We start from the raw sequence: 72,089 nt of genomic DNA, 5'->3' as shown, positions 1-72,089 counted from the left end.
CGAAGTCCTTCCTACAACCCAAATAAAAGCATTATCCTATTTTGTGTTTCAACTAGATTGATATTTGCTTCTAAATCTGCGCAATAGACGCCTTCCATATGGAGATTCTTATGTCTCGAGATTCTGTAGTATTGTTTGTAATGTTCTTGCATCATTGTTTCCTATTTGAAACTCCCCGACTTAATTAGAGGCATGATGGAGCAGAAGTTTAACAAATTCAATCATGTTCGTCATCACGTATACTGCTCATGAACAGACTGTTGCGCCAAAGCCTGCGGAAGTGTTAGGTTTGCACTACTACGAGGTATCTCAATATCGCCAAGCACACAATCATATAAAAAAGAAGAACAAGTATTTAACGAGGTTTAATTCTCGGGAAGGAATAAGCAATTTTATATATGCCTTTTGAGACAAACAAACTTTACCCTTCTCTTTGTCACGTTGAATCTCCATGCCAAGAATCTTCTTAGCTTCTCCCAGATCTTTCATCTCAAACTTAGATGACAACTTGTTCTTCAAATTATCAATCTCTTTCATGTTATTCGATGCAATCAGCATATCATCGACATACAATAGCAAATATATGAAAGACCCATCACGTATCTTCTTAAAGTATACACAATGGTCATAGTAACTTCTTGTGTATGTTTGGCCTATCATAAACTGGTCAAATCGCTTGTACCATTGTCTTGGAGACTGTTTTAGCCCGTACGATGATCTCTTCAGTTTACCTACACAATCTTCTTTTCCAGCAACCTTGAACCCACTCGGCTGAGTCATATAGATCTCTTCTTCTAGATCCCCATGTAAGAACGTTGTCTTAACATCTAGCTGCTAAATCATATTGTGCTCCCAAGGACAATAAAATACGTATTGATGAGTGTTTTACCACCGGAGAGAACACCTCATTGTAGTCAATCCCTTCTCTTTGGGCATAACCTTTTGCAACTAACCTTGCCTTGTAGCGAACTTGATTCACCGAAGAAGGAAGGATCTTATGGCTGGAATCCTCATTGTGTATGTTTGGATGCTCCAATTTTCAGAGTTATCTTTAGTGAGTTTAGGGACATGAAAAGGAAACATTTCACTAGCCATTAGGATCTTATGGCTCTGATACCACTTTGTTGGAAATGGTTTTGGGATTAATGGCTAAATGGGTTTGGCTAAGATTTGAAAATAGGCTCACAAACACTCATTGTGGTTTATGGAAATGAAAATTCTATTGCTCTCAAACACTGATCCGTACAAATTCACTTTTGTTTATAAGACTCGACCCTCAATCTTTACACCTATACCTCACTTGGTGTTTTGTCCCACTTAGAACTTAAATGGGTACAACTGATGCCTATTTATAAGTATTGATTGACCGACTTCCATAAGGTATAGATCCTTCCCTACCTCTCTAGTGTATGGCCTACACTAAAAAAAACTCGTTTTTTTACATTTCTTTTACATCTAATTGCTGACTTTGACTCTAGATTTCTCTAATCTAATACTTGTTCCAGAATACTCCATTGTCACATTTCTTTTACATTTTCTTACTAATTAAGTCTTATAGAATATTCTTGATTAATCTAAATCAAGTTTAACAAATTGTACACAATCATACATTTGGTTATGTTATTGTCATTTCTTTGGAGTTTCAGTATGATAACACTCATTTCCAGTCTTCGAGCATCTTTTGTCCTCTCTTTTTTCAATTAATCCTATTCCAATCTGTCGTCATTTTGCAGATAAAGCACCAGCAACTGTAGTAAGTCTTTTTGGCTGCAAGGAGTACGAAAATTTTGTGAAGGATCTATATTTCTTTTCTCAGGTAACTGTCATATAAGCACAGAAAATTTGATTTCTAAGATGGAGGCATGGACCCCTTATATATACAACATTATAAAAAGACCTCATTTCTGTGTCTTAAGTCTTGTTTTCATTCTTTTAAGATCATTTTACAGTTCCTTATGTCTTTTTTTATGGCTGTTTTTGGTTGAGTCTTCTGTTTGTTTAAAGCAGTTAGTTTACAACCTTCTTGAGATGCTTCTTGTATCGGCATTTCCAGAGCTTGATGATGTGATCAAGCAGTTGCACGAAGAAAAACACAAGTTTGGACAATTTGATGCCTCAAAGTAGAGATAGTGTGCATGTTTTTGTTTTCACACCAAGGCAGAGATATTAAACCGTGATATCTCCCAGGTACACAGATTTTGTGGAGAAATATAGTCTTTTTCTTTTCTTTTTCTGCTGTTTGCAGTATCCATATTCCACAATGATATAATGGTTTGATTTGATTTGTAGCAAACCATATAGGGAGGGGACAGTCTCTGATATGAGAATCAGTAATTCCCTTTTTGAAAAAAATACATAGAATTTTAGATTCAATGAGTTTGTGTTCAGTTTACATCTTCCTCTCTCTCTCTTTTTTTTTTTTGGATTCTGGTATATTACATCTACACGTCTGGTTCGATAATGGTTGTATAAAATGGGAAGGACAGCACTTGAAGCTCTGTTCTTTGTTCTTTTAGTTTTTTTTTTTTTTACTTTGATCTGAAGTTCCTTAATATTGAAGCTGGAAACGAGAGTAGTTGGAAGGTCTTTGGCATTTTTTTGTTACCTTTTTCTTTCATTGATCTTAAATTTCTAAATATTGAATTGTCCCTTTGATGGGAGTTGTATTCTCTCCCAAATTTTGTTTTATTGAACTAGACTTGAATACATGACCTGCTAAATCTTCATTATAGTATTAGTAAGACTGAATCAACTTCTACCACATAGGCCCAAACATGAATCAAAAGAAGAAAGAAACCATATATTTATACATGGAGATCAAATTTATACATCAATATTTTCTAGTGGTATAACTGAATCTGCAGCATCCAAAGAGACAAGACAAGACAAGGAAACCATATATTTAAAACCAGTCCGAGTCATTCACCAACTCGTGTAGTTATGATATGTAGTAAAAAAAATTGCTTGGAAATGTTATTGATCAATTGCAGAACCTCATCCGACAAGAGAAACTTAAAATATTCTTTTCGGATGTCAGGAACCTGATGAAAATTAAAATTCTTAGTTTACGACATGAATTTTCTACTTTCTATGAAGAACCATCAAGTAAACCGTGCATATATAATCTAGGAAAACGGCACTCCATCAAAGGTTACTTCTATATTATGCACAGCCCACCTGAACGCATTACAGGGGAGACTAGTAGACATATGTTTCTGCACCGCAGCATAAAGCTAAAAGCTTTTCGTATTTGAACATAAACCAATGGAAATTGCACATGGAAAAACATATAGCTGTAAATTACACACTAAATTAACATGATTTTCATAATAAAGGAGTTGCTTTTTATTTGTTGTTACACAGTCCTAAGGGGTTATTACCCGGTTGCCTAACTTAAGGTTGCTGAATATAGGTAATGTTCTCTTGTTGTTGGTATCCTTTCTGCTAGTTCATTGTTACCCGGTTGCACCCATCATCTACGGTTAGGTGTTTAAAAAAATTATCATGGATCCAGTAAAACAAATTTGCATGCATCATCTACGGTAATCTCTTAAAAAGAAACTTCATGGTTCTCCATAAAAACAAATTTGCACCCGTCATCTACGGTAATCTCTTAAAAAGAAACTTCATGGTTCTCCATAAAAACAAATTTGCACCCGTCATCTACGGTTATCAGCCAAATGACAAAGAGGAATCTTCTTATGTATTGTAAGTCCAAAAGCTTTAGTCATATCAACTTCGTCTAATTTCATTCCCGAACGCAAGTTCCAGTGAAAAAAAATGCAGCATGGATGAGTTCAACAAGAATGCAGCAAGGACGAGTTCAACAAGTACAACCTAAAAACAGATACCAGACTTGCGTCTAAATCATATCAACTTCGTCTAATTTCATTCCCGAACGCAAGTTCCAGTGAAAAACAATGCAGCAAGGATGAGTTCAACAAGAATGCAGCAAGGACGAGTTCAACAAGTACAACCTAAAAACAGATACCAGACTTGCGTCTAAATCATCCAACTTGTGAATCCAACTCATCCAGGGGAACTTTGGAATTTGGAATGTGATACTGGGAATCTTATAATCCCTTATAAATACCAGATGATAATTAACCTTGAGCGCATCACACCTTTCTCATCCTCCTAAAAATATTCAGCACCTTCAAACACGATGATCATCTGTCTACTCTATTATGTTTTAGTTTTATCATCATCTCTTCCACTGGCACCAATAACTGAAGCAACAAAAGTATCAGTACTTACTGAGTCATTTTACTACGCTCTTGCACTTCAATGGAATCGAGCAGTATATAACGAGAACCCCGGGTGCATAAAAAATAATTTTCCAACAACATTAACTGCATAAAAAATTATTTTTCCAACAACATTAACTGCATAAAAATAATTTTTCCAACAACATTAACTGCATAAAAATAATTTTTTATGCAGTTAATGTTGTTGGAAAAATAATTTTTTATGCAGTTAATGTTGTTGGAAACTTCTTTTTTACGCACCCGGGGTTCCCGTTACATACTGCTCGATTCCATTGAAGTGCAAGAGCGTAGTCAAATGACTCAGTAAGTACTGATACTTTTGTTGCTTGAATTAATGGTGCCAGTGGAAGACATGATGATAAAACTAAAACATAATAGAGTAGACAGATGATCATCGTGTTTGAAGGTGCTGAATATTTTTAGGAGGATGAGAAAGGTGTGATGCGCTCAAGGTTAATTATCATCTGGTATTTATAAGGGATTATAAGATTCCCAGTATCACATTCCAAATTCCAAAGTTCCCCTGGATGAGTTGGATTCACAAGTTGGATGATTTAGACGCAAGTCTGGTATCTGTTTTTAGGTTGTACTTGTTGAACTCGTCCTTGCTGCATTCTTGTTGAACTCATCCTTGCTGCATTGTTTTTCACTGGAACTTGCGTTCGGGAATGAAATTAGACGAAGTTGATATGATTTAGACGCAAGTCTGGTATCTGTTTTTAGGTTGTACTTGTTGAACTCGTCCTTGCTGCATTCTTGTTGAACTCATCCTTGCTGCATTTTTTTTCACTGGAACTTGCGTTCGGGAATGAAATTAGACGAAGTTGATATGACTGAAGCTTTTGGACTTACAATACATAAGAAGATTCCTCTTTGTCATTTGGCTGATAACCGTAGATGACGGGTGCATATTTGTTTTTATGGAGAACCATGAAGTTTCTTTTTAAGAGATTACCGTAGATGACGGGTGCAAATTTGTTTTTATGGAGAACCATGAAGTTTCTTTTTAAGAGATTACCGTAGATGATGCATGCAAATTTGTTTTACTGGATCCATGATAATTTTTTTAAACACCTAACCGTAGATGATGGGTGCAACCGGGTAACAATGAACTAGCAGAAAGGATACCAACAACAAGAGAACATTACCTATATTCAGCAACCTTAAGTTAGGCAACCCGGTTATAACCCCTTAGGACTGTGTAACAACAAATAAAAAGCAACTCCTTTATTATGAAAATCATGTTAATTTAGTGTGTAATTTACAGCTATATGTTTTTCCATGTGCAATTTCCATTGGTTTATGTTCAAATACGAAAAGCTTTTAGCTTTATGCTGCGGGGCAGAAACATATGTCTACTAGTCTCCCCTGTAATGCGTTCAGGTGGGCTGTGCATAATATAGAAGTAACCTTTGATGGAGTGCCGTTTTCCTAGATTATATATGCACGGTTTACTTGATGGTTCTTCATAGAAAGTAGAAAATTCTATTATGTCTACCTGTAATTATCACATATTACCAATGATCCAAGAGCTCCTACAAGATACAAATGATTTCTGCACTCTCCAATATATTTAAAATACCACATATTATCATTAGATACAGCTGGCAACGGCAGCGGCTTTACTAAATCTTGTTCGATATCAAAATACACTGACGCTTCATAATCCATGATCGAGAATTGCGAGATCCAATGCAAACAACCATTCCAAAACACACCTGGCCCAAGGAAACTGTTCCATAACGCACCTGGCGCCCTAGAGGAACTGAGACGACGTGCTGAAAAAGGACTCTCCGCAGATAACCTCCATGAGTATGTTTTAGAGGAGTATATTTCGATATAATAAAGATCATGTTCTTCAAATTTCCCTATATCTATCCAGATGCAGATAACCTGATAGTGATCACTTGATTGGATCAAAAGCTAAAGATACACTTTTAACTCCATTCCAATAATATTTGACGACATCTCTAAAGGGGGGTCGAGGAAGAGCTTTGTATCGTTTTGTGGTTCGATTGTAAATGTAAATGTGGCGGTTACGATACGCGGCTCCTTGGCCGTCTGAGATGTTATCCTAGTGCAACATAATAGACCATTACAAGAATGTTCTATTTTTAAGCTACTTTCAGCAATAGGACCTTCCGAATTTCGCGGAGGCACTTCCACAGAATCTAGGGTTTTTAGGGGGACTCCTCCGCCACCGGTAATAGCATCATCATTGTTAAGGAAGATAAAAGGAAATTCAAATTCTGGTTCATCAGGAGGACTTGAAGGACGTCTTAATTTCTGTATGAACAACCCAGGGATTTTAAAGCTGGTCTTCCGACAAGAATGATTCTTAGCGAAATATGGGTCAGATATTAAAAATAACCATTTTTTGGATATAGATTTGAAGATCAATAGAGATTTTACAGGTAGACATAATAGAATTTGTGATAAAACATCAGAATTGTTGGCTACTTTTGTCGCTGATAATGATGAAGAATTATTGTCCACAGGAATATTCATACCTGATGATGATGAAGAAGATAACATCCTGATCCAAACGCCGCAAATCAGAATGAATTCTCGTCCTGCCAGAAACCCTTTGTTTCCGGTTGTTAGTAATGAAACCTTAAATCAATTTAAATCTGATTTAACTACTATGTTTAGAAAAAAAACATCAATGCTTCTTTTCGTCTCTTCATAATCGTTTTTGATTTTCAATCTTCTTCCAATTTGTTTCTTTTAATGTGAATGGACTTGTTTGGGAGGACAAGATACCTTCTGAACACCCTCGTCGTCCTCATCCGGTTCTAAAATAGCATAACTGTATTGTTTTCTACCTGACATTGGAACTACTTTTTCTCCTAACCATCCATCCATCCTATATCCTAGTTAAACTTTCTAACACTAGTTAATGCTTCTGAACACTAGTCGTCCTCATTAGAGAAAATACTGTTGAGCCGATCAATTTAAACTAATAAGTAGAGATATGTGTTTTCCCAGCATATTGTCCCACAGAAATTTATTGGGTGAAATAAATTCATGCACGCGGATAGGCCTAAAACTCTGCAGATAGGATGTTTAGTCTGTCCCAATGGTGTTAATCACGGGTGGCGGTGAAAATCATTTTTCATATCTACCGACTATATTAATACGTAGGTGGCAAGAATAGGAAACGAAACTGAAGCCTTTTCTCGAATGCCCAATTAAACTAGCTACAGAGACGATATGTGTCTGGTAAATTAACATATTTTCAATTACATGTATGCCTCCTGGATGATCCAATGAGCACAACCCAAAAACCTCGCAATACCCGGAGCAAAAATGTAGTGTGCACTAAATGTCTCATTGTCAACATGAGTACTGCAACACCATAATGCTAGATATATGGTTTCTACATACTTTGGATTCCCTTGCATTTTCATTCGAATTCTCCATGTATTGTGTTATAATGTCAGAAACATTTTCTGGAATTTCACTCTAAGCTATCAAGTCTGATCTGACGTTATTGAGTAACAGGAACATGCTCTGACCAGTCGGACCAATATCTTCACCAAAAAGAAAGTAAGTATAGCAAATATTTTGCGGGTTAGATGCCTAGAGAAAGCAGGCAAACGTCTCCTACACTCGGTATATGTAAGTTTCAATTCAACAATATATACAGTATTGGCTGCCCAGTTTGTGATCTATGATTGTTGATAAATGGCTCCAGTCTTGATAATTTTGCACCTTCACATTGTCAACAACAACAAGAGACGAACATGCATTTAGAAACAAAACACAGTAGAACAACTTTAATAAAAACATTGTCAATGGCTCATTCATTTCTATTAATACTTGATAATATTAAGTATCCAAACTGCGAATCTTTATTACAATGGGGTCTCATTCATTGCAAACTCAGTTGAACAGTCAACTAAGGTCAAGCAATCGAAATTGGTTTCTTCATTTTTGGTTTTTTGAAGCAACTTGGGTTACTTCTTAACTCAACTGGAAAAACCTTAATCTAGAATTTTTATTATTAACGACCTCTAGCCATATTTGGTGAATAGGAGCAAATGCGAACTCAAAATACAAGGACTACCAAGCTGACAACCAATGCTTCTACTGCCCAAATGCAACACTACTAGCTTCTTGGTCCAGTAATTAAGCATGCTTTGTTGTTTTTATTATTATACATCTAAGGTTAGGTGTTAGGACTTCCGTCGATGCATTGTCAAGATTTCTTGTATGCATGTGCAGATAAATGAATAGTGATTCCCTTTACGCACCTGATTAAAATCAATAATCACTATTTTTTTTTATTTTCTTTGTTGAAACATAAATCACTATTCAGATAATCAACAATCACATTTTTTTATTATCATAATCATCATTTTTTAATCACCATTCAGATGATTAATTATTCTTATTTTCTTATGCGTGGTATACGATTTATGCAGCCTGTAGGTTGTTTGGATCTGGATACAATTAGTAAAAGTCGGAGCCAAAAATATTTTCTTCTCCAAATAATTAATTATTTGTTGCTTCTAAAAATCGTTTTGAAGTTATGTACCCAAACCATTCTTTGATATTTTTACTTTCAAAAGTCAAAAATAGTTTCTCATATGGTATCTAAATAGGCTATTGATATTTATCGTCTACTCACCCAAGAAACAACCAAACTACTATTTGTCCTTGTTTTTGTGGTGGTTGTTGTTTTTCTTTTCTTGTGAAGCTTGACAGGACTTTAGGACACACAACCATACGCATATACATACATGCACGTCAAACTAATCACATTAAGATTAAGATGGTGTTTGATTTTTCGCTGTAACTAAGCTGAAAGTTCAAAGGAATGACTCTTAACTTGTTTTTATGGAGCACCAAAGCATGAAAAAAATTAAGATGGTGTATGATTTTCCGTTGTAACTAAGATGAAAGTTCAAAGGAATGGTTCTTAACTTGTTTTTATGGAGCATCAAAGCTTGGAAATAAGCTATAAATCATGGGATACTTAGAAGAGATTGTTAATCTTAACCAAATACCATGGCTGGTTATAGGGGATTTAAACGTTATTTTTAGCAATGATGAAAAAGAGGTAGGGTTTCCCTTTGATAGAAAGAAAGTTGAGCCAACTTTTGGATTTACTTAATAGAAATTGATTAAAATACTTAGGTTTTAGGGGTAACATTTTCACCTGAAATAATAAAAGAAAAAGGAATAGATAACATTAAGCAGAGCCTTGATAGGGTGTACAGGATTGTACATTGTTGATAGTATATGTACATTGATATACACCTTTAATAAGGTGCACAGGATTGTAAATAATTGGTGATAGATTTGAAAGAAAGAAAAATCATGTGTACAACAATGTACACTTTTAACACAAGTGTGGAAAATTGTACACCTGTGATAAATATTGATACTTTGACATGTTTTCAGATGCAACCAGGATGGGTAAAGGCTTACATTGATGAAGAGCGATTACTTTTGGATGAGTACCGGAGGCAGAAACAAGAAAATAACATAGATGCAGTGAAGGAAAAGCTGCGCATATTAGATATGCAAAGAAAGGAGTTGGATGAGGAGCTTACTGAAGTTCTGGAGAGGCAAGAAAGGATTCTTAATTTCATCGAAGAGAAAAGACTAAAAGTTAATGAAGTTGGTCTAATTAACTTGACAGAAAGAGAAGTCAATGATTTTAGTAATTACATTTTGGATGAAATTTTTAAATTTGCAAAGGAAATACGGCTTGAAACTGAGCAGGATGAGGAGATTGAGGAGGAGGAGGAGGAGGATGAGAAGGTTGAGGAGGATAAGGAAGATGAGGTGATTGAGGAGGAGGAGGAGGATATGGATGAGCACAAGGAAGATGAGGAGATTGAGGAGGAGGAGGAGGAAGAGGAGCACAATGAAGATGGTGATATGAATGATGATAAGGATGATGATGACAAGGAGGGTAGCAAGGATAATGATGACAAGGAGGGTAGCAAAGGTGGTTATATGCATGATGATAAAGATGATGATGATGATCAGGGTGGCAAAGGTGGTGATATGCATGGTGATGACAATGACAAAGAGGGTAGCAAAGGTGGTGATGACGAGCATGGAACTGAATATAAAAAGAATGAAGTTCCGTCTGAAACTCCTGAAAAGCAAAGGTATAAAATCACTTTTATTAAATGTGGCAGTCATTTCTTTTTATGTGTGATATGGGTAACCGTACCTAAATGTGTATATTGTGTTGTCTCAACCATAGTTAACCGAAGTTAAGTGGCATCAGCTAAGGAACGATACTTCTGCCTCTGTGCTAGACCTGGAGAAAGTTTTCTGCACTAAGAAATTAAGTTGGGAACAAGAAAAATAGCCATACCACTTGTGGATATCCTATCAGACATGTCACTTGCCCAATCAGCATTTGAATAAGCTTGCAATTGCAAAACTGAATCCCTCTTAAACTGTACAAAAAATGACAGTGTACCATGCAAATATCTTAAAATTATCTTAACATCTTACCAGTGTGCATTAGATGGATGTTGCATATGCTGACAAGCTTTGTTAACTGCAAGTTCAATGTTAGGTCTACTGACTGTAGCATATTGATGAGCACCAACTGTGTTTCTATATAAAACAGGATCCCAAAAAGGTGTGGAATCAACATCAGAAGAAGATGATAAGATTGGAGTGGATGTTAGTTTAACAACATTCATCTTGGTCTTAATAATAAAATTATCAATATATTGCTCCTGAGATAATAAAAAACCTGCAGAGTTTCTGGTGGCCTGAATACCATTGAAAAAGTGAAGAGGACCCAAGTCTTTAATAACAAATTCTTTGCCCATATCAGTAATAAGTGCATCAGTGCCTTAGAAGAACTCCCAATGACCAAAATATCATCTACATAAATGAGAATATAAAGAGCAGAATGATTGGGCACCAAGTAAAAGAGATAGGTATCTGTTTTGGATGGCAGAAAGCCAGGAGAACATAAGAATTTACTCAATCTCTCAAACCAAGCCATGGGTGCTTGTTTTAAACCATATAAAGATCTCTGAAGATTACACACATGATTAGGAAGAATTTTATCTGCATATCCAGGTGGTTGAACCATAAACACTTCCTTAGATAAAGGGCCATGCAAAAATCCATTTTTCACACCTAATTATCTTATCTGCCAGTTCTTGTAAATAGAAATAGAAAGAATTATCCTTACAGTTGTAGACTTGACCACATGACTGAAAGTGTCTTATAATCAATACCCTCTACCAGATTGTATCTTTTATCCACCAACCTGGCTTTATATCTCTCTATAGAACCATCAACTCTTATTTTTAATCCTAAATATCTATTTACAACATCCAATGACATTTTGACCATCAGTAGCAAGTAACTAACCTCCATGTGCCATTTTGAAGTAAGCTGTAATTTTCTCATTCATTGCAGCTGCTCCATTTTGGATCCTTACAAGCCTCAATATCAACAAGTAGGTAATGTAATTTCCTCATACACAAATTGGAACTTTAGAAGCAAAAATTCTAGGTTTGGGTTCTGAAATCCCCGTTTTAAACTCTAGTTTGCATGGATTAGCATTAGTAACATGTGGAGAGACAAACGGTGGTGTAGAAGAAATGGTCGTTGATGAGATCACTTGATACAGGTGCAGGTGTGAAGGAGATACATCAACATCATTAGAAATAAGCCTGGGTGTCAGATGAAAAAGTCTTGGCAGGTAATATGGAGGGTGTGATAGAATATGATTGTTAGTACCAAAGAATGAAACAATGTGGCATATGGAAATGTACTGTCATCAAACTTAAATCCCTAAAAATGATTATTTTATTGGTACTTGGATTAAAATACTTATATCCTTTGTGCATAAGACTATAACCAAGGAAGATGCACTTAAAAGATCTAGAATAAGATTATCTATGTTGATGTGTTTCACTGCATCCACTACCAACTATGAGTTCGGTTCAAACTCTACTCTCTCTAATAAAAGTTCCTTCGTCCATTGGGTTGCCTCCCATAAACCTTTGCATTCAACTTCTTCTGGACTATTGCTTGTGTTAAGTAGATGAACTTTGATCCCCAAGTGTGTACCTGCAATCGTGATAATTAGACCAATGCCTCTTGTTTTATAACATTAAGAAAAGATCCATATAATTATTTTAAATGTTCCACTAGAGGGGAGCCAATGAAGATTAACACCTCCCTGTATAGCATGATACCTCATGGGAATTGATGGTTTATTCTCGAACTCTCAATTTCCTTCTTAGACATTTCAAGATGAATGTCTAGCTCTAAATATTTACACATCCTAGTAAGCTTTTACTTAATTAAATTCACTTTTATATAGTAAACAACCATTGTCAATTTTAATTAAATGTTATAAAATCTTAAATTATTCAAAACAAAATATATCTAATCAAAAATAAAAAGAATGAAATGCATATGAAGGAAGAAGTCTTGTTTGTGTTGCCACATAGGAAACACACATAATGAGCATTGGAGAAGCTCTAATAGGCAAACACATTTCATGGGATCAAAGACGGAGCCAACGTGTAAAAGTGCGCAAGTGAGACCCCTTTAGTTTCAAAGATCTACGAACGCCTAATTTTCTAAGCCGAAAACAAATTTTTGCCCTAGTTGCGTCTCCTTAAATGCCAACTTACGGAATTCCTTACAAATAAATAAATAAAATACTAGATTCCATACATATCGAGACATCCTGGATTTTGTTTACTTCCCCCGTCTAGAATCCTGGACTCACCGCTGAAGAGAGTGTTCCAAAGTTCTCCCCAGTCTGTTTCTAGTGATAAGCGATAATTATATTATATATTTACTTATTACCCTATGACAAATAAGGAAAAAATCCCTATGCTTCTCCGATCTACCTTTTCGATCTTTTTTTCTTTGAGAAAATAAAAATATCTCTGATTCTCTTCTATGAAACAGTCCCCATTTTCCTTTCTTTTTCTAACACGAATATCATTATATCTCTCCTCGAAATCAACTTTGATTACATCACAATAACCAAATCCAAACTAACTTACAAGAAAACCCCATTCAAAAAACCTAATGATGCTTGTAGAAAGTGGAAAAAAAATTCATTTTCGGACTTGTGAAGGTTTGATTTAAGACCTGGTTTTAAATTTAACTAACAAATATATACGAGGTGATAATGATATGGAGAGAAACTGAACGCCGGATTTCACTATTTTTCATATTCATGTGGATCAGACATTAATTCTAGTCATCTATAGCTCAAACAAAAGAAATTTTAACTCTAATTTTTTGCCAATGTAGATGTCATAAATTTTAGTTATAGATTATAAGCATGGTGCTTCAAAAGTACCCTAGGACTACGCATACTCCATAACTTTAATCTAAACCTCTTCTTAGAGATTTTTCATCGGGAATAGTAAATTAACTAGGTACTTGGTACTTCACGTTTTTTATATGAGGGTCATTTTTGTCATCAAAATTCATTTTTGGACTGAATGGTTCACATAAGGAGTAACCGGTCTACTTCTAAATTTGGTAATTTGGATTAGAGTGTACATAGGCTTGAGAGGGGAGGACTAAATTGTCTAAATCCTAACAACTATGGGGCTAAACGATTATTCTATTTTCTAGAATGCATCTATTTGGATGAAGATATTATGGTACAAGTGAAATGTTGTGCATGCTTATGTTTAACATGTCATGTTGTTCGATCAAACTGGGAGTGTATCAATATGTTGTGGGATGGAAAGAAACATTACGATTTTCAATAAAGAGGTATGTGATGGTTTTTCGGTAGAATTGAAGAATCTTGGTTCTCTACTCATTAACGTAGATGCCACATATATTTATATCAATTGATGTTACAAAGATTTCTAAACTTCAATCAACTTGTACATAAATACATACTAGACTTAGCTAAACATAAATAAGGAAATATTTGAACTTGAAGTTACAGCTAACTATCGTGCGAGCATTGGCATGCTCATCACATATTGTTGGGGTATATATTTAAAAAACATAGTTTTGTAATAATATGCCAAAGTTAGAGAGATAGTATGGTGGCATTGTTTTGAGCTCCCACACTATAGGCATGGGTTCAATTCCCACCCCACACAATTTCACTAGGGTATATACTATTTATACTATATATTATATTACATTAGTCCGGGAGCGGGGCCTTGGGGTCTTGGGAGGTCTGCTGATCCAGAAACAATTTTTTTTGCTGTTTTTAACTTAAATTTTCAAAACGTATTAAGATAATTATATCATGATTAATTACAGTTAATGTTGAAATTTTAATACGGCCGTTTTTTTGCTGTTACAAAGAAATTTAATTGGCATTTAATCGAAAATTAATTTTCCATTAATTCCATTGATTCTTTTTGATTATAAAAAAAAAACTGGTTTCTGGAAGAAAAAAAGAACGTTATTTTTATTTCGTCAAGTTTTCTGAGCAAGTGTTGTTGAAAGAGTTATTATTGATTCGATTTCTCAGTGCAGAGAAATCGAAAGAGATAAGCTGTTTTATCCCATAGGGTTTCGACAAAAAACTGACTGCTAGCACAATCAAGAGGCAGAGTCGCGAAACACCTTAAAGATAGCGACCTAGTACGCGACTCAGCGGTTTCTTTGTGTAATTTGATTATAGTGCTTTGTTTCCAACAATTTTAAGGTGTTTTTCTGCTATGGAGAATGAAAAGAAGCGCGTTGATGATACCAACAAGCCTTTCAAATTTGAAGGGTTGCATTTCAGAAGATGGAAGCTGAAGATGTTCTTTTATCTCAAACTGATGAAGCTGCATATGATTGTGTCGAGTGTTCATCCTGGAACCCTGGAACCTGCTGCTGATAAGACTGCTGCTGTTGCTGCTGCTGGCGGTGGTGCTGCTACAGATCCACCTCCTACCGGTGGTGTTGAAGAAGTTGTTTCTCAAACTCCCGAGGAAAAACAAAAGGCCATCGACAAATGGATCGATAATGACTTTGATTGCAAAAACTACATTCTTAATGCATTATCTGACGATTTATATGAGTATTATTCAACTTTTGAAACTGCTAAAGATGTATGGGATGCATTACAGAAAAAATATGACACCGAGGAAGCGGGTTCAAAGAAATATGCTGTGAGCCGGTATGTGAGATACCAAATGGTGGATGATAGATCAGTTGTTGCACAGGCTCATGAACTTCAAAAAATTTACCACGAAATTGTGGCCGAAGGTATGAAAACTGATGAACAATTTCAAGTTTCTGTAATGATTGACAAGTTACCACCTAGCTGGAAAGATTTTCGTAATACTTTGCGTCACAAGACTAAAGAATTTTCTCTTGAAAGTTTGATTGTTAAGCTCAGGGTTGAGGAAGAAGCTCGGAAACAAGATAAGAAGGAAGAGATTCTCATTGTTTCTAACAATAAGACTCATCCGAATTTAAAACCTAAGAAAAGGGATATGAAACCTAACCCGAACCAGAAGAAAGGAGGAAGGCCTAATCAAAACAAGAACCAACACCCATCGAAAAATGGACAGAATTCCAATTCTGAATTTCTTTGTTATATCTGTAATAAACCAAACCACATGGCTAGGAATTGCAGATTTAACAAGGAAAAGAATAACGCACAAGCTAATGCTGTGGGTGACGTTATAATTGCCATGGTCTCTGATCCAGAGTTCTACATGGTTGGTGGATCTGATGGGTGGTGGATAGACAGTGGTGCTTCGCGTCATTGTTGTTTTGATAGGTCCATGTTTAAGACTTATGCTGAAACCAAGGACAAGAAAGTGTTATTGGGAGACTCCCACAGCACTATGGTGAAAGGTTCTGGTACGGTAGAGTTGAAGTTTACTTCTGGGAAGACACTCATGCTGAAAGATGTCCTTCACACTCCAGAAATGAGAAAGAACCTTGTTTCCGGCTATCTTCTCAACAAGGCTGGGTTGTATCAAACTATTGGGTCTGATATTTACACTATAACTAAGAATAAGAATTTTGTAGGAAAGGGTTATGCTACTGATGGAATGTTTAAGCTTAATGTTGATGCTATGAATAAAATTGATTCTTCTGCTTATATGGTTTGCAATTTTAATGTTTGGCATGGAAGGCTTTGTCATGTGGGTAAAAAGTTAGTAAATAACATGAGTAAGTTAGGTGTCCTCCCTGAATTTTCTGAAAATGATTTTGAAAAATGTGAATACTGTAGTCAAGCAAAAATAACCAAGACTTCACATAAATCTGTTGTAAGAGAATCGAAACCACTAGACTTAATACATTCTGATTTGTGTGAATATGAAGGTATCCTAACTAGAAATGGCAAGAGGTATATCATGACGTTCATTGATGATTGTTCTAATTATACTTATGTTTATTTGTTGAGCCATAAGAACGAAGCTATTGAAAAGTTTAAGATTTTTATTGCTGAAATTGAAAATCAATTTGGTAGGAAAATTAAGAGATTTCGTAGTGATAGAGGCACTGAATATGATTCTTCTCCTTTTACTGAAATTTATCAAACTAATGGCATTATACATGAAAGAACTGCACCATATAATCCTCAAATGAATGGGAAAGCTGAAAGAAAGAATCGTACTCTTACTGAATTGACTGTTGCTTGTTTGCTTAGCTCTGGTGCTGCTTCTCATTGGTGGGGTGAATGTTTGCTGACTGTTTGCCATGTTTTGAACCGCATTCCTAATAATAAAACCATGATATCTCCTTATGAACTTTGGAGAAATAGAAAACCTAATGTCTCTTATTTTAGAGTTTGGGGTTGCTTAGCTTTTGTTAGAAAACCTGATCCTAAAAGACATAAGTTAGAAAGTAGAGCTTATGAATGTGTTTTTATTGGTTATGCTCAAAACAGTAAAGCTTATAGGTTCTTTGATATTAATAATAAGGTTATTATTGAATCTATTGATGTTGATTTCTTTGAAGAGAGATTTCCTTTTAAATCTAGAAATAGTGGGGGTAATAGTGGGGGTTCTTTATCTAGTGTTTTACCTAGTGCTGATTCTGAACATAGATTAGAAGAACCTAGAAGTGCAGAAACTAGGATCACTGAAGTTGAACCTAGAAGAAGTAAAAGAGCTAGGACTGACACAAGAGATCCTGATTTTGAATTTTATGCCGTAGAGGAAGAACCTTCTAATTTACAAGAGGCGTTCAGTTCTGCAGAGTCTAGTTTCTGGCAAGAAGCTGTAGATAATGAATGGGATTCTCATATGTCTAATGGAACTTGGCGTATAGTAGATTTACCTCCTGGTTGTAAGCCTATAGGTTGTAAATGGGTTTTGAAAAGGAAACTAAAACCTGATGGAACAATAGAGAAGCACAAAGCTAGACTGGTTGCTAAAGGATTTAGGCAACGAGAGAACGTAGACTTCTTTGATACTTATTCTCCTGTTACTAGATTAACATCTATACGTGTTTTGATTGCTGTTGCCGCTGCTCATAATCTTGTTATTCACCAAATGGATGTTAAAACTGCCTTTTTGAATGGTGAACTAGAAGAGGAAATTTATATGGAACAACCTGAAGGTTTTGTAATTCCTGGACAAGAACAGAAAGTATGTAAGCTAGAAAAATCCCTTTATGGTTTAAAACAAGCTCCTAAACAGTGGCATGAGAAATTTGATAATTTAATGATTTCACATAACTTCAGAATAAACGAGGGTGACAAATGCATCTATTATAAATTTGAGAATGATGTGTGTGTGATTGTTTGCTTGTATGTGGATGATTTGCTGATATTTGGTTCCAATTTATCTGTTGTCAATGAAACTAAAGGTATGCTTAGTTCGAATTTTGACATGAAAGATTTGGGTGAAGCTAGTGTAATCTTGGGAATCAAAATAACTAGAACTAGTAGTGGTATTTGTTTGGATCAATCTCACTACATTGAAAAAATTCTGAGAAAGTATGAATATTTTGATTGTAAGCCTGCTTGTACTCCGTTTGATCCTAATGTGAAATTGTTTAAGAACACTGGAGAAAGTGTTAGACAATCTGAATATGCTAGTATAATTGGAAGTCTGCGTTATGCAACTGATTGTACAAGACCAGACATTGCATATGCAGTGGGAGTTCTGTGCAGGTTTACCAGTAATCCTAGTTTGGAACACTGGGATGCTATTGAGAGGGTTATGCGGTATCTGAAAAGAACCACAAACCTAGGATTACACTATAAGAGGCATCCCGCAGTCCTTGAAGGATTTAGCGATGCTAATTGGAATACTCTTTCAGATGATTCCAAGGCCACCAGTGGATATGTTTTTACTATTGCTGGGGGCGCTGTATCTTGGAGATCAAAGAAACAGACAATTATAGCCCAATCTACGATGGAGGCTGAATTGATGGCACTAGCAGCAGCTAGTGAAGAAGCAGGATGGCTGAAGAGTCTGTTATCAGACATTCCAGTATGGGAAAAACCGATACCAGCCACTTTGATCCACTGCGATAGTACCGCGGCTATCGGAGTAGTAGAGAACTGTTATAATAACAGTAAGAATCGACAGATACGTCGAAAGCACGACACAGTTAGAGAATTTCTCACAACTGGTGTTGTTAGAGTAGATCATGTAAGGTCTGAAGGAAATATAGCTGATACTTTGACGAAAGGATTAGCAAGAGAAAAGGTATGGAATATCTCTAAAAGTATGGGACTTTTGCCCGTGAGAAGTTGAGTCATTTGTAATGGATACCCAACCTAGAAATAGGTTCAAAGGGACTAGACGAAGTTACAAATAATATGATAGAGTCATGCATTCCCATAGCATGATATCCTGAAGTGGGAAACAGGTTGAGTGTTTAAACTCTTAATGATGTCTATAGCTCTTAAGTTAAGAGTGGGATATACAGGAGTATCCTTGATAGACTCACCTATACGAATGTGAAGGTGTGGCCGCCTTCTATGAGAACTTGGGCATTTCTCTAGATCGTTCGTTAAGAAAGGGATAAGCACATGGCCCTAATGTGCAAAATTAAGAACTTTACTCTAAGATATAGTTGTGTGTGTTGTATAATCTATTATTAGTTAGAGTTCAAGACGAGAGTCACTCTAGTTACCTGATACTTAGAAAGTTCAACACTATGTAGAGGTTCAAGTCGAAAGGCACCTTTGCTTATGCACAACTGTATAGCACTTGCTCAATGTTTTAAAATATAAGTGGGGGATTGTTGGGGTATATATTTAAAAACATAGTTTTGTAATAATATGCCAAAGTTAGAGAGATAGTATGGTGGCATTGTTTTGAGCTCCCACACTATAGGCATGGGTTCAATTCCCACCCCACACAATTTCACTAGGGTATATACTATTTATACTATATATTATATTACATTAGTCCGGGAGCGGGGCCTTGGGGCTTGGGAGGTCTGCTGATCCAGAAACAATTTTTTTGCTGTTTTAACTTAAATTTTCAAAACGTATTAAGATAATTATATCATGATTAATTACAGTTAATGTTGAAATTTTAATACGGCCGTTTTTTTGCTGTTACAAAGAAATTTAATTGGCATTTAATCGAAAATTAATTTTCCATTAATTCCATTGATTCTTTTTGATTATAAAAAAAAAAACTGGTTTCTGGAAGAAAAAAAGAACGTTATTTTTATTTCGTCAAGTTTTTCTGAGCAAGTGTTGTTGAAAGAGTTATTATTGATTCGATTTCTCAGTGCAGAGAAATCGAAAGAGATAAGCTGTTTTATCCCATAGGGTTTCGACAAAAAACTGACTGCTAGCACAATCAAGAGGCAGAGTCGCGAAACACCTTAAAGATAGCGACCTAGTACGCGACTCAGCGGTTTCTTTGTGTAATTTGATTATAGTGCTTTGTTTCCAACAATTTTAAGGTGTTTCGTTTCTGCTATGGAGAATGAAAAGAAGCGCGTTGATGATACCAACAAGCCTTTCAAATTTGAAGGGTTGCATTTCAGAAGATGGAAGCTGAAGATGTTCTTTTATCTCAAACTGATGAAGCTGCATATGATTGTGTCGAGTGTTCATCCTGGAACCCTGGAACCTGCTGCTGATAAGACTGCTGCTGTTGCTGCTGCTGTTGCTGTGGCGGTGGTGCTGCTACAGATCCACCTCCTACCGGTGGTGTTGAAGAAGTTGTTTCTCAAACTCCCGAGGAAAAACAAAAGGCCATCGACAAATGGATCGATAATGACTTTGATTGCAAAAACTACATTCTTAATGCATTATCTGACGATTTATATGAGTATTATTCAACTTTTGAAACTGCTAAAGATGTATGGGATGCATTACAGAAAAAATATGACACCGAGGAAGCGGGTTCAAAGAAATATGCTGTGAGCCGGTATGTGAGATACCAAATGGTGGATGATAGATCAGTTGTTGCACAGGCTCATGAACTTCAAAAAATTTACCACGAAATTGTGGCCGAAGGTATGAAAACTGATGAACAATTTCAAGTTTCTGTAATGATTGACAAGTTACCACCTAGCTGGAAAGATTTTCGTAATACTTTGCGTCACAAGACTAAAGAATTTTCTCTTGAAAGTTTGATTGTTAAGCTCAGGGTTGAGGAAGAAGCTCGGAAACAAGATAAGAAGGAAGAGATTCTCATTGTTTCTAACAATAAGACTCATCCGAATTTAAAACCTAAGAAAAGGGATATGAAACCTAACCCGAACCAGAAGAAAGGAGGAAGGCCTAATCAAAACAAGAACCAACACCCATCGAAAAATGGACAGAATTCCAATTCTGAATTTCTTTGTTATATCTGTAATAAACCAAACCACATGGCTAGGAATTGCAGATTTAACAAGGAAAAGAATAACGCACAAGCTAATGCTGTGGGTGACGTTATAATTGCCATGGTCTCTGATCCAGAGTTCTACATGGTTGGTGGATCTGATGGGTGGTGGATAGACAGTGGTGCTTCGCGTCATTGTTGTTTTGATAGGTCCATGTTTAAGACTTATGCTGAAACCAAGGACAAGAAAGTGTTATTGGGAGACTCCCACAGCACTATGGTGAAAGGTTCTGGTACGGTAGAGTTGAAGTTTACTTCTGGGAAGACACTCATGCTGAAAGATGTCCTTCACACTCCAGAAATGAGAAAGAACCTTGTTTCCGGCTATCTTCTCAACAAGGCTGGGTTGTATCAAACTATTGGGTCTGATATTTACACTATAACTAAGAATAAGAATTTTGTAGGAAAGGGTTATGCTACTGATGGAATGTTTAAGCTTAATGTTGATGCTATGAATAAAATTGATTCTTCTGCTTATATGGTTTGCAATTTTAATGTTTGGCATGGAAGGCTTTGTCATGTGGGTAAAAAGTTAGTAAATAACATGAGTAAGTTAGGTGTCCTCCCTGAATTTTCTGAAAATGATTTTGAAAAATGTGAATACTGTAGTCAAGCAAAAATAACCAAGACTTCACATAAATCTGTTGTAAGAGAATCGAAACCACTAGACTTAATACATTCTGATTTGTGTGAATATGAAGGTATCCTAACTAGAAATGGCAAGAGGTATATCATGACGTTCATTGATGATTGTTCTAATTATACTTATGTTTATTTGTTGAGCCATAAGAACGAAGCTATTGAAAAGTTTAAGATTTTTATTGCTGAAATTGAAAATCAATTTGGTAGGAAAATTAAGAGATTTCGTAGTGATAGAGGCACTGAATATGATTCTTCTCCTTTTACTGAAATTTATCAAACTAATGGCATTATACATGAAAGAACTGCACCATATAATCCTCAAATGAATGGGAAAGCTGAAAGAAAGAATCGTACTCTTACTGAATTGACTGTTGCTTGTTTGCTTAGCTCTGGTGCTGCTTCTCATTGGTGGGGTGAATGTTTGCTGACTGTTTGCCATGTTTTGAACCGCATTCCTAATAATAAAACCATGATATCTCCTTATGAACTTTGGAGAAATAGAAAACCTAATGTCTCTTATTTTAGAGTTTGGGGTTGCTTAGCTTTTGTTAGAAAACCTGATCCTAAAAGACATAAGTTAGAAAGTAGAGCTTATGAATGTGTTTTTATTGGTTATGCTCAAAACAGTAAAGCTTATAGGTTCTTTGATATTAATAATAAGGTTATTATTGAATCTATTGATGTTGATTTCTTTGAAGAGAGATTTCCTTTTAAATCTAGAAATAGTGGGGGTAATAGTGGGGGTTCTTTATCTAGTGTTTTACCTAGTGCTGATTCTGAACATAGATTAGAAGAACCTAGAAGTGCAGAAACTAGGATCACTGAAGTTGAACCTAGAAGAAGTAAAAGAGCTAGGACTGACACAAGAGATCCTGATTTTGAATTTTATGCGCGTAGAGGAAGAACCTTCTAATTTACAAGAGGCGTTCAGTTCTGCAGAGTCTAGTTTCTGGCAAGAAGCTGTAGATAATGAATGGGATTCTCATATGTCTAATGGAACTTGGCGTATAGTAGATTTACCTCCTGGTTGTAAGCCTATAGGTTGTAAATGGGTTTTGAAAAGGAAACTAAAACCTGATGGAACAATAGAGAAGCACAAAGCTAGACTGGTTGCTAAAGGATTTAGGCAACGAGAGAACGTAGACTTCTTTGATACTTATTCTCCTGTTACTAGATTAACATCTATACGTGTTTTGATTGCTGTTGCCGCTGCTCATAATCTTGTTATTCACCAAATGGATGTTAAAACTGCCTTTTTGAATGGTGAACTAGAAGAGGAAATTTATATGGAACAACCTGAAGGTTTTGTAATTCCTGGACAAGAACAGAAAGTATGTAAGCTAGAAAAATCCCTTTATGGTTTAAAACAAGCTCCTAAACAGTGGCATGAGAAATTTGATAATTTAATGATTTCACATAACTTCAGAATAAACGAGGGTGACAAATGCATCTATTATAAATTTGAGAATGATGTGTGTGTGATTGTTTGCTTGTATGTGGATGATTTGCTGATATTTGGTTCCAATTTATCTGTTGTCAATGAAACTAAAGGTATGCTTAGTTCGAATTTTGACATGAAAGATTTGGGTGAAGCTAGTGTAATCTTGGGAATCAAAATAACTAGAACTAGTAGTGGTATTTGTTTGGATCAATCTCACTACATTGAAAAAATTCTGAGAAAGTATGAATATTTTGATTGTAAGCCTGCTTGTACTCCGTTTGATCCTAATGTGAAATTGTTTAAGAACACTGGAGAAAGTGTTAGACAATCTGAATATGCTAGTATAATTGGAAGTCTGCGTTATGCAACTGATTGTACAAGACCAGACATTGCATATGCAGTGGGAGTTCTGTGCAGGTTTACCAGTAATCCTAGTTTGGAACACTGGGATGCTATTGAGAGGGTTATGCGGTATCTGAAAAGAACCACAAACCTAGGATTACACTATAAGAGGCATCCCGCAGTCCTTGAAGGATTTAGCGATGCTAATTGGAATACTCTTTCAGATGATTCCAAGGCCACCAGTGGATATGTTTTTACTATTGCTGGGGGCGCTGTATCTTGGAGATCAAAGAAACAGACAATTATAGCCCAATCTACGATGGAGGCTGAATTGATGGCACTAGCAGCAGCTAGTGAAGAAGCAGGATGGCTGAAGAGTCTGTTATCAGACATTCCAGTATGGGAAAAACCGATACCAGCCACTTTGATCCACTGCGATAGTACCGCGGCTATCGGAGTAGTAGAGAACTGTTATAATAACAGTAAGAATCGACAGATACGTCGAAAGCACGACACAGTTAGAGAATTTCTCACAACTGGTGTTGTTAGAGTAGATCATGTAAGGTCTGAAGGAAATATAGCTGATACTTTGACGAAAGGATTAGCAAGAGAAAAGGTATGGAATATCTCTAAAAGTATGGGACTTTTGCCCGTGAGAAGTTGAGTCATTTGTAATGGATACCCAACCTAGAAATAGGTTCAAAGGGACTAGACGAAGTTACAAATAATATGATAGAGTCATGCATTCCCATAGCATGATATCCTGAAGTGGGAAACAGGTTGAGTGTTTAAACTCTTAATGATGTCTATAGCTCTTAAGTTAAGAGTGGGATATACAGGAGTATCCTTGATAGACTCACCTATACGAATGTGAAGGTGTGGCCGCCTTCTATGAGAACTTGGGCATTTCTCTAGATCGTTCGTTAAGAAAGGGATAAGCACATGGCCCTAATGTGCAAAATTAAGAACTTTACTCTAAGATATAGTTGTGTGTGTTGTATAATCTATTATTAGTTAGAGTTCAAGACGAGAGTCACTCTAGTTACCTGATACTTAGAAAGTTCAACACTATGTAGAGGTTCAAGTCGAAAGGCACCTTTGCTTATGCACAACTGTATAGCACTTGCTCAATGTTTTAAAATATAAGTGGGGGATTGTTGGGGTATATATTTAAAAACATAGTTTTGTAATAATATGCCAAAGTTAGAGAGATAGTATGGTGGCATTGTTTTGAGCTCCCACACTATAGGCATGGGTTCAATTCCCACCCCACACAATTTCACTAGGGTATATACTATTTATACTATATATTATATTACATTAGTCCGGGAGCGGGGCCTTGGGGTCTTGGGAGGTCTGCTGATCCAGAAACAATTTTTTTGCTGTTTTTAACTTAAATTTTCAAAACGTATTAAGATAATTATATCATGATTAATTACAGTTAATGTTGAAATTTTAATACGGCCGTTTTTTTGCTGTTACAAAGAAATTTAATTGGCATTTAATCGAAAATTAATTTTCCATTAATTCCATTGATTCTTTTTGATTATAAAAAAAAAAACTGGTTTCTGGAAGAAAAAAAAACGAACGTTATTTTTATTTCGTCAAGTTTTTCTGAGCAAGTGTTGTTGAAAGAGTTATTATTGATTCGATTTCTCAGTGCAGAGAAATCGAAAGAGATAAGCTGTTTTATCCCATAGGGTTTCGACAAAAAACTGACTGCTAGCACAATCAAGAGGCAGAGTCGCGAAACACCTTAAAGATAGCGACCTAGTACGCGACTCAGCGGTTTCTTTGTGTAATTTGATTATAGTGCTTTGTTTCCAACAATTTTAAGGTGTTTCTTTCTGCTATGGAGAATGAAAAGAAGCGCGTTGATGATACCAACAAGCCTTTCAAATTTGAAGGGTTGCATTTCAGAAGATGGAAGCTGAAGATGTTCTTTTATCTCAAACTGATGAAGCTGCATATGATTGTGTCGAGTGTTCATCCTGGAACCCTGGAACCTGCTGCTGATAAGACTGCTGCTGTTGCTGCTGCTGTTGCTGTGGCGGTGGTGCTGCTACAGATCCACCTCCTACCGGTGGTGTTGAAGAAGTTGTTTCTCAAACTCCCGAGGAAAAACAAAAGGCCATCGACAAATGGATCGATAATGACTTTGATTGCAAAAACTACATTCTTAATGCATTATCTGACGATTTATATGAGTATTATTCAACTTTTGAAACTGCTAAAGATGTATGGGATGCATTACAGAAAAAATATGACACCGAGGAAGCGGGTTCAAAGAAATATGCTGTGAGCCGGTATGTGAGATACCAAATGGTGGATGATAGATCAGTTGTTGCACAGGCTCATGAACTTCAAAAAATTTACCACGAAATTGTGGCCGAAGGTATGAAAACTGATGAACAATTTCAAGTTTCTGTAATGATTGACAAGTTACCACCTAGCTGGAAAGATTTTCGTAATACTTTGCGTCACAAGACTAAAGAATTTTCTCTTGAAAGTTTGATTGTTAAGCTCAGGGTTGAGGAAGAAGCTCGGAAACAAGATAAGAAGGAAGAGATTCTCATTGTTTCTAACAATAAGACTCATCCGAATTTAAAACCTAAGAAAAGGGATATGAAACCTAACCCGAACCAGAAGAAAGGAGGAAGGCCTAATCAAAACAAGAACCAACACCCATCGAAAAATGGACAGAATTCCAATTCTGAATTTCTTTGTTATATCTGTAATAAACCAAACCACATGGCTAGGAATTGCAGATTTAACAAGGAAAAGAATAACGCACAAGCTAATGCTGTGGGTGACGTTATAATTGCCATGGTCTCTGATCCAGAGTTCTACATGGTTGGTGGATCTGATGGGTGGTGGATAGACAGTGGTGCTTCGCGTCATTGTTGTTTTGATAGGTCCATGTTTAAGACTTATGCTGAAACCAAGGACAAGAAAGTGTTATTGGGAGACTCCCACAGCACTATGGTGAAAGGTTCTGGTACGGTAGAGCGAAGTTACTTCGGGGAAGACACTCATGCTGAAAGATGTCCTTCACACTCCAGAAATGAGAAAGAACCTTGTTTCCGGCTATCTTCTCAACAAGGCTGGGTTGTATCAAACTATTGGGTCTGATATTTACACTATAACTAAGAATAAGAATTTTGTAGGAAAGGGTTATGCTACTGATGGAATGTTTAAGCTTAATGTTGATGCTATGAATAAAATTGATTCTTCTGCTTATATGGTTTGCAATTTTAATGTTTGGCATGGAGGCTTTGTCATGTGGGTAAAAAGTTAGTAAATAACATGAGTAAGTTAGGTGTCCTCCCTGAATTTTCTGAAAATGATTTTGAAAAATGTGAATACTGTAGTCAAGCAAAAATAACCAAGACTTCACATAAATCTGTTGTAAGAGAATCGAAACCACTAGACTTAATACATTCTGATTTGTGTGAATATGAAGGTATCCTAACTAGAAATGGCAAGAGGTATATCATGACGTTCATTGATGATTGTTCTAATTATACTTATGTTTATTTGTTGAGCCATAAGAACGAAGCTATTGAAAATTTAAGATTTTTATTGCTGAAATTGAAAATCAATTTGGTAGGAAAATTAAGAGATTTCGTAGTGATAGAGGCACTGAATATGATTCTTCTCCTTTTACTGAAATTTATCAAACTAATGGCATTATACATGAAAGAACTGCACCATATAATCCTCAAATGAATGGGAAAGCTGAAAGAAAGAATCGTACTCTTACTGAATTGACTGTTGCTTGTTTGCTTAGCTCTGGTGCTGCTTCTCATTGGTGGGGTGAATGTTTGCTGACTGTTTGCCATGTTTTGAACCGCATTCCTAATAATAAAACCATGATATCTCCTTATGAACTTTGGAGAAATAGAAAACCTAATGTCTCTTATTTTAGAGTTTGGGGTTGCTTAGCTTTTGTTAGAAAACCTGATCCTAAAAGACATAAGTTAGAAAGTAGAGCTTATGAATGTGTTTTTATTGGTTATGCTCAAAACAGTAAAGCTTATAGGTTCTTTGATATTAATAATAAGGTTATTATTGAATCTATTGATGTTGATTTCTTTGAAGAGAGATTTCCTTTTAAATCTAGAAATAGTGGGGGTAATAGTGGGGGTTCTTTATCTAGTGTTTTACCTAGAGCTGATTCTGAACATAGATTAGAAGAACCTAGAAGTGCAGAAACTAGGATCACTGAAGTTGAACCTAGAAGAAGTAAAAGAGCTAGGACTGACACAAGAGATCCTGATTTTGAATTTTATGCCGTAGAGGAAGAACCTTCTAATTTACAAGAGGCGTTCAGTTCTGCAGAGTCTAGTTTCTGGCAAGAAGCTGTAGATAATGAATGGGATTCTCATATGTCTAATGGAACTTGGCGTATAGTAGATTTACCTCCTGGTTGTAAGCCTATAGGTTGTAAATGGGTTTTGAAAAGGAAACTAAAGCCTGATGGAACAATAGAGAAGCACAAAGCTAGACTGGTTGCTAAAGGATTTAGGCAACGAGAGAACGTAGAATTCTTTGATACTTATTCTCCTGGTACTAGATTAACATCTATACGTGTTTTGATTGCTGTTGCCGCTGCTCATAATCTTGTTATTCACCAAATGGATGTTAAAACTGCCTTTTTGAATGGTGAACTAGAAGAGGAAATTTATATGGAACAACCTGAAGGTTTTGTAATTCCTGGACAAGAACAGAAAGTATGTAAGCTAGAAAAATCCCTTTATGGTTTAAAACAAGCTCCTAAACAGTGGCATGAGAAATTTGATAATTTAATGATTTCACATAACTTCAGAATAAACGAGGGTGACAAATGCATCTATTATAAATTTGAGAATGATGTGTGTGTGATTGTTTGCTTGTATGTGGATGATTTGCTGATATTTGGTTCCAATTTATCTGTTGTCAATGAAACTAAAGGTATGCTTAGTTCGAATTTTGACATGAAAGATTTGGGTGAAGCTAGTGTAATCTTGGGAATCAAAATAACTAGAACTAGTAGTGGTATTTTTTTGGATCAATCTCACTACATTGAAAAAATTCTGAGAAAGTATGAATATTTTGATTGTAAGCCTGCTTGTACTCCGTTTGATCCTAATGTGAAATTGTTTAAGAACACTGGAGAAAGTGTTAGACAATCTGAATATGCTAGTATAATTGGAAGTCTGCGTTATGCAACTGATTGTACAAGACCAGACATTGCATATGCAGTGGGAGTTCTGTGCAGGTTTACCAGTAATCCTAGTTTGGAACACTGGGATGCTATTGAGAGGGTTATGCGGTATCTGAAAAGAACCACAAACCTAGGATTACACTATAAGAGGCGTCCCGCAGTCCTTGAAGGATTTAGCGATGCTAATTGGAATACTCTTTCAGATGATTCCAAGGCCACCAGTGGATATGTTTTTACTATTGCTGGGGGCGGTGTATCTTGGAGATCAAAGAAACAGACAATTATAGCCCAATCTACGATGGAGGCTGAATTGATGGCACTAGAAGCAGCTAGTGAAGAAGCAGGATGGCTGAAGAGTCTGTTATCATACATTCCAGTATGGGAAAAACCGATACCAGCCACTTTGATCCACTGCGATAGTACCGCGGCTATCGGAGTAGTAGAGAACTGTTATAATAACAGTAAGAATCGACAGATATGTCGAAAGCACGACACAGTTAGAGAATTTCTCACAACTGGTGTTGTTAGAGTAGATCATGTAAGGTCTGAAGGAAATATAGCTGATACTTTGACGAAAGGATTAGCAAGAGAAAAGGTATGGAATATCTCTAAAAGTATGGGACTTTTGCCCGTGAGAAGTTGAGTCATTTGTAATGGATACCCAACCTAGAAATAGGTTCAAAGGGACTAGACGAAGTTACAAATAATATGATAGAGTCATGCATTCCCATAGCATGATATCCTGAAGTGGGAAACAGGTTGAGTGTTTAAACTCTTAATGATGTCTATAGCTCATAAGTTAAGAGTGGGATATACAGGAGTATCCTTGATAGACTCACCTATACGAATGTGAAGGTGTGGCCGCCTTCTATGAGAACTTGGGCATTTCTCTAGATCGTTCGTTAAGAAAGGAATAAGCACATGGCCCTAATGTGCAAAATTAAGAACTTTACTCTAAGATATAGTTGTGTGTGTTGTATAATCTATTATTAGTTAGAGTTCAAGACGAGAGTCACTCTAGTTACCTGATACTTAGAAAGTTCAACACTATGTAGAGGTTCAAGTCGAAAGGCACCTTTGCTTATGCACAACTGTATAGCACTTGCTCAATGTTTTAAAATATAAGTGGGGGATTGTTGGGGTATATATTTAAAAAACATAGTTTTGTAATAATATGCCAAAGTTAGAGAGATAGTATGGTGGCATTGTTTTGAGCTCCCACACTATAGGCATGGGTTCAATTCCCACCCCACACAATTTCACTAGGGTATATACTATTTATACTATATATTATATTACATTAGTCCGGGAGCGGGGCCTTGGGGTCTTGGGAGGTCTGCTGATCCAGAAACAATTTTTTTTGCTGTTTTTAACTTAAATTTTCAAAACGTATTAAGATAATTATATCATGATTAATTACAGTTAATGTTGAAATTTTAATACGGCCGTTTTTTTTGCTGTTACAAAGAAATTTAATTGGCATTTAATCGAAAATTAAATTTCCATTAATTCCATTGATTCTTTTTGATTATAAAAAAAAAAAACTGGTTTCTGGAAGAAAAAAAAAACAGAACGTTATTTTTATTTAGTCAAGTTTTCTGAGCAAGTGTTGTTGAAAGAGTTATTATTGATTCGATTTCTCAGTGCAGAGAAATCGAAAGAGATAAGTTGTTTTATCCCCTAGGGTTTCGACAAACAACTGACTGCTAGCACAATCAAGAGGCAGAGTCGCGAAACACCTTAAAGATAGCGACCTAGTACGCGACTCAGCGGTTTCTTTGTGTGATTTGATTATAGTGCTTTGTTTCCAACACATATCCTTAATACGCCCCCGCAAGTTGAGCGTTCTAACAGTCAACTTGAAATGTAAATCAGCATGACGCTGGGAACCTAGACACTTGGTCATAATATCAGATAGTTGGTCCATGGTGGAGATAAAGAGAACATGAAGTTGGTGACGAGCAACGCGTTCACGAACAAAGTGATAATCAATCTCGATGTTCTTTGTACGAGCATGAAAGATCGGATTGACAGTAATATAAGTAGCTCCAAGGTTATCCCACCAAAGCACTGGGGTGTTAGTATTGATTCCTAACTGTTTCAACAATGACTGGATCCATATAAGTTCTGCAGTGGCAGTCGCAAGAGCCATATATTCAGCCTTCGTGCTTGATTTAGCTACGATTTTTTGCTTTCTAGCACTCAGATAAATGAGAGTGATTTCGAAAAAATACAGTACCCACTAGTAGAGCGACGAAAATCAGGACATCCATCCCAGTCTCCGTCCGAATAAGCACAAAGATCAATATTTGTAGTAGTACATAGCGACAAACCTAGCTCAACAGACATCCCTTTGAGATATTTCAAGATACGTTTTACAGCCACCCAATGTGGTTCACGAGGGTCTTGCATAAACTGGCATACCTTATTGACAGCAAAAGAGATGTCGGGGCGTGTGAAAGTGAGATATTGTAGGGCTACGGTGCTACTGTACGCAGTAGGATCAGTTAATCCAGTGCCATCAAATACAGATAAGGTAACCTTCGAATCGAGGGGTGTCGAAACTGGCTTTTGCCCCGTCCTTTGCTTCTTATTAGGAGATCAGCAACATACTTACGTTGTGAAATAAATAACTCGTTGGAAGTAAAGTTGGCCTCAATGTACCCAAATCTTTAATGGAAAACGATGTGTTGAGAAGAGAAATTAGAGCTTGAACACCTTGCAGTAGCAAGGTTGTCTGAAAGGGTTTTGGCTCTAAGAAGGTAATCGCTCATAGATGACTCACCTTTGCGGATGGTACGGAGATCTCGCTGAAGTTTCATTATATAGGCTTGAGACTTTGTTTCTAACTTCCCTTCAATTGGTTTCCAGATTGCTTCAGATGTTTGGAGATGAGCCACCAAAGATAAGATAGGGTCGGATAAGGTGGAGAAAATCCATCTTATGATGGTGTGATCTCGGTGCTGCCATGTCTCATAGGCAGGGTTATCTACTTCGTGTTTGGCATCAGTTTTACCCTCAATAACTTTACCATCAATAGTTTTCCCATCAATAATAACGGTGAGGGTTGCAGGAGGACAAGAATAAGTGCCATCAACAAATTTCATGAGTCGGTGGATTCGCAAAAAGAGCGATGAATTGAGCACACCATATAAGGTAGTTACCGGCATTAAGTTTTGTAGAAACAAGGTGTTGGATATTGTTTGTTTTAGTGACAATTGAAGAAGACGAAGCCATGAGACAAAGAAGGTTGTATAAATACAGAATAATTGGGACAAAGAATATTGGGTAATAGGTTTAGGGTTACTGAATAATTTAGAGGAGGGTTACTGAATAATTGAGAGGATCGGAACCTAATCTGTATACCATGTAGAATTGAAGAATCTTGGTTCTCTATGCATTAACGTAGGGGCCACATATATTTATATCAGTTGATGTTACAAAGATTTATAAACTTAAATCAACTTGTACAGAAAGACATACTAGACTTAGGTAAACATAAATAAGGAAATACTTGAACTTGAAGTTACAACTAACTATTGTGCAAGCATTCGCATGCTCGTCACGTATCCTTGACATTTTCTTTCATGGGTTCTCATTTTATGGAGTACTGGGAGTTGAATTCCCATTAAGTATTGATGGTCCATTGGTATGCCCATTAAGGATAGATAAGATTGCAAGGATAACTTTGACTTTGATGACAGAAAACAAAGTTTGTTACAGAATTACGAGAATATGGGCACTCCTGCAATCCTTTGAGAGTTTTGACCTATGTTACAGTCTGCTATTGCACATGTAAGCATCTTATTTCCAATTTCCTTATTTTTTTTCTTCCTATCTAGGGTTTATAGCCTAAAGGGAGTGCTGAAAGATTAAATATTGGGAGTGTTGTCCACGGTATGCCATGATACACACGTCTTCCAGCCCCAAATAGTAAGAATTGAGAATGTTGTCCACGATAATTAATAGTACTTCCTAAGAAACAATCCGGATTGAACGTCAATGGATTATTCCACTAAGCCGAATCCCTTCCAATGCCACAGATATCACGAAAAATGGGTCATATGGCAAAAAACCATAAAGCTTGGTAGCATTGGACTGCTAAAATATGTGTCTGGGTGAAAAAGACATACACATAAAAAGACCAGAACACCCTTACATCACTTCGGTCATACTCCCTCTGTTTTTAGAAAAGTGATACTTTCACTTTTTCATTTTAACCTAAAAATAGGTCAAATTGAAAAAGTGAAAGCATCTTTTTTCCTAGAAACGGAGGGAGTATTATTTTCTCCGTCACCATCTTGTTTTCTCCTCCTTCTTACGGAAAAACAAAAACCACCAGGACCAACTTTTTTTTCTTCTTCTTCTCCACCATCAACCTCGACATCTTCTTCTTCTCCATCATCAACGTCGACATCAAGACCATAAAAAGTATTTTATAAACACCTCTTAGGAATCAACTCCATCACTATTTCGAGATGCCCTAATTTTTCTAAAATTCTCGATTCTATTTTGCCAATTCCCTGAAAATCAAAGAGGTTGTTTATTTCATCAAAGATGAGCAGCGATGGACCTAAAAATCGTAAGCTCCTAACCCTAATTTTTGATTTTTGATTCCCGAATTAGGAAATGAAACATTTGGTTATCAATTAGGTATTTATTTTGAAATTAGGTTTTTGAATTGGGTATTTATTTTGAAATAAAACTTTGGGTGTACCAATTGATTGATTTTATCGATATTGTTTTTTGAATTTAAATTTGAACAAGAACAATTTTCTGGTAAATACTGCATAATTAAATTGAACTTGGTTAGGTATTTGAGATATACATTGGTGCATCTTAGGTGTTGTTGGATCTGTATAGTTTTCATGTTGCAGTAAACTCAGATTCACCTAGGTGCATCTTGGATAAACTTGGGTAAGTTTGGTTTACATGTTGCACTGAACTCAGATGCACCTGGGTGCATCTTGGTTAAATTTGTCCATGTAGATGTGTTGCATATTGTTTATACCACACTTGCGGTCAAGTTATAATCATATAGGACTCAAAATCTAACAAAAATTAGTTGTTCTACAATAAGATAATGATCAGTTGTTTTAAATAGTTCTTATGCAATAATGGTACTTGGTTTTAGAAGGATGTTAATGTTAGATAATATTCAGTCCAAGAGTATGATGCCTGTTGAACTCAGATACACCCAGGTGCATCTTGGGTATTTTTGCTATGTTTAGTTTTCATGTTGCAGGTTGGGCATGTTTAGTTTTCATATTGCAGTGAACTCAATCTCAAAAACTAGAAGCAAACTTTGTTTTATCAGAAATTAATTTTTTTTACTTCTAAAAATCATTAAAAAATACACTCAAACTAGCTTCTGACTGTTCGATTTTCAGAAATCAAAAGGTAACTTATGATTGTGTATTCAAAAGCATTATTATAAAAACTTTATTTTTTGGTTTTTAACACTGTGTTTGGATACAAAAAAAGCAGAAGTCATAAACATTAGTCAATTGTCGATTTTTTTTTACTCGAGACTAGAAGGCGTTCTGAAATTTTATACTTAAACTAACTTTTTGCCTTTTGTATTCTAGAAGTCAAAAAATTAATTATGGATGTGTATCTAAACACGCAGGGCCGTCTTATGCACTGGGCAATATAGTCGGCCGCCTAGAGCCCCAAATAATTGGGCCCCAAATTTTTTATATTTATTTAGTTATAAGTAATATGTGACATTGATAAGTGTTGCAGAATCAATTTCTTACAGTTATTTATATCACAAAAAGGTTGTGATACTTATAATTGTTGCTAAAATTTTAAAACAGTACATATTATTTGATTTTTGAATCAATAAAGCATTTTAGGCATATTTTATGCTAATTTACATACATAGAATCTCAAAATCCTACCGTTAAATTTAAAATGTGACTGTTTTTTGATTCAAATTACCATTTTAAATATATAGATATATGTCCTGCTAAATTTAAAATGTAAATCTATTTTCTGATTCAGTAACCCATAAAAAAGTCCCATATTTTAAATTCGCCTAGAACACTCTAAAATGGCAAGACGGCCCTGTAAACACGCTATAAAAGTGGTTTTGAAATAGTATAGTAAACTAACTTCGGCCATTCAACTTAATTTTGCCGAAAAGCAACTTCCACTCGTCATGTTTCCAAACACCCTATGTGAGGTTCATCCAAACAGCCTTCTAGTATTCGTAGGGCAATTGTGTCATTTCATTTCTCCCTTTCCTCAATAAAATCCCTAAAGCTCGTTTCATTCGAGACAAAAACCCTAGAAGAGTCTCAAAAGCGGTGGTTTCTCCTCCTCCTCCTCCAAAACTAAGCTTTCATCAATGGCAGCCGCGGCGGTGAGACCTCTGGTTACAGTCCAATCCCTAGAAGGAGACATGGCTACTGATGGTGGAAGCACCGTTGCCTTTCCAGCTGTGATGACAGCTTCAATCAGAACTGATATCATCATATCTATTCACGCCCTCATCTCGAAGAACGCCAGACAGCCATACGCTGTTAGCAGAGAAGCTGGTCATCAAACATCTGCAGTATCATGGGGTACCGGTCGTGCCGTTTCTCGTATCTCTAGGGTTTCCGGCGGTGGTACTCACCGTGCCGGTCAAGGAGCTTTCGGAAACATGTGCAGAGGTGGAAGGATGTTCGCACCAACACGAATCTGGAGAAGGTGGCATCGTAAGGTTAACGTGAATGAGAAAAGGTATGCTGTTGTTTCGGCTTTGGCTGCATCTGCTGTTCCTTCGATTTTTTTAGCTCGTGGTCATACTATTGAAGGTGTTCCTGAACTTCCTTTAGTTGTTAATGATTAGATTGAAGGTGTTGAGAAAACTAATGCTGCTATTAAGGTTTTGAAACAACTTGGTGCTTATGCTGATGTTGAAAAGGTGAAGGATAGTGAGAAGATCAGGCCAGGGAAAGGTAAAATGAGGAACAAGCGTTATGTGTCGAAGAAAGGTCCTTTGATTGTTTACGGTACCGAGGGATCTAAGATTGCGAAAGCTTTCAGAAACATTCCTGGTATTGAGATTGCTAATGTTGAGAGGCTTAATTTGTTGAAACTTGCTCCTGGTGGTCATCCTGGTAGATTTGTTATCTGGACTATGTCGGCGTTTGAGAAGTTGGATTCGATCTATGGTTCGTTTGAGAAAGCTAGTGATAAGAAGAAAGGATATGTGTTGCCTAGATCTAAAATGGTTAATGCTGATCTTGCTAGGATTATTAATTCTGATGAGATTCAATCTGTTGTTAGACCTATTAAGAAAGATGCTAAGAGAGCACCAATGAAGAAGAATCATTTGAAGAATTTGAATACTATGTTTAGATTGAACCCGTATGCTAAGACTGCTAGGAGGATGGCTCTTCTGGCTGAAGCTCAACGCGTTAAGGCTAAGAAGGAGAAGCTCGAGAAGAAACGAACCAACATTACAAAGGTATATCTCATTTTTCAATTCTTTCTTAATTGGTTAATGCATATGTGTGTATGGTAAATTTGTTTGCTTCTTAACATGGTCTTGTGAATAATGTTGGTTGATGTGTTGGCTGATGAAGTTTGTAACATGTAATTGCTGATTTCTATATTTCATTGTGATGGTGATGGTGTTTGCGCATGTTATTACTGATTTATGCAAATATTTGTGAGTCAGTATAAGTTCATATGTTGATATGTGTATTATCAATTAGAATGCTGATATGTCTATTATCAATTAAGAATAGAGTGTGTTATTGTGCCCAAACAAAGCAATTCTTGTACTTGCTATATGTGTGGGTATATATTTTCTAGTACTTGCTATTTGTTTCGTTTGGATGTGTACATGCTTTGGATGCCCTAATTTTACTACTTGCAAGTATCTAGCACTGGTAAACTTTCTTCATTTTGGTGTGCATTGTGTAGTGATAAACACCTATTTTCGGTTATAATATTTGGAGTTTTGATCCTTTTTTAATGTGGTCCGGTGAATAATGTGGGTTGATGCGTTGGTTAATGAAGTTTGTAACATGGAAATGCTGATTTCTAGATTTGAATGTGATGATGTTTGTATCATGTAATTGCTGATTTCTAGATTTCAATGTGATGATGTTTGTATCATGTAATTGCTGATTTCTAGATTTCAATGTGATGGCATTTGTGCATGTAATTACTTTCTTGTGTTCATATTTGTGTGTGAATCGTACGAGTGTAAGTTGATATCTTGATGTGTGTATTATCAAATAGTATGGAGTATGATATTATGCCTAAACAAAGCAAGTCTTGTAATCTGTCACCTCCTATTTTTTTCATTTAGATACACACATGCTTCGTATGTCCTAGTTTTACTACCTGCAAGTTTCTAACTGATGAATGTTTCTACCAGTTTGATTGATACTTGCTGCCTGGACTTTGAATGTGTTTGTACCAACTAATATACCATGTTCATAGAATAAAATTTGGATTCGGAGTTGCATTTTACATATGGTCTTTTCTTGAATGTTATTTTGGATTTGTTGTTTTGGACTTTTGATCCTTTTTTGAACTTGATGGGCTAATCTTATTCTTGTTTGGTCTTGAAGGAGGAGTCGGCTGCTATCAGGGCTGCAGGAAAGGCGTGGTACCAAACTATGATCTCAGACAGCGATTACACAGAGTTCGATGTCTTCCAGAAGTGGCTCGGTGTCTCCCAGTGATTTTCTCTTGCAGCTTCGTAGTTTCGTCTGTTGGTGGATTTTCTTGAATACTTGCATCACCTTTTGAACTATAAATTTAGTTACTTTGTTTGGTTAGTCAGATTTAATGGTAAGACCGATGAAAGACATGAATTTAAGTCTCAGTTTTTGGATCTTTAATACATATGGCGGCTTTGTTGTTAAATTTTGCTTGCAAGTACATTTTACTGCTTATATTCCTATTCCCAGTTCAGCGAAATATTCTAGTTTGATATTTTCATATTTTAGACTTCATTTGTGCTGCATTTGATTTTTCCTCACAGTTTGAATGTCTATTTTTCTCTCTGTTGGGCACTCCCGTTTGACATGGCAGCATACTATGATTCTTTTTTATGTTTCACAAGACACTGAGTTAAGATCTTTTTCATGTTTCACAAGACACTGAGTTAAGATCCTTTTCATGTTTCACAAGACACTGAGTTAGGATCGATATTGAGTTACTTGCCTGATCTGCTTAGCTTTTCAATATTTCGTTAGTTCCATCTCACATAGAAAATCTACATTTGCTCAACTCCTTAAACTCAAGTAGTTCAGTGTTTGGTTGTTTGCCAGGATTTTTCTCTTCTTCTGTATGTGAGGAAGAAAAACGTAATCAGAATTGTCAGAACGTAATCAGAAAACTTTGAATTCAATCACGGTTCATTGTGTCTCATTGCGTCTTTACTAGTTGTTGTATTGCGAAATCCTGGCAGAATATTGGATTTTATTGTGATATCAAAATCCTTGCAGAATTTGTGAGAGCTGCGAAGACCCTTATTAGGAAGTTTTATTTTAAAATTTGTAATGCGGGATTTTTCTGAAAGTCCTTTTCTTTTGCCCCAGCAAGTCTTCTTTTGCCTTTGAATGGTGCATCTTTGTGATTGTTCTAACAGAACCACTTGTTGGATTTAAATGAAAATGATAAACAAGGATCAATCTAATAGTTAGCCGAGGCAGCATTGAAGCCATCTTCTCAACCCCTGTACACCCAACTCTGGTTGCAACTAGTACTTTTCTGCTCTCTAAAACTTCTCCTGATTCCCGATGTTTTGGGCACTGCTGGGGATTAAAACCACCCCAAGTAGCCGCTGACTTCTTAATAATCACATGCTGTCTTATACAGCATGTTGCTCTTTTCAAGTCTTTCAAAACAACATGTTGCTCTTTTCAAGTCTTTCAAAAAGAGATGAAGCTACCGGCCAGACCACGCTGGCCAAATTTAATGGTTTTGGTAGAGATAGTTGATTTGTTCTCCATTTTAATGGAAGGGATTTTGAATTCTAAGGTTCTTTAGAGGTCGAGATGTGATTTCAGTGGGGAGTAACTTCTCTCTAGCAGCTGATACTTTTCTCAAAATTTCTTCCTCTGGTTTAGCACCCAACATGAAGATTTGATGATTTTGGAGATCTAAGCAGTTTGTCAAGAAAGACACTTGCAAGGCCATCTCAACCCATAAGAATTTTGCTTTAAAAATCTGTCTTCTTACTATTCAGAGGACATTCAGCTCAAGATAAGTGCTCATATCAGGTCTTGCAATGACATCCTAGAGAATAGAAGGTTTATGCTCAACTGGTATGTGTTGCTCTTTTATTCCTAAAATTCAGAAACCTTGTTGGTGGGTTTGCCCTGAAGGAGATGATATCATGATTAATTCTGATGGTTCTTTAAAACAAAACTCTGCTAGCTTTGGAGCTATTTTCAGGACTAAACATGGTGGGGTTGGGGATTGTGCTTATGGGGGTAGCCAGCCTATTTCAGTTGCTGCTCATGAATTACAGGGGGTTGAGATGGGCCATTGATAATAATGTGCAGAAAAGTGTACTTGGTAATGGGATGTGTGCCTTCTGTCTATTTTCTTGTTTTGGTTTTGGGCTTTAGCCCAGCTGATTGTATCAAAACAGAAAAACAAGACAAGAGAAAAACTATAGAAACAAAATATAAAGAAAGGAACTCTTGTTTGAGAGAAATGAAGGCATTATCTTTCCTGTGGTGCTTTTGGAAAAAATACAGAATGTAAAAAGCAGTAGACTAAAAAGAGCCTTTTTACGGCTCCCTGTTTATCTTTCTTTCTCATAACCCATTTCCTTCCTCTTTAACTTGCTTTCCGATAAGAGGGATTTATTGTTTAGTCCAGAAAATCCGACCCGGGTTACTGGCTAGTCCAGCGCCAAAAAATATTTATTCCCTAGTCCAAAAAGGTTTTGAAAAGAGTAAAATTACTCTACTAACCCTAGTATATAAGATTACGTATAATAATACATATGTTACTACATATTACATATTTAGTATACTAGTTACTACTAGTATATTAGTATATACTAGTAGTAACTAGTATGTAATATGTAGTAATAACATATGTAGTATACTAGTAGTAACTAGTATACTAGTAGTAACATGTTATGTATTGATACTACATGTCAATATGTAGTATGTTATGTGATATGTAGTATGTTTGATATGTAGTATGTTATGTATTGATACTACATATTGATATGTAGTATGTTATATATTGATATGTAGTATGTTATATATTGACACTACATATGTTATGTATTGATACTACATATCAAAAAAAATTGTTATGTATTGATACTACATATTTTACTACTAGTACTAGTTACTACTAGTTTACTAGTATACTAGTATATTAGTTTAGTATAGTAAAGTATTTACATAATTTACTAGTAACAATAAGATATTTTTAGTATGTTTGATATGTAGTGTGTTATATATTGATACTACATATTAATATGTAGTATGTTATGTATTGATACTACATATCAAAAAAAAAATTGTTATGTATTGATACTACATATTTTACTACTAGTACTAGTTACTAGTATACTATACTATAGTAGTATACTAGTATACTAGTTTAGTATAGTAAAGTAGTTACGTAATTTACTAGTAACAATAAGATATTTTTGTTACTACTAGTACAGTACATATTAATATGAAGTATCACCATATTGATACTACTAGTATGTAGTAACATAGTACTAGTAACATTTACATGTGTTGATACTAATTAGACCTGGAAGGGTGTTTTAGGAATTTATAAAATACACTTTATAGTCTCCACGAAGTTTTTGGACTAGAGAGTAAATAATCTAGTCCAAAAACATATTTTTGGACTATAGAGTAAATCTTTTTCACGGGTGGATTAGCCATTAACTGGCTCTGCTAGAACTGGACTAGCCAGTAATTCCTACTTAATCTCAAGCTAATCCCTTACTGTCACCAACACATCACAACACGGGATAAGCACGACATTACTCCTAAAATATAAAAGGGAAAATATGATTTAGTTCTCTTAGGTCCAGACACACATCAGTTTAGTCCTTTTAGAAATCACCTTTACGATTTAGTCTATAATTATTAAAAAATACCAAACAGTAAATAATACCCTCCTCTAACCTTTAACGCCTAAACACAATAACTTCCTAAAAACGAGTATATTTTTTTCTCTCTCTCTTGAGTCTCTTCATCAGGAAACTGCTTCTCCTTCTGTTAATTTCTATTTATTTTTTTATAACAATTCATTCTCCAAAATGAACTTCTGGTAATTTCTAATTATTTTTTCTTTCAGAAATCACCCAAAGAAACAGACTTCATTCCAGAAATGAAGTGCATATAAAAGCGTAAAAAAAAACAGACTTCATTTATGGAATGAACTGCAGCATCATCTTCGTCATCCTCAACAGCAGCAGAAATAAAATCTGGAAAAAAAACAAACAATCTTGCATAATCAAACAAAAATTAACACTCACCTGGCCCTCCTAAGCTTCCAATCACTGGTAATTTACATCAATTTATGAAACAGCCTCATCAAGCAATCACACAACTATCCAAAGCTTATGCTCCGATCATGTTTATACAATACGGTCGCATACCAACAGTCGTAATCTCATCTGCTGAAGCTGCCGAACAAGTCTTGAAAACACATGATATTGATTTTTTGCAATAGATTTCAACTTGCTGGTCGAAAACGTATGCGGTATAATTACATAGACATAGCTTTTGCACCTTAGGGAGATTACTAGAGAGAGGCTCGTAAAATAAGCGCCCTTGAACTCTTTAATAAGAAAAGAGTGCAATCTTTTAAGGTAATCAGGGAGGAAGAGGTTGATGCTTTGATTAATTCATATCTTCTTCTTCTTCTTCAAATATTGCTTCTGTTAACGTTTTCGACAAGTTAGCAAGTTTCACACATGAAACAATCTGTAGAGTTGCTTTTGGTCAAATTAGGAAACAGTTTGATGGAAGCCTTGTAGAACATTTTTTGATGTACTGTCTAATTCAGTACGTTGTTTGGTCTAAATATGCCTTTTTTACGGTACATCTCAAATAGGTGACATTTTTTGTGTTTCACATGGTATTCTCTGGTTAAGAGTGTTACTAGTAACAAAATCTTGCGTGTCCTAAATGAAATTAAGTTTTGTGTTCTATGTTATAGTGTATTTTTTTATTTCAATTGAGTACATATTTTGATGTACTGAAAAGGAAATGAACTATGCTTTTGATGGACTGCAAGGAAATGACTAACGAATATGCAGCAGAAGGGACACGACTGGAGATAAATGCACTATCATGACAAGGTTATGGAACGACATCTTGATATTTAATGATAGACTGTGTAAATTTGCTTTTATAATGTTCGGGTCCTCTAAGACACAGTTTTCATATTCTAGCTAATTCTGTGATAAAAGAAATCATGTATTCAAGTTTATGTGAGATACAGTTGAACTTTGACACTACAATTGGATGACGATTCACTGTGGTGTCAATTGTAAATAGACTTAGATTCGCGTAGCAGCTCTCCTGGTATTTTTATGGATCCTCTTTAGTAGAGATGAAAACAGACTATTCTCAAACAAAGATTGAGTATATAGTGTCAGGCCATATCTTGATGTTTACGCCCTTATGTATGTTTTAGCTTTTTGTTAGTTGTGTCTATGCTTCTTAACCAAAAAAAAATCCTATAAAACTAGCTTTCGTAGACCACCTTAAATGTCTGATATATAAAACTAACTTCATTGGATATGAAATTTAATAAGCGTGGTTAGTTTGCATGTTAAAATTTTTTATGAGTTTCCATGTTGAATGGTGAGTTGTAAGTTCTCATTTAATTAAACATTAAAATAAACTTGTCAATATGGAATTATATTTTTTGAGTACATCATATATGTACTGTAGAAAATTTATGAGTACATATCAATATACTGAGTTTTTCCTTATGCATAAACTGATTTCACGGTAAATATTTGCATATACTGATTTGGCTATACCGATGGATTTTTTTTACTTTTTGATGTTCATTTTTGTTCGCCATTGTATCAATACATATCTGCATGTACTCTTATTTTATTTGTGTTTTGATTGTACATATATTTTTTGTGATCCACACGGTATTTTTCAGGTTGAGTGTGATATAAGTTAGATTCTTTGTGTCGTGGCGATTCTTTTGGCTTGCATATTTTCCTGTATTTTGATCCTCGTCAGCAAGTTTGTACGACATGTAAGTTGTCTACATGTAACTGTTAAAAATATTTTTACTTTTTCTTAGTGATATAAGTCAAATTCATTTTCTTAAATATCACAGTGCATATACACATTTACTAAAGAGAATAAGAATTGAAAAATTACAGCAACAACATCCAAGAAAGCTTGACCGGACGTCCATGACATCCTAGCAACCACAAGTTTAACAAAAACATATATATCGTAAGTTTATTAATATTGATAATCATTTCAATGACTTATAAATATATCAAAATATATAGAAACTACAAAGAAAAACTCTAAATAAATACAACCATGTACTATGGATAAAAGATAGTTTCCAATGTGTGACCAAACAAATGGTACAATGAAATTACACTTAGTGTTGCAATCAAAACTATCGAATGGTATGTAGGGGTTAATGCTAGAATACACTTAAAGTATGAGATGTTAATAGTACTCCCGGTAGCACTTGTAAGGATGTACATGGTATCACATCAATCTATTGAGAATGCATGCATACCAAGTAAATGTTGTCCAAAATTTGCTTGAACTTTCGTAAATTCAGACCTAAACCAAACCATTTAGCCAAAAAGTACTTTTCTTCCCCAAAATTTGCATCTGGTGTTAGAGATAGTGGATCCCCCTGCGTCATTTTTTGGAAGGGTTAAATTGCTCACAAGGAACTCCATTTAGGAGCACGGAGGCAGAAACAGTGCTGACACACTGGTGAACTAGCTTACACCATTGTTTGCTAAAACCTAGTTTTGCCAAAATCTTTCTTAGAAAGTTCCACTAAACTCTTTCGAAAGCCTTCGACATATCTATTTTGAGACCCATAAGAAATTCACTACCTCTCTGAGCCCTCATGGTATGAATCAACTCATGTGCGATATGCCTCGCCTGAATGAAGACAACCTGATACGGGGAGATAATATTTGGCAGAAGCTTTTTCAATTTATTGGCTAAGAGTTTTCACATGATTTTATATATTATGTTACTTAAGATGATTGGTCTATAGTTTCTAGATTCTTGGGGATACTCTATCCTAGGTCTAGAATACGCAACCTGTATTTGTTTCATCAATATAATGAATATTTCCGATCCACCAACACATTAAGTACATTAAACTAACATATTAGTTTGATAAAATTAAAACAAGAAAGAATCGTAATATTATACCAAATTTATTAATCGTTAATAAACATAATCTTGTGATGTTCGATCCATATAAATTCTTGGGTACTTTATCCTAGATTTCATCAGTGGAATCTTCCATGATAATAGATTATGGATTATTTGTTGAACAATGGTTGATTAGATCGTTTCTCGATGAATTAAATGATTAAAGATTCAACCTAGTGTTAATCATTTTTAATAGTTTTTCTTTTTGAAAGGGGAGATTAATGATGATGAAGAAGAATAATTTTATATGACAAGGGAGATTAATAGAGAATAAGAAAAATAAGAACAGTCAAACTTAATTTGATTTTATAGGTGGTAAATAGGAAAAAATATAATTAAAAAGTAGAATTACTTTTAATATTTTGAGGTAGGTGGAAAATAGGAAGAGTGTGGGTGGTAAATAGGTCAAACTAAAAATATTATTCAAACAATAAACAAAAAAAACTATTGCACAGATGAAAGGTGGAGCCCGAACCGTATGGAAGGTGTAGCTCCACCATATCTACTCTTTTTAGGATTTCTTTTGTTTTGTTTTTCTTTGAATCATTGATGTGCTTGGCGCATGGTTGGGTTCTGAAGCGCCCGATCATTTGATGTATGCAATTCCTGGGTACCTGAATACAACATTTACCTTTATTTTTAAAGGGGCTTCTAGCTTGAAATTCTTTTTACCTGATTCTACACAAACACATGACCCCGACAATAAAAGGCAATCACATGATAAACATGCTCATATCATAGGCAAGGAGTAGTTTTCTTTTTTAACTATTTACACAGTCATAGAAAAACAAATAAATATATGGTGGTAGTAAAAATTAAAGTTTACATTGGGTTTATGAAATCTTTTTTATTAATCAGAGATTTTACTGAGGAATTCTCATGGAATAAAGCCTAAAAAAAATTTACACGCATTTTTGTCGAATCATGCATAATTTACCGAATTCAGATTCCATCTGGCCGATTAATACATGCACTTTTATATTTCCGAGTTTTCGCTACTCGAATTGCTAACCAAGCTTGCCCTGGAGTGAGGTCAACAAAAATGCATTAGCAGTTAAAACGTGTCAAGAACTAAGTTTCATCGATTATTACTTGAAAGAAAATATTTACAAAAGAGAAACAGTGGCATCGATTATTACTTGAAAAAAAATATTTACAAAAGAAAATCAGTGGCAGGTAAATGACAATAGTCGGGAAGGTGGGAATTGGAAAATCTCAAGGCTGCTAATGGGAGTACCAAATAACCTAGGAGTATACCAACCCAAAGGAAATTGTTATTTTGTCCTATATGTAATTTGATACACCCCCAGGTAATTTGGTATCCCATTAGCAATCTTGGAAAATCTCATATACATACGTAATTATGCACCTCTCTCTGTGTTTCCTTAAAACAAATTGTTGAGTATGTATAAAACTAGTGATGAATTCAACCAGAAACTTAAAAGCACAACTCTAGATCAGAGTAGTGATTGTATCAGAGTCCCTTTGATCAATAATTCATGTTCACATGGGACTCCTGCTATAATTTTGGATTTTTCAAAGCCTATTAAATTGTTAGTACAAGAATGACATGAGCACCAATAATTCTACACATTGAGTATTTTGAATTGATGATGGTATGTGGTTTATAAGTTGTTGGTATGTCCAGATAAGGTCTATCGATGAATATGTTGTGATATACCATGCCATCCACGATCAGTTTTTCTTCTCAAAATACAAATTCATACTCGTGCTTTTCCTATCCACGACAATAACCAGTTTGCTCGATCTTTTAGGTTTACGGGCACATTAAGCTGCTTATAATTATTTTCTTCATAATACAAAATGAAATTTGAAAGATGCCTACAAAACTAAAGTTCTAACATTTTTTTTTTTTTTTGTAACTATTACTGTAAATTGGAAAACACATTCAAACATAATTAAGGGTTTTTTATTCTATAAATGTATTTTCTAATTTTTAAAAATTATTATTTTAAAGAGATATTATATTATAGATAATATAATAAATTATTAATTATAATTAAACAATATATAATTATTTTATAAAATAGTTCCTAGCTTGGAGCTTGAATAATACTCGTATGTTAAGTAAAATATCGACTAATTTATAAAAGTATTATATTATCGACTAAATGCAATATAATTACAAGCATTCCAAGTATTAATCACACTTCAATACTACTTCTTTGTTACAATACAATAACGTTTCTCCGGGTACTTTGACTGTATTATGAACTATTGGTGATGGAATACAACTTGATTTGAATTTAAAAAAAAAAACAATATTAAATCAAAATTTGAGAAAGTTTAATATGTTAAAAACTTATTTTTTATTTCTCTAGTAGCATTATTATTTTATATATTATTTGAGACCTAATAATCATTAAGGAGTACTTTTGAGATGTATTATTTTATCGAATTTATTAGTTTAGCACTAAAAGCCCGAGTAGGGACCAGGAAATTTTATTATTTTAACGAGAATATTATATTATTGGATATTACTTTAAAGAAATTATATTGTACCTATCAACATGCTTAACTCCTCTAATTGAATCATCGCCACATACTGCTATGGTCAGCTTACAGTAGTCCATATTGTATCATATCGGGTATATATTGTCGCATTGGCTTAATAACAAGAATGCATGCGCTTTTGGTTGATGCAAACAAAGTGCTTGTCCATCGAGAGTTTATGACCACTAGGAGTTGTTTCTACTTCTATAAAAGGATTATATATATGTGGGTAAAAAAGACCACAATGACTTATATATCTTACTTATTATTAATTCTACAGCTTAATTCGAAGTCACTTGTTTGTCTGTGAATGTTATTATTCTTTGGGATGTTTACAAGAAGATGCTTTGATAGGAGAGGGAGATCTTTCTTCAAACAAAAAACAAGAGGACCTTATTGATGTGAATATGAAGTTTATTAGTGGGATGTCCACATAGCAATATTCGGACCGGTTATTCTTGAGAACAATTTACTCAAACATTTGATTTTCTTAGATAGACAATGGCTGCAAAAGTTGAGTAACTACTATTCCATAAGATCCAAATGAAATCATTTTCCTTGAATTTGAGTTGTCGTGAATTTAACCACTACAACATTATTCTACGAATGTTATTGTATGTTTGCATAGAAACATCAGGTCCAAGTCTTCTCTAAATTGCGCTGCAGCCACTTGAAAATAAGCTTTTGCAAATTCGTGAAAACAATTTTTTTGTATTTTGGATAATGTAAAATTTTTGGCATTGCAACTTGATCATGTAATTTTTGTGCATAAGTATGGACAAGGTAATGCAGCAGCTGATATCCTCGCTAAAAAAGCAGCTAATGAAGCGTTATGTAATGAATAATTACTCATTCCTCCATCTTTTTTGTATAATGTACTGATGGAGGATGATAAGGGAAAGGGGCCAAGGCCTTCTCCCCGGTTTGTAAAGCCCTCTTAGTTCTTTTGTTGAATGCAGTTTACCAAAAAAAAATAAAACAAGTTAAATCAAATGATACGATGTAAATGCGGGAGTATGTGTAAATATTTGATTTTTCTATTGTTAAATATGATACACCTGTAAGAATCTCTATATAACAGTGGTAAAAATAAAAGTTCACGTTAGGCGTATGAACTTTCTTCTAATCAGAGATTTTTCTAGGGAGTTCTCGCGGAATAAATGCCTAAAAATATGTAAAGATCATCAGTCAATACCCACCACCATAATGCATCGCACGTACTCTAAATCAAATCATTGTAAGCTTCCTAGGGAGAAATCCCCACCACCATGCATTTTGTCATTGATCTTTGTTTCGCTTTCGGGTCTACCAAAGCGAGTTATTTCTCTGTTCTCCTCAACGAATCAAACTACAACCACGTCAGCACATTATTACTTGAATTCTTGAACTGAATTTCTTACGTTATAAATGGTGCGTATTTTAGCAATTCGCTTACCCTTGGTCCTTTATGTGAGTTAACGTGAGTCGGATCAATCTTCAATCCCCATCACTATAATGCATCGGAGAACTGTAAGGCAAATTATTAATATCTAGGTGAACTAACTGGCAATTCCACCGATTTGAATTTGTGTTTGTTTCTGTTGTAACCACTACAAAAGTTTATTCACACGCGAAAAGAAAAGAAAAGAAAAGAAAGTATACTGATTTCTAGTGTGACACTTACATCCGGTTCGGTAAGCAATTTGTTGGTGAAAAAATAGAATATACAAACTTATCTCTTGTTCTTTCGCGTCCGATCCTCAGCAGGCCCAACAATTTACTAAATATCAACCCATAATGTTTGACAAAATATAATGGCAAAAGGGTTTCCAACAAAGCCAACACTAGAAAAACACATACAGTATAGGAATGAAAGCACACATCCATCTATCATACCAATTTCCATTAAGTTTTATGTCTCAGAATTTCGTTTGAAATGGGATGGCACTCTTCTACCATACCTTGAGAAACCAATTTGCATTTTCTCAGTTGATGTATTAATCTACGAAAATCCTCTAGTAGGTGCATGTCTTAACTCAATAGTATTATATTGAAGTATTCAGGAATTTGGTGTTACAGGGTCTATTGATGCTAGAAAAAATTCTAATTGCATCTCCCAGGTATCCGGAAAAAAAGGTTATATCAAAACAGTGAAGGATTATAGGTCTATATGTTTGCTAATAGTGTATGTAAGAGATTATTTTGAAGGTTTTAGCTTCTAGAGTAAAGTTGGTGATGAATAAGCTTATATCACATTGTACTGTGCTTATATTGAAGGTATGAAAATAATTGGTGGTACCTTAATAGCCAATGAAATCGTTTATTTTAGGCTTGCTTGTGGTAATCCAAGTATAATTTACAAGATTGATTTAGAGAAGGTTTGACGGATCAAAAATATTTGCTCGCAGGCTGCAGAGCCACGCAAAATAGTTTAACTCGTTCCAAGGTCCTTACTCGGTTGGGGATATTGGAGCAATGATTTAAGACTTGGAACTCGACTAAAGTCGTCACAATGCTCATATGACCTTTTTAGGGGTTTACAATTCTGTTGGTTATATAAATGCTACTAATTATGTATTTGTATTTTCTTAATTATTTAAATTCATTCAATTATTTTCCTTACATAGCAGGCAAGCGAGCAACAAGCTGTGCCGCAATCCCTTTTTATTTTCCTTACATACATAATTAAATTAAATTTTTAACATCATGTCTTGATTTAGAAACACAAATGCAATTAAAGTTAACTATATGTGTAACATGATATACATTCAACATCAAAATAATTAAAAAAATATCGGCTCGGAATCTCCTAAAATCGAGCTTGAAGACCTATTTAATCGATCAAACTCGAATTCAGCATGGAATCGAAAATCATCAAGGACATTTAGTGGGCATCGATTAATCACTTAGAAATCGACCTTGCGGACCTATTTACTATGGTGTTGCCGCGTTATGTAAACCTGAAACTTCCCGATGAACCACCCTTAATGCAGTGACTGGGACGTAAAGCTTCCAAGCTCACTAGGAAAATGTATGTCGAATCTCCTTTCCATACATGCTTCTCAAGCAAGATACTCGCAACATAATTTCCATACATATCTCCATATTGCTCCAACTTACCCTTGTTCTGTGAAGGATGCAAGGACATAAATGCCAATAATGATGCACTTGGATGCATCACAGGATTCTAAGTGATGTCCAGGCGTTGATCATGCATTAGGCTAGCAGATAGGCTATTGCAAGCCTATTTTTGCGTCCTTGTTTCTCTTAGAAAATGTGTTAAATGTATTCACTGGTCTTGCTCGTGCCAAGGGTGCATCATCCAGACTCATACTATCCTTTACTAATGGCATCCTTGTGATGCAAGTGGCTTATGCAAGCTTCCCCTAACTTGCGATCCAGTTAGCTTCCTTCCATGGCCATTGCCTAATTCCCAATTGGTGTATACCAATATCGAATAGAGTAATAAGAACTATGATCATCTAAGGAATGTATTGCAACTATCTCATCAAGTATGAAAACAATCATATATTGTCTCGTATTACCAATCCATATGATATGAATTACCAAAATTTCACAATCACCTCCTAATTAGATGATATGAGCGACAAACTGCTACAACGCATTTATGGATGCATAAGCACCAACCCGTACCATAAAGGGATCAAGCATAGACTGTAGTTCATCCACGTCGGGACTAGCAACTAAATACAACTCGTGTTGCAAGCCCAAAATCCAAGGAAATCCTACTTTGTATAGCCCAAAGGTCTTAAGAAAGTGATGCATAAGTGTAGTAGGGTAAAAATTGATTATGAAGAAAATGGTGGTGTGTCGATGAGAAAAGAGTCTATACCCTGAACAAATGTACTGCACCAGAGTACTTTAGATTCGAGAGATCAATCTGTACAATTATGGCGTAAACCAAGAAATGGCTGTATTACTCTTGCTTCGGTCACAAAATTAAGGAGAATGGTTGATTTTAGGGAGGGAAGTAGAGAAAGTGTTGATATCATAATGATGAATTATGTAAGGTGTAGTTATTTATGACTTATCTCAGAAAATGGAACTGGTTGCAAGAGATGTAAGCTACAAATTCTATGTATTCTCTGGATACATGTGTTAACTATAACTGTTTTTGTTCAATAGATAAAAGGTATTTATAGTGAGTCATAACAAACATCCTGATCTCTTAGGAAGTAGAAGTATAGTTGAGTGATGGAGAAGTGAGGATCGTGTAAACTTGGTGAGAACAATGTCTCTATTGTGAAGGGAAGAATGGTCGGTTTTACATCTAATACTTCTCTACTTCCATCAAATGTCCGCCTTTCCTGACATTTTGTCACAATTGGAGTGTTGCACGTTTTACGCTGTAAACCACCCGAAAATAAGCTGATGAACATCCCCCAGTTTGTAAGATGTTTGATGTCTCGAGTATTTTTGTAGAAAATATGGAGCAAGTTACATGAAGAATATAACCAGTCCTACATGGTGGTTGCTGAGTGTGTCTTGCTTGTAATACCTAATTATTTCGACCAATCACGCGCAAGCTAGGCGGAAGGTGATCCTAAATGACGACTAAAGTCGTATGAATGAGACTTGTCGTGAGTCAGCGCTCAAAAAATAAAATATGGTGCTTTTAGAATAAATAAATTATTAAATTATTTATGAAATCGGTATTCATAAAATATCATTTGTAATCGATGCATTTAAAGCATCGCTTTTAAGCAAGCAGCTCAAAATATTCGATGCTTATGAAGCATCGTTGTATAGAGCCTGCTTGAATTATATGCAGATTTCACGGTCTTGGTGAATTTCTTCATTTTTATCCAATAAATCAAAAATATCAGTGTCAGACTCGCATTCTGAATCAGAGTTTGAGTTCGTAGAAGTTTCTGCTGTGAAAGCTGAAATTTGAGTGCAAACTTCGGAAGTATGCGAATTGAACAACTGATATGATTTTTATTGTACGAAATCATCTGAATTCTGAAGCATCAAAAAAAGAGAGATGTTCCTCTGATCTTTTGCTTCTTCTCATAATATCCTTGATCTTTTCCAAAATCAATAACCTGCCAGGATCAATATGATTTGGACAACATTCATCAGCCTAAGACAAGATAGGAGAATTACTTGTGTTGGTTACATCATTGAACACGAAAGTTCAGACAGTGTTCTGATCATGGTCAATAACTCTTAACTTTCCAATGATTGAGTTTCTGGAAAGTGTTTCAAGGTTATTTCCTTCAACGATGACATGTTTATTAGAATCGTATCTAGATGGCAACGATCTGAGAATTTTCATCACAATGTCCTTTTCAGGAATAATCTTACCTAATGCAAAAGATGCATTAACAATTTCATACACTTTGTGATTAAACTCATCAAAAGAATCTTCATCAGCCATACGAAGTTTTTCCCAGTCAGAATTTTGGTTTTGAAGCCTAACTTCCTTTTCATAGGTATTCCCTTCAAATACGGTTTCTAAGATATCCAAAGCATCTTTATACTGAGTGCACGTAGTCACATGGTGCTGAAGATATGGGGTAATGGCGTCTGATAGCATTTAAGCCTTCATAATTTTGCTTTGCCGCTAGAATCTCATTAGGCTCATACCTACACTACACCAAATTTAGTGATTAGCAACGGTAGCTGGTAGTTTCAAAGTGGTGTCGAAACAGTTCAACTCTGTTGTGAAAGTCGATGTTGCAATTTTTTGCAACGCTACATTGTCGTTGCAAATTTTCGCAACAGCTACACCGTCTATTGTAACCATGAGGGATTATAGCCATTAACAACATAAACCCATGATTGAAAATCACGTGCTTGAAGAAAGGCACGCATAGAAATTATCCACCATAAGTAATTCGAGCCATTGAAGACTAGCGGTACATTTATAGAGATAACGTTTCTGTCCATAGAGACATATTGCTACAAACACATACTTATGAGGTATTTAACGTGTTTTCCGGCTCTGGTACCAATTAAAAAAACGGGGGTACAACAACCACACCCAATATTTCGTTCAGCATTCTGTATGGACTAACTCTAATATAATTCCAAGAGAATCAACTAGACAGTCATACTCAATCAAGGAAAACATACCCAAGAGTTATATCTATGTTTCTCAATGTAATCAGCAAATCAAACAGATAGGAATCCATGAGACTAATTATTATGAAAAACAACTTGAATGGTACGAAGAACAATGTTCAAGTGTCAATCAATCTAAATCAGCAACGAAAGATTGGATTTACCAATCGATTGAACAACGCACAACCTATGATATTTCAATTATATATAAAATATAATGTGGAAAAGAAATAACACAAACACCAGAAGTTTTGTTAACGAGGAAACTGCAAATGCAGAAAAAACCTTGGGACCTAGTCAAGATTTGAACACCACACTGTATTAAGATGCTACAGACTCTAGCCTACTACAAGTTAACTTCAGACTGAAATATAATTGATCCCTAACCAAGTCTCACACCGATTAAGGTACAATCGCGTTCTTTACGCCTCTGAATTCCATCACGTTTATACGCACTTGATTCCCTGAGCTGATCTCACCCACAACTAAGAGTTGCTACGACCCAAAGTCGAAGACTGTATAAACAAATCTGTCTCCCACAAAAAAGTCTATTCTGATAGATAAATTTTTATCCCATAGAAATACCTACGAAGTTTTTGTTCTGTCTTTTGATAAATCAAGGTGAACATGAACCAATTGATAATCCGGTCTTATATTCCCAAAAGCATCCTATAAATATGAATCACCTCACAATAACTTAACTATATGGTAGTAGAAAAAGTTATTTTGGAATCACAAAGAATAAGACGGAGAGCTTTGTGATTAATTTTTATATCTTACCTATCAGAGATAAATCTCGAGCAAATCTTAGAGAAGATAGTACTCTATAAGATAGAAAAAGTAAGATCAAAACACGCAACTACAGAGAAAATAGTTGGGTCAATGAAATCTTTAATTCGTTAATCTATAATGGTTTTAGGAAAAACTTAGGTTAAAGGAGAATCGACTCTAGTCGCAACTAGTATCACACAGGAGATGCGGGGATTAGGTATTCCAGTTGCTAGAGTTCTCCCTTATATAGTCTTCAAATAAGGGTTTGATAGCTTTGAAACAAAGCAATCAATATTCACCGTTAGCTGAAATCATGATTTAAGATTCAAGCTAAGTTTGCTTAAAAACAAAGCAATATCTCTCCACCGTTAGATGGTCTTAGATTATTACATGCAAATGAAATATACCTTCATTTAGATATGGGTAACCGTACCTAAATGTGTATATTGTGTTGTCTCAACCATAGTTAACCGAAGTTAAGTGGCATCAGCTAAGGAACGATACTTCTGCCTCTGTGCTAGACCTGGAGAAAGTTTTCTGCACTAAGAAATTAAGTTGGGAACAAGAAAAATAGCCATACCACTTGTGGATATCCTATCAGACATGTCACTTGCCCAATCAGCATTTGAATAAGCTTGCAATTGCAAAACTGAATCCCTCTTAAACTGTAAAACAAATGACAGTGTACCATGCAAATATCTTAAAATTATCTTAACAGCTTACCAGTGTGTATTAGATGGATGTTGCATATGCTGACAAGCTTTGTTAACTACAAGTTCAATGTTAGGTCTACTGACTGTAGCATATTGATGAGCACCAACTGTGTTTCTATATAAAACATGATCCCAAAAAGGTGTGGAATCAACATCATAAGCAGATGATAAGATTGGAGTGGATGTTGGTTTAACAACATTCATCATGGTCTTAATAATAAAATTATCAATATATTTCTCCTGAGATAATAAAAAACCTGCAGAGTTTCTGGTGGCCTGAATACCATAGAAAAAGTGAAGAGGACCTAAGTCTTTAATAACATATTCTTTGCTCATATCAGTAATAAGTGCATCAGTGCCTTAGAAGAACTCCCAATGACCAAAATATCATCTACATAAATGAGAATATAAAGAGCAGAATGATTGGGCACCAAGTAAAAGAGATATGTATCTGTTTTGGATGGCAGAAAGCCATGAGAACATAAGAATTTAATCAATCTCTCAAACCAAGCCCTGGGTGCTTGTTTTAAACCATATAAAGATCTCTGAAGATTACACACATGATTAGGAAGAATTTTATCTGCATATCCAGGTGGTTGAACCATAAACACTTCTTCAGATAAAGGGCCATGTAAAAATCCATTTTTCACACCTAATTATCTTATCTGCCAGTTCTTGTAAATAGAAATAGAAAGAATTATCCTTACAGTTGTAGACTTGACCACATGACTGAAAGTGTCTTATAATCAATACCCTATACCAGATTGTATCTTTTATCCACCAACCTGGCTTTATATCTCTCTATAGAACCATCAACTCTTATTTTTATCCTAAATATCTATTTACATCCAATGACATTTTGACCATCAATAGCAAGGACTAACCTCCATGTGCCATTTTGAAGTAAAGCTGTAATTTCTTCATTCATTGCAGCTCTCCATTTTGGATCCTTACAAGCCTCAATATAACAAGTAGGTAATGTAATTTCCTCATACACAAATTGAACTTTAGAAGCAAAAATTCTAGGTTTGGGTTCTGAAATACCCGTTTTAACTCTAGTTTGCACTGGATTAGCATTAGTAACATGTGGAGAGACAATAACAGGTGGTGTATAAGAAACTGGTAGTTGATGAGAATCACTTGAAACAGGTGCAGGTGTGAAAGATGATACATCAACATCATTAGAAATAAGCCTGGGTGCAGATGAAAAAGTACTGGCAGGTAATATGGAGGGTGTGATAGATATGATTGTTGAAGTACCAGAAGAATGAAACAATGTGGCATATGGAAATGTACTGTCATCAAACTTAACATCCCTAAAAATGATTATTTTATTGGTACTTGGATTAAAATACCTATATCCTTTGTGCATAAGACTATAACCAATGAAGATGCACTTAAAAGATCTAGAATAAGATTAATCTATGTTGATGTGTTCACTGCATCTACTACCAACTATGAGTTCGGTTCAAACTCTACTCTCTCTAAATACAATTCCTTCGTCCATTGGGTTGCCTCCCATAAACCTTTGCATTCAACTTGTTCTGGACTCATTGCGTCTGTTAAGTAGATGAACTTTGATCCCAAGTGTGTACCTGCAAAATCGTGAATAATTAGACCAATGCCTCTTGTTTTATTAACATTAAGAAAAGATCCATAATAATTTATTTTAAATGTTCCACTAAAGGGGGAGCCAATGAAGATTAACACCTCCCTGTATAGCATGATACCTTATGGGAATTGATGGTTTATTCTCGAACTCTGCAATTTCCTTCTTAGACATTTCCAAGATGAATGTCTAGCTCTAAATATTTACACATCATAGTAAGCTTTTACTTAATTAAATTCACTTTTATATACTAAACAACCATTGTCAATTTTAATTAAATGTTATAAAATCTTAAATTATTCAAAACAAAATATATACTAATCAAAAATAAAAAGAATGAAATGCAATATGAAGGAAGAAGTCTTGTTTGTGTTGCCACATAGGAAACACACATAATGAGCATTGGAGAAGCTCTAATAGGCAAACCACATTTCATGGGATCAAAGACGGAGCCAACGTGTAACAAGGGTGCGCAAGTGAGACCCCTTTATTTCAAAAGATCTACTAATACGCCTAATTTTCCAAGCCGAAAAGAAATTTTATGCCCTAGTTGCGTCTCCTTAAATCCCAACTTAACGGAATTCCTTACAAATAAATAAAATAAAATAATAGATTCCATACATATCGAGACATCCTGGATTTTGTTTACTTCCCCCGTCTAGAAATCCTGGACTCACCGCTGAAGAGAGTGTTCCAAAGTTCTCCCCAGTCTGTTTCTAGTGATAAGCGATAATTATATTATAGTAGTTTACTTAATTACCCTTATGACAAAATAAGGAAAAAATCCATATTGCTTCTCCGATCTACCTTTTCGATCTTTTTTCTTTGAGAAAATAAAAATATCTCTGATTCTCTTCTATGAAAACAGTCCCCATTTTCTTTCTTTTTCTAACACGAATATCATTATCATCTCCTCGAAATCAACTTTGATTACATCACAATAAACCAAATCCAAAACTAACTTACAAGAAAACCCCATTTCAAAAACCTAATGATGCGTTGTAGAAAGTGGAAAAAAAATTCATTTTTCGGACTTGTGAAGGTTTGATTTAAGACCTGGTTTTAAATTTAACTAACAAATATATACGAGGTGATAATGATATGGAGAGAAACTGGAACTCCGGAATTCACTATTTTTCATATTCATGTGGATCAGACATTAATTCTAGTCATCTATAGCTCAAACAAAAGAAATTTTAACTCTAATTTTTTGCCAATGTAGATTTCATAAAATTTTAGTTATAGATTATAAGCATGGTGCTTCAAAAGTACCTAGGACTACGCATACTCCATAACTTTAATCTAAAACCTCTTCTTAGAGATTTTTCATCGGGGAATAGTAAATTAACTAGGTAATTGGTACTTCACGTTTTTTATATGAGGGTCATTTTTGTCATCAAAATATTCAGTTTTGGACTGAATGGTTCACATAAGGAGTAACCGGTCTAACTTCTAAATTTGGTAAATTTGGATTAGAGTGTACTAGGCTTGAGAGGGGAGGACTAAATTGTCTAAATCCTAACAACTATGGGGCTAAACGATTATTTCTATTTTCTAGAATGCATCTATTTGGATGAAGATATTATGGTACAAGTGAAATGTTGTGCATGCTTATGTTTAACATGTCATTTGTTCGATCAAACTGGGAGGGTATCAATATGTTGTGGGATGGAAAGAAACATTACGATTTCAATAAAGAGGTATGTGATGGTTTTTCGGTAGAATTGAAGAATCTTGGTTCTCTACTCATTAACGTAGATGCCACATATATTTATATCAATTGATGTTACAAAGATTTCTAAACTTAAATCAACTTGTACATAAATACATACTAGACTTAGCTAAACATAAATAAGGAAATATTTGAACTTGAAGTTACAACTAACTATCGTGCGAGCATTGGCATGCTCATCACATATCCTTAATACGCCCCATCAAGTTGAGCGTTCTAACAGTCAACTTGAAATGTAAATCAGCATGACGCTGGGAACCTAGACACTTGGTCATAATATCAGATAGTTGGTCCATGGTGGAGATAAAGAGAACATGAAGTTGGTGACGAGCAACGCGTTCACGAACAAAGTGATAATCAATCTCGATGTTCTTTGTACGAGCATGAAAGATCGGATTGACAGTAATATAAGTAGCTCCAAGGTTATCCCACCAAAGCACTGGGGTGTTAGTATTGATTCCTAACTGTTTCAACAATGACTGGATCCATATAAGTTCTGCAGTGGCAGTCGCAAGAGCCATATATTCAGCCTCCGTGCTTGATTTAGCTACGGTTTTTTGCTTTCTAGCACTCAGAGAAATGAGAGTGATTTCGAAAAAATACAGTACCCACTAGTAGAGCGACGAAAATCAGGACATCCATCCCAGTCTCCGTCCGAATAAGCACAAAGATCAATATTTGTAGTAGTACATAGCGACAAACCTAGCTCAACAGACATCCCTTTGAGATATTGCAAGATACGTTTTACAGCCACCCAATGTGGTTCACGAGGGTCTTGCATAAACTGGCATACCTTATTGACAGCAAAAGAGATGTCGGGGCGTGTGAAAGTGAGATATTGTAGGGCTACGGTGCTACTGTACGCAGTAGGATCAGTTAATCCAGTGCCATCAAATACAGATAAGGTAACCTTCGAATCGAGGGGTGTCGAAACTGGCTTTGCCCCGTCCTTTGCTTCTTATTAGGAGATCAGCAACATACTTACGTTGTGAAATAAATAACTCGTTGGAAGTAAAGTTGGCCTCAATGTACCCAAATCTTTAATGGAAAACGATGTGTTGAGAAGAGAAATTAGAGCTTGAACACCTTGCAGTAGCAAGGTTGTCTGAAAGGGTTTTGGCTCTAAGAAGGTAATCGCTCATAGATGACTCACCTTTGCGGATGGTACGGAGATCTCGCTGAAGTTTCATTATATAGGCTTGAGACTTTGTTTCTAACTTCCCTTCGATTGGTTTCCAGATTGCTTCAGATGTTTGGAGATGAGCCACCAAAGATAAGATAGGGTCGGATAAGGTGGAGAAAATCCATCTTATGATGGTGTGATCTCGGTGCTGCCATGTCTCATAGGCAGGGTTATCTACTTCTTGTTTGGCATCAGTTTTACCCTCAATAACTTTACCATCAATAGTTTTCCCATCAATAATAACGGTGAGGGTTGCAGGAGGACAAGAATAAGTGCCATCAACAAATTTCATGAGTCGGTAGATTCGCAAAAGAGCGATGAATTGAGCACACCATATAAGGTAGTTACCGGCATTTAGTTTTGTAGAAACAAGGTGTTGGATCTTGTTTGTTTTAGTGACAATTGAAGAAGAAGAAGCCATGAGACAAAGAAGGTTGTATAAATACGGAATAATTGGGACAAAGAATATTGGGTAATAGGTTTAGGGTTACTGAATAATTTAGAGGAGGGTTACTGAATAATTGAGAGGATCGGAACCTAATCTGTATACCATGTAGAATTGAAGAATCTTGGTTCTCTATGCATTAACGTAGGGGCCACATATATTTATATCAGTTGATGTTACAAAGATTTATAAACTTAAATCAACTTGTACAGAAAGACATACTAGACTTAGGTAAACATAAATAAGGAAATACTTGAACTTGAAGTTACAACTAACTATTGTGCAAGCATTCGCATGCTCGTCACGTATCCTTGACATTTTCTTTCATGGGTTCTCATTTTATGGAGTACTGGGAGTTGAATTCCCATTAAGTATTGATGGTCCATTGGTATGCCCATTAAGGATAGATAAGATTGCAAGGATAACTTTGACTTTGATGACAGAAAACAAAGTTTGTTACAGAATTACGAGAATATGGGCACTCCTGCAATCCTTTGAGAGTTTTGACCTATGTTACAGTCTGCTATTGCACATGTAAGCATCTTATTTCCAATTTCCTTATTTTTTTTCTTCCTATCTAGGGTTTATAGCCTAAAGGGAGTGCTCAAAGATTAAATATTGGGAGTGTTGTCCACAGTATGCCATGATACACACGTCTTCCAGCCCCAAATAGTAAGAATTGAGAATGTTGTCCACGATAATTAATAGTATTTCCTAAGAAACAATCCGGATTGAACGTCAATGGATTATTCCACTAAGCTGAATCCCTTCCAATGCCACAGATATCACGAAAAATGGGTCATATGGCCAAAAACCATAAAGCTTGGTAGCATCGGACTGCTAAAATATGTGTCTGGGTGAAAAAGACATACACATAAAAAGACCAGAACACCCTTACATCACTTCGGTCATACTCCCTCTGTTTTTAGAAAGTGAAAGCATCTCTTTTCCAGAAACAGAGGGAGTATTATTTTCTCCGTCACCATCTTGTTTTCTCCTCCTTCTTACATAAAAACAAAATTCAACCGGACCAACTTTTTTTTCTTCTTCTTCTCCACCATCAACGTCGACATCTTCTTCTTCTCCATCATCAACGTCGACATCAAGACCATAAAAAGTATTTTATAAACACCTCTTCAGAATCAACTCCATCACTATTTCGAGATGCCCTAATTTTTCTAAAATTCTCGATTCTATTTTGCCAATTCCCTGAAAATCAAAGAGGTTGTTTATTTCATCAAAGATGAGCAGCGATGGACCTAAAAATCGTAAGCTCCTAACCCTAATTTTTGATTTTTGATTCCCGAATTAGAAAATGAAACATTTGGTTATCAATTAGGTATCTATTTTGAAATTAGGTTTTTGAATTTGGTATTTATTTTAAAATAAAACTTTGGGTGTACCAATTGATTGATTTTATCGATATTGTTTTTTGAATTTAAATTTGAACAAGAACAATTTTCTGGTAAATACTGCATAATTAAATTGAACTTGGTTAGGTATTTGAGATATACCTTGGTGCATCTTAGGTGTTGTTGGATCTGTATAGTTTTCATGTTGCAGTAAACTCAGATGCACCTAGGTGCATCTTGGATAAACTTGGGTAAGTTTGGTTTGCATGTTGCACTGAACTCAGATGCACCTGGGTGCATCTTGGTTAAATTTGTCCATGTAGATGTGTTGCATATTGTTTATACCACACTTGCGGTCAAGTTATAATCATATAGGAGCTCAAAATCTAACAAAAATTAGTTGTTCTACAATAAGATAATGATCAGTTGTTTTAAATAGTTCTTATGCAATAATGGTACTTGGTTTTAGAAGGATGTTAATGTTAGATAATATTCAGTCCAAGAGTATGATGCATGCTGAACTCAGATACACCCAGGTGCATCTTGGGTATTTTTGCTATGTTTAGTTTTCATGTTGCAGGTTGGGCATGTTTAGTTTTCACATTGCAGTGAACTCAATCTCAAAAACTAGAAGCAAACTTTGTTTTATCAGAAATTAATTTTTTTACTTCTAGAAATCATTAAAAAATACACTCAAACTAGCTTCTGAGTGTTCGATTTTCAGAAATCAAAAGGTAACATATGATTGTGTATTCAAAAGCATTATTATAAAAACTTTATTTTTTGGTTTTTAACACTGTGTTTGGATACGAAAAAAGCAGAAGTCATAAACATTAGTCAACAATCGATTTTTTTTACTCGAAACCAGAAGGCGTTCTGAAATTTTATACTTAAACTAACTTTTTGCCTTTTGTATTCTAGAAGTCAAAAAATTAATTATGGATGTGTATCTAAACACGCAGGGCCGTCTTATGCACTGGGCAATATAGGCGGCCGCCTAGAGCCCCAAATAATTGGGCCCCAAATTTTTTATATTTGTTTAGTTATAAGTAATATGTGACATTGATAAGTGTTGCAGAATCAATTTCTTACAGTTATTTATATCACAAAAAAGTTTTGATACTTATAATTGTTGCTAAAATTTTAAAACAGTACGTATTATTTGATTTTTGAATCAATAACGCATTTTAGGCATATTTTATGCTAATTTACATACATAAAATCTCAAAATCCTACCATTAAATTTAAAATGTGACTGTTTTTTTGATTCAAATTACCATTTTAAATATATAGATATATGTCCTGCTAAATTTAAAATGTAAATCTATTTTCTGATTCAGTAACTCATATTTTAAATTCGCCTAGAACACTCTAAAAAGTGTAAACACGCTATAAAAGTGGTTTTGAAATAGTATAGTAAACTAACTTCGGCCATTCAACTTAATTTTGTCGAAAAGCAACTTCCACTCGTCATGTTTCCAAACACCCTATATGAGGTTCATCCAAACAGCCTCCTAGTATTCGTAGGGCAATTGTGTCATTTCATTTCTCCCTTTCCTCAATAAAATCCCTAAAGCTCGTTTCATTCGAGACAAAAACCCTAGAAGAGTCTCAAAAGCGGTGGTTTCTCTTCTTCCTCCTCCTCCTCCAAAACTAAGCTTTCATCAATGGCAGCCGCGGCGGTGAGACCTCTGGTTACAGTCCAATCCCTAGAAGGAGACATGGCTACTGATGGTGGAAGCACCGTTGCCTTTCCAGCTGTGATGACAGCTTCAATCAGAACTGATATCATCAGATCTATTCACGCCCTCATCTCGAAGAACGCCAGACAGCCATACGCTGTTAGCAGAGAAGCTGGTCATCAAACATCTGCAGTATCATGGGGTACCGGTCGTGCCGTTTCTCGTATCTCTAGGGTTTCCGGCGGTGGTACTCACCGTGCCGGTCAAGGAGCTTTCGGAAACATGTGCAGAGGTGGAAGGATGTTCGCACCAACACGAATCTGGAGAAGGTGGCATCGTAAGGTTAACGTGAATGAGAAAAGGTATGCTGTTGTTTCGGCTTTGGCTGCATCTGCTGTTCCTTCGATTGTTTTAGCTCGTGGTCATACTATTGAAGGTGTTCCTGAACTTCCTTTAGTTGTTAATGATTCGATTGAAGGTGTTGAGAAAACTAATGCTGCTATTAAGGTTTTGAAACAACTTGGTGCTTATGCTGATGTTGAAAAGGTGAAGGATAGTGAGAAGATCAGGCCAGGGAAAGGTAAAATGAGGAACAGGCGTTATGTGTCGAAGAAAGGTCCTTTGATTGTTTACGGTACCGAGGGATCTAAGATTGCGAAAGCTTTCAGAAACATTCCTGGTATTGAGATTGCTAATGTTGAGAGGCTTAATTTGTTGAAACTTGCTCCTGGTGGTCATCCTGGTAGATTTGTTATCTGGACTAAGTCGGCGTTTGAGAAGTTGGATTCGATCTATGGTTCGTTTGAGAAAGCTAGTGATAAGAAGAAAGGATATGTGTTGCCTAGATCTAAAATGGTTAATGCTGATCTTGCTAGGATTATTAATTCTGATGAGATTCAATCTGTTGTTAGACCTATTAAGAAAGATGCTAAGAGAGCACCAATGAAGAAGAATCCTTTGAAGAATTTGAATACTATGTTTAGATTGAACCCGTATGCTAAGACTGCTAGGAGGATGGCTCTTCTGGCTGAAGCTCAACGCGTTAAGGCTAAGAAGGAGAAGCTCGAGAAGAAACGAACCAACATTACAAAGGTATATCTCATTTTTCAATTCTTTCTTAATTAGTTAATGCATATGTGTGTATGGTAAATTTGTTTGCTTCTTAACATGGTCTTGTGAATAATGTTGGTTGATGTGTTGGCTGATGAAGTTTGTAACATGTAATTGCTGATTTCTATATTTCATTGTGATGGTGATGGTGTTTACGCATGTTATTACTGATTTATGCAAATATTTGTGAGTCAGTATAAGTTCATATGTTGATATGTGTATTATCAATTAGAATGCTGATATGTCTATTATCAATTAAGAATAGAGTGTGTTATTGTGCCCAAACAAAGCAATTCTTGTACTTGCTATATGTGTGGGTATATATTTTCTAGTACTTGCTATTTGTTTCGTTTGGATGTGTACATGCTTTGGATGCCCTAATTTTACTACTTGCAAGTATCTAGCACTGGTAAACTTTCTTCATTTTGGTGTGCATTGTGTAGTGATAAACACCTATTTTCGGTTATAATATTTGGAGTTTTGATCCTTTTTTAATGTGGTCCGGTGAATAATGTGGGTTGATGCGTTGGTTAATGAAGTTTGTAACATGGAAATGCTGATTTCTAGATTTGAATGTGATGATGTTTGTATCATGTAATTGCTGATTTCTAGATTTCAATGTGATGATGTTTGTATCATGTAATTGCTGATTTCTAGATTTCAATGTGATGGCATTTGTGCATGTAATTACTTTCTTGTGTTCATATTTGTGTGTGAATCGTACGAGTGTAAGTTGATATCTTGATGTGTGTATTATCAAATAGTATGGAGTATGATATTATGGCTAAACAAAGCAAGTCTTGTAATCTGTCACCTCCTATTTTTTTCATTTAGATACACACATGCTTCGTATGTCCTAGTTTTACTACCTGCAAGTTTCTAACTGATGAATGTTTGTACCAGTTTGATTGATACTTGCTGCCTGGACTTTGAATGTGTTTGTACCAACTAATATACCATGTTCATAGAATAAAATTTGGATTCGGAGTTGCATTTTACATATGGTCTTTTCTTGAATGTTATTTTGGATTTGTTGTTTTGGACTTTTGATCCTTTTTTGAACTTGATGGGCTAATCTTATTCTTGTTTGGTCTTGAAGGAGGAGTCGGCTGCTATCAGGGCTGCAGGAAAGGCGTGGTACCAAACTATGATCTCAGACAGCGATTACACAGAGTTCGATGTCTTCCAGAAGTGGCTCGGTGTCTCCCAGTGATTTTCTCTTGCAGCTTCGTAGTTTCGTCTGTTGGTGGATTTTCTTGAATACTTGCATCACCTTTTGAACTATAAATTTAGTTACTTTGTTTGGTTAGTCAGATTTAATGGTAAGACCGATGAAAGACATGAATTTAAGTCTCAGTTTTTGGATCTTTAATACATATGGCGGCTTTGTTGTTAAATTTTGCTTGCAAGTACATTTTACTGCTTATATTCCTATTCCCAGTTCAGCGAAATATTCTAGTTTGATATTTTCATATTTTAGACTTCATTTGTGCTGCATTTGATTTTGCCTCACAGTTTGAATGTCTATTTTTCTCTCTGTTGGGCACTCCCGTTTGACATGGCAGCATACTATGATTCTTTTTTATGTTTCACAAGACACTGAGTTAAGATCTTTTTCATGTTTCACAAGACACTGAGTTAAGATCCTTTTCATGTTTCACAAGACACTGAGTTAGGATCGATATTGAGTTACTTGCCTGATCTGCTTAGCTTTTCAATATTTCGTTAGTTCCATCTCACATAGAAAATCTACATTTGCTCAACTCCTTAAACTCAAGTAGTTCAGTGTTTTATTGTTTGGTTGTTTGCCAGGATTTTTCTCTTCTTCTGTATGTGAGGAAGAAGAACGTAATCAGAATTGTCAGAACGTAATCAGAAAACTTTGAATTCAATCACGGTTCATTGTGTCTCATTGCGTCTTTACTAGTTGTTGTATTGCGAAATCCTGGCAGAATATTGGATTTTATTGTGATATCAAAATCCTTGCAGAATTTGTGAGAGCTGGGAAGACCCTTATTAGGAAGTTTTATTTTAAAATTTGTAATGCGGGATTTTTCTGAAAGTCCTTTTCTTTTGCCCCAGCAAGTCTTCTTTTGCCTTTGAATGGTGCATCTTTGTGATTGTTCTAACAGAACCACTTGTTGGATTTAAATGAAAATGATAAACAAGGATCAATCTAATAGTTAGCCGAGGCAGCATTGAAGCCATCTTCTCAACCCCTGTACACCCAACTCTGGTTGCAACTAGTACTTTTCTGCTCTCTAAAACTTCTCCTGATTCCCGATGTTTTGGGCACTGCTGGGGATTAAAACCACCCCAAGTAGCCGCTGACTTCTTAATAATCACATGCTGTCTTATATAGCATGTTGCTCTTTTCAAGTCTTTCAAAACAGCATGTTGCTCTTTTCAAGTCTTTCGAAAAGAGATGAAGCTACCGGCCAGACCACGCTGGCCAAATTTAATGGTTTTGGTAGAGATAGTTGATTTGTTCTCCATTTTAATGGAAGGCATTTTGAATTCTAAGGTTCTTTAGAGGTCGAGATGTGATTTCAGTGGGGAGTAACTTCTCTCTAGCAGCTGATACTTTTCTCAAAATTTCTTCCTCTGGTTTAGCACCCAACATGAAGATTTGATGATTTTGGAGATCTAAGCAGTTTGTCAAGAAAGACACTTGCAAGGCCATCTCAACCCATAAGAATTCTGCTTTACAAATCTGTCTTCTTACTATTCAGAGGACATTCAGCTCAAGATAAGTGCTCATATCAGGTCTTGCAATGACATCCTAGAGAATAGAAGGTTTATGCTCAACTGGTATGTGTTGCTCTTTTATTCCTAAAATTCAGAAACCTTGTTGGTGGGTTTGCCCTGAAGGAGATGATATCATGATTAATTCTGATGGTTCTTTAAAACAAAACTCTGCTAGCTTTGGAGCTATTTTCAGGACTAAACATGGTGGGGTTGGGGATTGTGCTTATGGGGGTAGCCAGCCTATTTCAGTTGCTGCTCATGAATTACAGGGGGTTGAGATGGGCCATTGATAATAATGTGCAGAAAAGTGTACTTGGTAATGGGATGTGTGCCTTCTGTCTATTTTCTTGTTTTGGTTTTGGGCTTTAGCCCAGCTGATTGTATCAAAACAGAAAAACAAGACAAGAGAAAAACTATAGAAACAAAATATAAAGAAAGGAACTCTTGTTTGAGAGAAATGAAGGCATTATCTTTCCTGTGGTGCTTTTGGCAAAAATACAGAATGTAAAAAGCAGTAGACTACAAAGAGCCTGTTTACGGCTCCCTGTTTATCTTGCTTTCTCATAACCCATTTCCTTCCTCTTTAACTTGCTTTCCGATAACCCATTTCCATATCTCCTGGACTTCTCTTTCACCGGTTAAAAGGTAAATTTTCCTATTCTACATAATGTACATGTCAGGTCAGCCATTCAGTGATCTACTTACAACTGAACAGCTCTACAACCGCCTTCTCGCTCTCCCTGTACCACTATTGCTTTTTCGGCTGCTGTTATTTAATTTGCTATTGCTGTATCCATCATCGTAATCTTCATCTTCTTCCTCGTCATAATATCCTGTTTCACGAACAGATCTCCCGCCTCTAGAACTTCTTGCAGGTGTAGTAGAACTTCTGGCAGGTGGACGTTTTCGTTTGATATTAGAAGTGTACATTGAATAATCCATGGTGTCTTCCTTCAGAGCTACCTTAAATTCCTACACAGAGACGAAACCAATACACGTGGAGTTAGAATAGTGGGATCTTTGATAGATGATAAAGGATGGTGAACAGATATGACTAGCTTTAAAAGTAAACGGGGACATGTTCTTTTACCTGGTATCTTTCCACAAGTTGTTCGGAAGTTGTGGGTATGTTTTCACGTATCTCACCGATGTTGAGAGGAATGGTTTGCTTAGAGAGAACTTCTCCTGGTTTCAAAGGTTCACTTGGAGAATATTCCTGTTTAAGAAATTAACCGAAGATATTAGATATATATATATTCACGGTAGGTTGAATAAATTTTTGAATATAAAAAGGAATTATTTTGCTAAAGCGAGAATACCATGGTAAAAAGAAATACAGGGCACTATTACCTGACATCGAGCATCATCTAAATTAAAGACGATTTTTAGGTGCCTTTTAAGCTTTAAAAGGAGCTGCAATGCTATTGCACTTTGACAATCAACCTGTATTGAAATACCTGAGCGTTAGTTCCAAACATAAACAAGTTGTACTTATATATTAAAGGATCAACAAAGAAAGACAGAAGTCCAGAAAATCAACCAATTTTTTCAGTTACATAATACATATGAGTTATATTATTTTTCAGAATACCTGAACATTTTGCATATCATTTTCTATTAGTCCACCAGAGTCACACGAGGTCGAAGAATGTCTTTTTGAATCCTCCGTTGTAATGTTACTAGAGACGGGGGAGGGTGTTGCATCCTGCTGAATTCTTCCGTTTTCCTGTGGAGTTGTTTGAATGCCAGTTCCCATGAGACGAGAAATCAAGGCTTTCAAATTTGCCTCCAGGGCACCAGCTTTCACTTGTATTACTCGATTAATGGAATATATCAAGTAAAGGGGCTCATCAGGAGTTGCGAACGGGAGAGAGGCAAGGATCTCTGCGCTATACCTAAAAAAGCATAAGCATATAATGTTAAGATCAAATATAAATAATGTAAAGAAGCAGTCATGTGAAATGCAGCACTCACTTTAGGAATGGGATGAATGCTTCTTTCAATGATATTCTGCAGCTTGCGGATTCAAACTTGTGTACGACGGAGTACATAAACTTGTTCCTGGAAATACGATTTCCTCGAATGAGCCTGTAAATTCTAGAAACTCCAAGCCTCGCCAAATTAAAATAGTTGCCATCAGCTTTCCCTTTCATGATCCCTGACCCTTTCTCCTTCGGATATTCAATAGAACGTAGGGTCATCGACTGGATAAAGAAAAATGACATCTGGAGTCCATCACCCAAACGGCTCTCAAAGAAAGACTGATACCTACAAAACATGATAACCTGATAAGAAATCATGTTTATTGAACTGAATAACTGACAAGAATTCACTAAGAACATCCAGATGGGTTTACTTCTCGTTCATGTTTGCTAGCAAATGATGCGCCAATTTTGAGTTGACTTCTTGCGGATCTGTTTCTAGTGCTATTAGATGTGGAACACATGTAATTGGGTGAACAAGACCTTGACGCAGCACCACTTCTACAATCTGGTCAAAGAAACAAAAATTCACTAAACACATAAACACCACGAAACTTGATTACCTGAGAAGCCCGTTCCTAAAGTGCAGCAAGCAATATATATTGCAGTAAATATTAGAGCCTGCGCGCTAGGTAGGCGGGTACAAACCCATACCAAAAGGACAGCAAGTCATTATATTTTGCAACACATACTAGAGCGTGCACCCTGAGTTGGTGGATACAAACCTTGACAGCAGATTGACGAACTTGTTCATTCATGTCCAAGCATACTTTCAGAATACTATCCCAATATAATTGCACTATTCCTCCACAGATGTTCGTATCACCAGCACCTGCAGCAACAGGAACATTTTGTGCAGCGTCTGCATACTGGGTTGTGGTACTACTAGATGTCTTATCTGTTCCCATTTCACTTTCAGATTCCAGAAGATACTCGTATACATTCTGCAATGCTTGCATCTGGTTATTGAACAAAGAGAACTGGATGAGTGTGGAAATAAAAATCAAACATGAAAGCCGACATTTTATTTTTGTACCTTAACTTAGTTACAATAACATATACAAAAATAGAAAGAAAGAGCAGACTTGTAATCTGATATGGAAATCATACCTTAAGTCGGTCGTCGGAACCAGGTGCTAGTGTGGCCTCCATGATTTTCCCAATTTCTCGTTGTAACATATATTCAGGTTTGGCGATCAAAACAAAACCTAATGCCTACAAAATTACAGGATACTTCTTAGCATATAAATGCATTGATATAAATCTGCCACATTGTGCAACTTGTAAAGGGCGACTCACCTGTAGTGCTCGGAGTTTTATGACGAAATTTTCGGAACAGAGGTAGCTCATGAGTAAACTGAGGCTCTTGTCAAATAGTATGTTTTTGTTGTCAGATGTGACCATTAACTTGCTACCATATCGGATGAGCAACCCAAGACAAAAGAGAGACCGCCCCACTTGCTGAAAATAATAAACAAGACATTTTTTTCTCCTTAGTTAGAAAATTATTTTGCTAAAAGTCACTGGAATAGAAACATATACATAAGCATGAGATATGCTGTTCTATACAACCATTTGGCCGTTTGCAATAAGCTAGGACCATACATGGTAAACCAAGTCTCCCTTGTTTGGCGACCCACGTGGATTTTCCAAAACTGACCGAACCAAATATGAACAGTCGGAACACATAAAACACCTAAAGTGTGATCTAACCTGCTTGGCGTCATCTCCAAGGGTGTCCAAACGCTTAAGAAACACCTGTATAAGGTATTCAATTAAGGTTCCACCTTTTTGTGTTATTTTGCTTAGTGAGCATAAACACCTGGATGTAATAAAACCAAGTTAGATTGTGGTAACAGAATGCAAGATTGAATCCACGTATACAAAAAACAAATCAAATAACAAAAGCGTGCAAACATGAGTTCAAGACCATGTCTCAACTATTTTTATGTTGCCATAATGATAGTAGTGAAATAAAGCACTGTTATTCAGCGGAATTTAGGTAGTGGTTCTTGGTTCCATAAAAACCGTAGCATGCCTTATTGACACTCTACCACCCACTAGAATCTTACTACATATATCTACTTCAGAAACATGAAAACGAAATACTGGACGCCCTTCATAACAATGAAAAATCTAGCATAATTACAACACATCGATTCCGAATCCACACATTTTGCAAGTAAATAACTGTAATATCCTAATGGGTGCGCCAACAACTTATTCACATATTTGAAGCATAATAAAAACGACTCTTGTGCACTAGTGGCTTCCACCCAACTTCAGACAGTTTCTTAACTAGGCTCATCAAATTAGTATTTGCACTATGCCAAATAGATTCAGAGGTTATGAGACATTAGAGCATACTAATAGAGCAACTCCCTAATACAGATAGATATAACAAGGTGAAGTAAGTACTTAATGCAGGCATGGACAACTGTCAGGAAAGAATGCCGAACGATCATGTGTTTAAGGTCCTGTTCAAGTTCTTCGGCAACACTTTGAGGTGGCTTACGGAGCAGAGGCAGAACAGCATCCATAACAAAGATTATGCTTTCAAGCAACTGAGCTACTGCTCGATTATCACCCTACAATCACGAAAGAAGTGAATGACAGTCCAAAATGTATGTTAGCGCCTAAAATGTTTTAAACTGGGGCACGTCCCACTTACTACTTTTTTATGTTGTCGAACTTAATCTTGTTTGAAATGGCTGGAGAGTAACAACAAACTGAGATGGATCGGATGCTGGAGAGCAGAGTGTTGGATCCACCATACAGAAAGAGTGCAAAACAAGGACATAAGGAAGGGCATGCACCTCCACCTCCCCGTTATCTGTTTCTTCTACCTGCAAGGAAGCAGATACAAACAACAGCCGAAACTCAAAGTCATAAGAACCTAAACATTCTTCAGTAAAGCAACTGAGGGAGCCATGAACCTGACCTGCAAAATTCTTTCTAATAAACACTTGCACATTAGCTCACATCTTTTGCGCACCATTGCCAGCGACATTGGACTGATACCAGCAGCTTTAGCAGATTGAGGGAAAAAATCAAGTGCTAAGTTGCGCTTTAAGATAGTGACAAGTTGTTGATGGTTAGACATCTTTCTTAACATCTCAACAATCTGTTCAGTCTTCTTTGCTACCTCCAAAGGCACAGAACTACCATCTCCAGCAAACTGTGTCTGCGCGCGACTAGGTTCCTCGAACCAGAAGTCGTAAAATGTTTTGCAAACTAAATCCTGCCAGATTCAGTCTAAGGTTCAGAGATCACAACAGAAATTTAATTATACATAATAGTAACCAAATAATTTTGGCTTTTGGACAAACCTGTATACTAGATTCTTCATCACTAACACGAGAAATTATCTGAAGGCATGCACTAGTAAACTCCGAGAAGTTAGCATTAGAAGTGCACATGTCGCGAATAATTTTGATAGCCCGTTTCCGAACACTCACTCCAGTATCCTTCACTCTCTCAGCAACTTTTTCAAAATACTAAAAGGCCATGCAAAAAAACGAGAGAATTTGATTACAGGCTGTGTATGATGCTGACAATAATATCTGAAAGTTTCGTTTCAACTACCTTTAAACCAACATCCGGATGAGAAGCAATATGCCTCCCAACAAGTTCCAAAGCAGCTTCCCGCACAGAGATGGCAGAGTCACAAAATCTTCCTTCAACAGCAGATTGAACACGTTTTTCACATAAGACCTCTGGGTCGGCTTCAACAATCAAACTGACCTGTTCCAGATATGAGAAATAGTAAGGCAAGAATACAATAATACTGGCACAACAGAAAATCATCACCATCATGGTTACAAAATCAAATGTATTTGAAGGAACAAGAAATGATCTTACTGCACGTAATGCTTTGGCCCTGATTACAGGAGAGTTCTCCCTTGAGACTCGCCTGAAGCAATTACCCATCAAGGTATCAGCCGTTGCCCAATCTTAAGAATATAAGTATAAGTAAAAAAATCCAGAACATAAATATACTCACAAGAAGCATGCAGAGAATCTTATCAAATCCTCTAGAAAAAGAATTTTTCTTCCCAAATGCTAGGGATATCTTTTTGGCTGATTCTCTTGTTAAAAATGAAGAAACAACAGTTGATGTCCACTGGAGTCTCGCGAGGT

The 72,089-nt window shown here is 35.8% G+C and overlaps 3 protein-coding genes and 2 pseudogenes across 3 annotated transcripts; 3 read left to right on the top strand and 2 right to left on the bottom strand.

Annotated features, from left to right (window-relative positions):
• Nucleotides 1-9,240: 9,240 nt before the first annotated feature.
• LOC113337026 (glutamic acid-rich protein-like) lies at nt 9,241-10,574 on the top strand. The gene is made up of 4 exons (XM_026582721.1): nt 9,241-9,333; nt 9,678-10,230; nt 10,315-10,396; nt 10,550-10,574. Exons 1-4 carry the CDS (start codon nt 9,241-9,243, stop codon nt 10,572-10,574), a joined length of 753 nt encoding a protein of 250 aa, XP_026438506.1.
• On the bottom strand, nt 10,571-11,077 carry LOC113337024 (uncharacterized mitochondrial protein AtMg00810-like). Its single transcript, XM_026582720.1, has 2 exons — nt 10,826-11,077; nt 10,571-10,693 (listed from the first exon to the last, which is right to left on the bottom strand). The coding sequence occupies exons 1-2, from the start codon at nt 11,075-11,077 to the stop codon at nt 10,571-10,573; spliced, it is 375 nt and encodes a 124-aa protein (XP_026438505.1).
• Nucleotides 11,078-34,952: 23,875 nt separating this feature from the next.
• On the top strand, nt 34,953-37,575 carry LOC113337128 (annotated as a pseudogene).
• Nucleotides 37,576-62,049: 24,474 nt separating this feature from the next.
• Nucleotides 62,050-64,670, top strand: LOC113337301 (60S ribosomal protein L4-like). The gene is made up of 2 exons (XM_026583021.1): nt 62,050-63,201; nt 64,319-64,670. Exons 1-2 carry the CDS (start codon nt 62,095-62,097, stop codon nt 64,430-64,432), a joined length of 1,221 nt encoding a protein of 406 aa, XP_026438806.1. The 5' UTR covers nt 62,050-62,094; the 3' UTR covers nt 64,433-64,670.
• Nucleotides 64,671-67,937: 3,267 nt separating this feature from the next.
• LOC113337023 overlaps nt 67,938-72,089 on the bottom strand; it is a 6,808-nt pseudogene continuing 2,656 nt past the window's right edge.

Source organism: Papaver somniferum, unplaced genomic scaffold (genome assembly GCF_003573695.1).
Source record: "Papaver somniferum cultivar HN1 unplaced genomic scaffold, ASM357369v1 unplaced-scaffold_158, whole genome shotgun sequence".
NCBI classification, from domain to species: Eukaryota; Viridiplantae; Streptophyta; class Magnoliopsida; order Ranunculales; family Papaveraceae; genus Papaver; species Papaver somniferum.
This window is presented reverse-complemented; position numbering and strand designations above follow the sequence as displayed.

Coding starts and splice junctions, on each gene's coding strand:
- LOC113337026 (XM_026582721.1), top strand. CDS start 9,241: ATGGGATACTTAGAAGAGATTGTTAATCTTAACCAAATACCATGGCTG. Junction 10,231..10,314: donor TGACAAGGAGGGTAGCAAAG/GTGGTTATATGC, acceptor ACAATGACAAAG/AGGGTAGCAAAGGTGGTGAT. Junction 10,397..10,549: donor GAAACTCCTGAAAAGCAAAG/GTATAAAATCAC, acceptor CCTCTGTGCTAG/ACCTGGAGAAAGTTTTCTGC.
- LOC113337024 (XM_026582720.1), bottom strand. CDS start 11,077: ATGGGCAAAGAATTTGTTATTAAAGACTTGGGTCCTCTTCACTTTTTC. Junction 10,694..10,825: donor GTGCTCATCAATATGCTACA/GTCAGTAGACCT, acceptor TTTTTTGTACAG/TTTAAGAGGGATTCAGTTTT.
- LOC113337301 (XM_026583021.1), top strand. CDS start 62,095: ATGGCAGCCGCGGCGGTGAGACCTCTGGTTACAGTCCAATCCCTAGAA. Junction 63,202..64,318: donor AACGAACCAACATTACAAAG/GTATATCTCATT, acceptor TTGGTCTTGAAG/GAGGAGTCGGCTGCTATCAG.